We start from the raw sequence: 72,089 nt of genomic DNA on the forward strand, positions 1-72,089 counted from the left end.
TTACTGTTAGGGCAACAAGATTGTGGAATTCTCTACCACAAGAGGTGGTTTCTGCGGGTAGTATGGTGGCTTTCAAAAGACTCTTAGACTTACATCTCAAGGATCAGAACATTCAGGGGTATGGGAGATGATTACAGCCACACATGCCTACACAGGTTGAACTGGATGGACTATTGTCTTTATTCAACCTCACCTACTATGTAACTATGTAACTATGTAACTATGTAACTCCATTGGTCCTTGACTTCTTAAATGGCCCACTGGGGCAGCTCTGCTAGGCAGCGTTTTTCTCTGAATATATCGGATGCATAAATGGCAATAGCTTTCAATTTCTGTTCTCATGAAAGGCCAGTAAAACCGATCCCTGACAAATTTAAACATCCTGTATGGTCCTAAGTGTCCATGATCATCGTGGAGGGCTGTCAATACAGTCAGTCAATGCTTTTGTTGTGAACCACCTTGGCACCTCCAACCGGACTGTTCAACAATATCTTGAAGTCTTCTGCAACCAATGCCTTCTTGACTAGGGCACACAGAGGATTTTCCCGCTGGTCCCTCCTCACAACTTCTTTCGTCAGATGGGGAAGTTCCTGGCTTTGTACTTGAGTCAAATCACAGTAGTAGCGAGTAACTCCCATAGCTTCAGCTCCCGTGGCTCCTCTATGACGGTATTCCATTCCTTGGCACACTGCTTAAACCCCCCTCAGGAGTTAAATGTACCACTCTCTGATACCCCCTGCAGGAACATAGGGTCTTCTAGATAAAGCAAATTTCATTTTCCTGGTCGGTATTTCAGACTAAATTGAAACTCAGACAGGGCAGCCAACCACCGATGTCCAGTAGCATCCAACTTAGCAGTAGACAACAGATAAGTCAAGGGGTTATTATCCGTCTTCACCACAAAGGAAGAGCCATATAGGTAATCTTGCAGCTTGTCGACTACTGCCCACATGAGGGCTAGGAACTCCAGTTTGTGTATTGGATAATTTTTTTCAGAAGGTGTAAGACTACAGCTCACATAAGCTACGGGACGAAGCTTCCCAGCAGTTTCTTGATATAACACACCACCAAGACCGTCCCGGCTAGCATCTACATGCAACTCATATGGCTTGGAAGGGTCAGCATAGGCCAGAACTGGTGCTTGTGTGAGACTTTCTTTTAAACATTTAAAGGCTTGTTCACACTTCGAGGTCCACTGATCTTGAATGGGTTCACGCGGTCTTCTTGGCCCCACAGAATGTTGCTCCTTTAGACTTGACTGTAGTAGTTCTTCACCCCCTTCCTTTTGTAGCAATTCATTCAAGGGTTTAGCTATGTGTGCAAAGTTCTTCACAAACCTCTGATAATAAGAACAGAACCCAAGAAAGGAACGCAGCTCAGTCACTGTCCTGGGTCCAAAGTATATATCCCAAGTAGTGACAGCCTCCAACTTCTGAGGATCAGTGGCCACCCCGTCTGCTGAGACCACATGCCCCAAGTAGGTGACCGACGTCTGATAGAACTGACATTTCTCTAAGAACAACTTCAACCCTTCTGCATGCAGCCTCTGGAAAACTTTCTCAAGTGGAGCTTCATGTTCCCCCAACGTCTTGTCGAACACAATGATAATATCCGGATACACAAGGACCTCAATCAGGTTCATGTCACCAACTGTATACTCCATCAACCTCTGGAAAGTAGCAGGAGCACCCGCCAGTCCCTGGGGTATGCGATCAAATTCGAAGAATCCCAACGGGCTGATAAAAGCTGTCTTTTCTCGGTCATCTGGATGCATGGGTATTTGATAATACCCACTCTTCAAATCCAGCACACTGAACCACTTGGCTCCAGACAGGCATTGCAACGCATCTTCAATCTGAGGAGTTGGATACTGGTCAGGAATGGTTTGCCGGTTCAGAGTCCAGTAGTCAATGCACATCCGAATGGTCCCATTTTTCTTCCTTACTACCACAATGGGGGAGGCATATGGGCTTCTAGACTCTCTAATGACCCCAGACTTCTTCGGTTCAGATAAATGCTCCCGGAGATCCTCCAGGTCACTCAAAGTAATCTGCCAAGCTCTCTCTCGAGAGGGCCTATCTTCACTCAACCGAATTCAGTGTTAAGCACTCTTAGCACAGCTCATGTCAAAGTCATTCTTCGTGAAGATCTCATCCCATCTGGCCAGCTGGTCCTTTATCCACTCCCCCCACTTGAAAGGTACAGCAGGGCATTTAACTCTAGAATCTTCACTTTGGCCTTCCCCTTCATCCTTCTGGACCAGGTCCTTCAATGTCACTGGGGTGGCAACGCCACTCACCCCAACACCATCCCAGGCTTCAGGCTGACAAGTTGAACAGTGACATTGAGAACACTGACTGGGACTCTTCCCCCTGTTCTCGACAGCATTTTGGTGGGTACTATCTCCGGAACCAGTTCTAGTCCCATATCTTCTCCCAGAGGATATCCTTCCAACATCACAAATGGACCCAGTTTGTCCCAGGACAACTTGACAGTAGCCTTCATACACGTTCTTTCTTCAGGCTGCAACATTCTCTCCCGAGTTTCCAGTCGCCACAGTTTTCCCACCCCTTCAACTGGGGCCTTCTGTTCCTGAACTACCCGTTGAAAGGCTTTCCTTAACTGTGGGTGTACTTTTTCAACAGCTAAACCCCTGATGACTAACGGAGTAAGAAATCTTCGTACCAGATTAGTATTAGTCCCTATCAGCAAAGAGTTCTGTTTTGCCCCAGGAGGTCGGGGACAGACCACTGCCAAAGTATCAAAAGTTTCTGACCAAGGAAGGGTCAAAAGCTATCTTGATGGGTATGTATCCATCATATGGGAACTTCTGGGTGCCAAGGCCCCAAATCTCCAACTCTTCCAACTTGCACAAAGGAATGTGTTTTAAGTGTTTGTCATAGAAATCCCTGTACAGCAAGGTCACTTGAGCCCCAGTGTCAAGTAAAGCTTTGGTATAGATCCCCTCTACTTGCAACGAGACTACGGGGGAAGGTCCCACCAATCTCTTTGGCACACTTCCAGCTTTAGTATCCACCATCTGAGTTGCAAACAATCTCCTCCGCACTGTCGGAACTGGTTCTTTGGTGAATCTTGGCGGGCTTTTCACTGGTGTTCCCATATTTGACCGCGATGATGAGGTCATCTCCACTCGTTGCCCTGGTGTACTCCTTCTCTCTTGGATGGTGACCAGATCCTCTTTTTCTTCCTTGGAGGAGAAAACACATTGACCCCCTATGTCTTTCCCCCAAGCCCGGGTGACCCTTTCTCTTTACAAGGCGTAGGAGGAGGGGATCAAATAGAGGGCCCTGTCCTCCGCCGCCTTTTTGAGGCTTTTCTAACGCTGGAGCTCTGTTTAGTTTCGGGATGCTCAATTGACTCCTTCACTTAGGTCCCCTGAAGTTTTCCGTCTTCTTTGGGAAAAAGATCTTATGTAAGGATTTCAGCACCTCTTCCAATAGTTCGGGGTTAACACCACTCTTGGGACATTTAGCCCAGAAATGCTCTCCGCACTAAAAACTATCTCTGAAAGGAAGGGGTCCTGATCCCCTAGGGCTGTTTCTTGGTTCTCTGATTTTTCCTTGAGCTTCCATTACTTGCATCAACGCCTGACACATTTGAGCTTGGACCTGCGCTACTTGAATCATCAAATCTGATAAGTTTGAGTTTTCATCTGACTTTTTACTGTCTGCATTTTCACGCGGCCTAGGTCTAGGTCCTCTTCACTCTCCTCATCTGAGAGACTAGGCTCCACATGGACAAGGCGGGCAGAAGCCTTCTCCCTCTTTCTGTCTTCCACCAACAGCTCTCTGGCCCCTTGACTCTTCTCTTCAAGCAAAGCTTCTTCTTCTCTAAATTCTCTCATCAATTCTAGGTAAGTAGGGGTGGCTGGAGCTCCTTTCAATAGCAACTTTAATACAATGGGGTGATTTGAACGGGCACCTTGTAGCACTCTATCCAGTCGTGCTTGATCCACATCCTTGGGGTCTATGCCCCTCTTCAAGATGTTCTGATGTAACATCTTGTCCACCCGAGAGATATAATCGGACATTCTCTCCTCTCGCTGTTCTTTATCGGCAGTTGGAGCTCATAGATAATTTCCACTGTGGTTTAAGATAGCAAGAGGATCAGATGTTATATTGTAATCCTAAGAGAGTTGATGTCTGTTGAAATGTCTGCAGTCAGTGTAAAGATGAGATGTTATACTTGCGGTCTGAGCTGGGCATAGGCACCCTCTCTCCAACTTGGATGTCTGTCCGTGAGAGCCCCCTGGAATAGGCAATGTGATTTCCCAAGCCCTGGCGTCTTGAAACATGCTGCGCTCTGCCACCTCAAGATGTCCGACCGACCTCCACTCTCTCTCTCCCTCATCGATACTGCGCAAGCATTCACAGTTCAATGACCAGCATCCACTCCGCTAAGGCTGAGTTCTGCGAGCAGGTTAGGCCTCACGCACTAGGCCGCAGGCTGCTGTCAGTCACACACTCAGCAGGCTGATGTGCACGTGATGGATCCCAGGAGCAAGAGAGTTTTCAGGCTGTGGAGCAGATAGTTTTATAACTTCTCCCATGATGCTCCGCTCCATCTTTAGCCTCCTGGGAAGATAGTTTTCTCGGTTATCCAAACAATGATCAGCTCTCTGCCAGAAACTACAGCTCCCACAATCCCAATCTTCCACTTTCTGCCAGAGGACGATTCCATTTGAAATCAGCATTAAAGGGCCACAGGAACAATTCCAATAACAACGATAAATCTGTTTATTTATGATAGTAGTCCTATATATATATATATATATATACATACAGCCCTCAAATTTTCTACTCGCCTGCATGCATTTTGCGAGTGGAAAATTATGTAGGGCGAGCTCCGGGAGCCGCTCAGGGGAAGAGAGGAGAGGAAAGCCGGTGGATAATGACAGAGCGTGGATCATCCAACTGTAACAGCTTTAATTGTAATTGCGGGGCGCTCGCCGACACACGCAGTCCCGCCTCCTAGCCCGGCTTCTTTGATAGACAGAACACCTGGCCAATCAGGACGTGTGACGTCTATCAAAGAAGCCGGGCTAGGAGGCGGGACTGTGTGTGTCGGCGAGCGCCCGGCAATTACAATTAAAGCTGTTACAGTGGGATGATCCACGCTCTGTCTTTATCCGGCCAGCAGTGGCATATCAATGGGGGGTGTTTAGCCGGTACTCACACCGATCATCTCCTCATGTTAAGGCAGCTGCTCCCTCGGTCTGTGCTGCGCTGCTCGCGGGGGCTGGAAGAAGGTGAGTGCCCAAGGATTGAGCAGCCTCCCTGTGTGACTGGATAGGGGGAGTGGTGGGGTGGCTGCATATAGAGGATGGAGCCTGATTCTCCTCTCTGCAGGCATTCAGCGGTTGCAGGAGGAATATGGAAGGATCAATTCCTCTATATGCAGCCCCCCATCCCCCTCCTATAATACTTCTTTTTTTTCTTTTGCTGGCCCCCCAGTGCTGTACAGCCCCCCTCCTCACCAGCCCCTTAGTGCTCTTCAGCCCTCCCCCTCCAGCCCCCCCAATGCTCTTCAGCCCCCCTCTCTAGCCCCCCCAGTGCTCTTCAGCCCCCCCTCCAGCCCTCCAGTGCTCTTCAGCCCCCCCTCCAGCCCCCCAGTGCTCTTCAGCCCTCCTCCAGCCCTTTAGTGCTCTTCAGCCCCCCCCCCGTGCCCCCCAGTGCTCTTCAGTCCCTTAGTGCTCTTCGGCCCCCCCTCCAGCCCCCCCCCCAGTGCTCTTCAGCCCCCCCGCCCTCCAGACCCTTGATGGGCACTGATGAGGCTGCACTGATGGGCACTGAAAACGTTGTTATTACTTATTTTTGTAACTTCTGCATTAATGCAAAAACATTTAACAGTGTAATTTTATGAGATAATTTATGAGGGAGTGTTTAGGGGCAGAATTAGGGGCGCGGCAGGGTAGGAGTTGGGTGCGGCAACTGGTGGCGAGTAATCCTTAAGGCCTGGCTAGTAGCTCAGGACTTTAAATTTTGAGCCCTGTATATATATATATATATATATATATATATATATATATATATATATATATTCTGTATAAATAACGGGTAAAATAAGTATTGAACACGTCACCATTTTTCTTGGTAAATATATTTTTAAAGGTGCTATTCACCACAAGTTGGTAACAACCCTTGCAATGCAAAAATACAAATAAACCAAAACAAATGAGTTCAGAAATTAAGTTATGTGTAATAAAATATAATGACACAGGAAAAAAGTATTGAACACGCTAACTGAAATGTGTTTATTACTTGGTACGGAATCCTTTGTTGGTAATGACAGCTTCAAGATGCCTCCTGTATGGAGAAACTAGGCACCTGCATTGCTCAGCTTTGATTTTGGCCCATTCTTCCACACAAATCTTGAAGGTTCTGTTGGCCTCTTCTATGAACTCTGATCTTTAGTTCTTTCCATAGGTTTTCTATTGAACTCAAGTCAGGTGATTGGGTGGGCCATTCCAGCAGCTTTATTTTCTTTCTTTGAAACCAATTGAGAGTTTCCTTGGCTTTGTGTTTGGGATCATTGTCTTTCTGAAATGTCCACCCTTGTTTCATCTTCATCATCCTGGAAGATAGGAGCAGATTTTTATCAAGAATGTCTTGGTACATTTTCCAATTCATCCTTCCTTCAATGATATGAAGTTTGCCAGTACCATATGCTGAAAAACAGCCACACACCATGATGTTTCCACCTCCAAACTTCACTGTTGGTATGGTGTTTTTGGGGTGATGTGCAGTGCCATTTGACCTCCAAACATGGTGTGGGTTATGGCATCCAAAGAGTTTAATTTTGGTCTCACCTGACCAGACTAAATTCTCCCAGTATTTCACAGGCTTGTCTAAATGTTGTGCAGCAAACTTTAAACAAGCTTCAACATGCTTTTTCTTCAACAATGGTGTTTTTCGTGGTGAGCGTGCATATAGGCCATGGTGGTTGAGTGCATTACTTATTGTTTTCTTTGAAACAATTGTACCTGCTAATTCTAGGCCTTACTCAAGCTCTCCACAAGTGGTTCTTTGCTCTTGGATAACTCTTCTGATAAGTCTTTTCACTCTTCTGTCAGAAATATTGCAAGGAGCACCTGGTTGTAGTCGGATTATGGTGGAATAATGTTCTTTAGCCACTGGAGCTACTTGAGAAGCTGGAATTTGGCTTGGAACTCACAGAGAATCTGGTGTCTCACCTACAAAGTTCATGTTGCACTGCCTTGTTAATGGACTTAAGTGTTCATGAATCACGGGGTCTGGTTTAAAAGTCCTTTCACTTGTCTGACACATTCTTTGAGCGTCCTGTGCCCTAACCATCTCTCCCAGGAGTAGATTAGAGCCCAATACACTTTATTTTTCTAACTAAAATGTGATTGTGTCCATCAATCAACAATTCCACTATAAGTCAAGAATTCAACCCCTGAGGTGGCATGACATGTCAGCCCAATTTTCTTGGGATCCGTTATAGCCTCTAGGGGGTAAAGGGGGGTAAGGGCGTAAGGGGGGGATGGGAGGGGGGAGACTATATAACAAAACCAACTTTTCCTAGAATGGTCAGTTTCAATAGAGATTTCCCCTGCAATACTATTTTCTGTCACTAGATGTCCTCAGTCTGATGGCCAGCATCACCCACTTCCTTTTCATCTTGGACCTGCCTTAGCCTGTAACAGAAAGCTCTGTTTTATCGTCTTGCAAGCAGGTGTTCCGTGAAAAATCCATACCCGTCAGAAAACCATACCCTCGTCACTTCCGGTTCCGCTACGGAGGGTATGGATTTCTCACGGTACTTACACTTGCGGCGCTTACATTAAAACAGCTCCTCTGCAACATAAATCATCTCCGCTCTTCCCCCTGTCACTTCCCTCATCTCCGGTAATTAATATAAAAGCGGATCACGGAGCCGCGATCGCCGTCACATTTACGTCTCATACACCCGCCGCCGCTTTTATATTTATTACCGGAGATGAGGGCAGTGACAGGGCGAAGAGCGGAGATGATTTACGTTTCAGATGAGCTGTTTTAATGTAAGCGCCGCAAGTTTTACATCAGACACAGTGCCGTGAGAATGTCATGCCCACCGAGCATGCGCACTTGTCTAATTCCTTAATGTTCAATCACGTATCCGGGGCTCTGAGCATGCGCACTGCTGCGCTGCTCAGCTGTTTCAGCCCGGAAGTGACGAGGGTATGGTTTCTCCACGGGGTATGGTTTTTTAACGTTACACAGGTCCTATGTCAACACATGATATGGCCTGGCTGTACAGTGACTACAAGAGGCTGATACCAGGTCAAATTCAGGAACTTACACTGTTTGCATTAAAAAAATAAATAAATAAATAACACATTAATCGATGTATTATTGATTACAGAAAAATATTAATTTGTTTACTTATATATGCCTATAGTTCAGCTTTAATATTACCTTTGCAAAAAACCCTAAATGCCCTAAATATATTTAAAAAAAAAAAAGTAATGCAAAGAGGAAGAACTAATGCCTTATTACAACATGTGCTTTTTCAAGACTTGTGGAAAGCAAGGGGGAGGCGGCACTAAGTGTAGTATTAAAGTATAACTGTTTAATGTACAGGATTAGGAACACTTACAAGATTAAAAAGCAATACAAGCCCGTCATTGTGGATGTGGTCCTGTGGGCTTCAACAAACCCCAGTACCTCTACGCTAACCAACGTGGAATGCGGAAGAAGTGACGTCACCGGTATGGGATGGAAGTCCAGATCACTGGTAAACATACAAGGGGGTGAAGGCCCTCCTTGACGAGCCTTTATTGCTTTTTAATCTTGTAAGTGTTCTTAATCCTGTACATTAAACGGTTATACTTTAATACTACACTTAGTGGCGCCTCCCCCTTGCTTTTCACATGTCTTACAGAGCTTCTGGACACACTCTGAGCATGGCTACCTAGCTCTAAGTGTACATTCCCATTTGCTTGGACAGCAGACTTTCGCTACACCTTTATAAACAGCCCGGTCTACCAGAGACATTTGAACTGTTGGCGCGCCAGTTACCTATTGTATTATATCTGCTTTTTCAAGACTACAGGTGTATTTATCCACTGGCTTCTTAAAGGATAAGTTCACCTTTCTCAACATGTTACACCCCTACTTAGAATGTAGCACGTTGAGCATCCACCACACCACTCCTTGATCCCCCCCCAACCCTATTACTGCGAGCGAAGGGCCTTCTCCCTGCCGCCGAAGTAACTTTTTAATGGCCATGTCAATAATACTCAGTGTTCTGTGAATGAATGAACTATAACTAGCGTCAGCCATTGTTAACTGCCGTCAGCCATTGTGACTGATGGATCATCGTTTTCTAGGAACTTTGGTGGCACTTGTCAATGCTCTTGTAGTCCATTGATCTTTCTGGACTCCAGTAACTGCCTGATTCTATTGGAGGTATGGGAAGACAGTGTACTGACAGTCTGCAAGAGCTTTACAGACTCCTAAGAAAAAAAATAATAAATGCACATTTTTCTGAAGCCCCGTACACACGTAGCGATCGTCGGCCGAACGATCGGCCGTCTTTTGTCCAGGGCTGTCCTGTCGGTTGAAAACTGCAAAAGACTGCACACGAATTTTGTCGGCCAACAACAGCCGACTGCAGAAGTGATGTCATGTGATGGTTAACTTTCCTTGTCTTTTTTCTTTTCTGAGCATGCCCAGTCTTGCAAATCTGCTGATTGTCGGCCGAAATCTGTACTGACTGGCGAACAATCAGCCGTTCTGGTGACGGGCAACAAATATTTTAAAGTCTGCACAACAGATTCTGTTCGGCCGAAAATGCGCTGTCGGCTGTCGGAAGCATCATACTAACAAGCCTACAATCGGCCGATCGGTCGGCAGCCGAATATTTGCGGCCTACAATCGGTACGTGTGTACGGGGCTTTACATGCAAAAAATTTGCATTTATTATTTTTTTTAAAGGTGAACTTTAAAGTGGGAGTAAACTCCCTTGGTTGATTTTTACCTATAGGTAGGACTATAATATGGCTTACCTATAGGTACAGTAAATATTTCCTAAACATGCACTGTTTAGGAAATATTTACTTTAGAAACAGCCAGTGACACCACCGGAGCACGCACTTTGAAGGAAAGGCATACCTGTGCCGTTTCTTCAGAGTTCTGTATCGCAAACAGTGACTCCTGGGCACATGCGCGGGATTGACATCTTTGTGGCTCGCCCATTCATACCGCCGAAGTTCACAAACCCAGAAGGAAGACGGAAGCCCCTATAGCAGTGACAGCATGCCACTGGAGGGCTTTGTTTTTTGGGGTAAATCTGTCATAATGTGCTAGTATGTGGTGCAAACTAGCACATTATGGCTTAACCCCTTTGTGACCGCGCTATAGCTGAGTGCCAGGTACAGTGCGGCCGCACTTTGCTGGGAGGCCATCATATGACGTCCTCCCGTGTTTGCACTGCCTGCGCACCCCCTGAGGCACGCATTGCTGCGTCCTCCTTCAGATGCAGATGATCACAGATCGGGGTAAAGAGCCAATCCCAGCGGTTCTTTACTACATGATCAGCTGTGTTTAATCACAGCTGATCATGGACGTAAACAGGATTTGCCGGTTATCGGTAATCCTCCCCTCACGCTGACAGGATGTGAGGAGAGGAGAGCTGAAAGCCAGCAATTCCACACAGGGGACATATGGCACTGACAATCATGGTACTGATCATCAGTTCTCCTGATGATCAGTGCAGCCCCAACAGTACCTACCAATGCTGCCAATCTGTGCCCACCAGTGAAGCCTATCAGTGCCCATCAATGCAGCTTGACAGTGCATCCTCATCAGCTCACATCAGTGAAGGAGAAAAATGACTTATTTACAAAACTGTATAACCGAAACTTTTTTTTTTTGTTTAGCAAAAAAAAAAAAAAGAAAACCACCAAGAGAAAGCTCTATCTGTCTCAAAAAATGATAAAAATTTAGTTTGGGTTGTACAGTGTTACATGATAACGCAATTGTCATTCAAAGTGCGACAGAGCTGAAAGCTGAAAATTGGCCTGGACAGGAAGGGGATGAAAGTACCCAGTAGGCAAGTGTTTAAACTACCCGGGGGCCCAATGTTTTTTTTTTTTTTTTTTTGCTGTGGTTTACTACCACTTTAATAATAATCAGCAGTAACTGTCCAAATTGATTTAGTTGGATGAATCTACATATTCATTTAAATAAATGTGCAGTAAATGCACATGCAAATGCATCTTTTCTTTGTTACAAGTCTTCCTTTGAAAGTAGAGAGTGCCCCCTTACATTTGAAGAAAATGAAGGTTTTATAGTTCTTCCTTTACACATAATGAACCAAAACAGTGCTAAGGAATTTGAGTTTTTGGTAGCACGGACTTTGTACATACAGTATCTTCTGCCAAAAAGAGTTTTCCCTTCCCCCCATCGTTTTTTGTTTAAGTGTTTGAAGCCAGTGGCGCATGCTCAGTGCAATGTACACTTCCAGCGCCTGCAAAACAATGGAGCTGGGTGCTGGCATAATGCAACTCCAGCATGTATGCAGAGGTGTTACATTATCAATGGCTATCCAATAGCCAAATAGGGAAGGGGCTGGAGCCAGATGAACCGACAAAGAAGGTGGAGGTGGCAAATAGAGCAGCAACGGCAAGCATGGATCTGTTAGAACTAGGGGGGAGCAGCATAGGAAGCAATGTAGGTATGCTGTACACACTTTCACATCATGGCAAGAGCCCCTCTGCAGCCTGACTGGGCTACTAAAAATCTCCAAACTACTGCCCACTGTAAGATTTTTCCAGCACTCTGATGTAAGAGGGGATTTTAACGGGAACCCTGATTTAGGAGGGCTCCAATTAGGGCCTTTATGTAAGGGGGTAAGAGACTTTGACATATGGTGGGCATTAACAATAAAATAAAATAACTCACAACACACAATGATATAGTATTATTTTTTTGTCTGTAGCACATCCATAGAGCTGATCAATTTTGAATATAAACATAAGGAGGGTGTTGATGCAACTTGGGATTCTGATGGGCTCAAATTTATTTTGGAATTTCTTTGCTTTGGTTACTGACTTTTTCTCACTTTCTTAAATCATATGCTGAATACAAACTCCAAGTCATTTTTATTTTCAGCATGTGAATATTTATAAAATATAAGATATGGCCCTCATACTAAAAAGTTTGGAGGTCCCTGCTCTAGCCTAATAAGTCGACAGCCAACAATAGGCTAAAACTCTCGCTAACAAGATATAAAAATAACCTAGGTAATTTTTTTGCTGTCTTTACACTGTTGAGATCCCATTCCATTTATGGTATCCAGGACAAAAAGTGGGGAAATCTCACCAACAGGGACACAAAACCACAAAATAAAAACACTGAATAGGTAAGACAAAGCTCATGTACTACATGTTGATTCCAATTTGCCGATGGTATGACTGTCATTGATTGCCATCTTGTGGTTAGAGTGTAGAACTTCATCCTCGATAACCTGGATATGGTACTCTATAAGAATTAAACCAATCATCTAAATATATGATAATAGTTATTTATGGCTATAAAATATTTTCACCAAAGCTTCAAGTAAAATACATTTTTAAAATGTTTCCTTGTCGTATATAAAAAGCAGTATTCCCATTATTGTACATGACGATTATATTGTTCCTGGAACAAATCGTTTTGGAAAAGCGGAAATTCTAGAACCCAACACCTCCAACAACATTTTCTGCTGTCTTTGGATAATTCAGTGTAGATTTGCTTTTTTAGCAACGATTTCTTTAAATGACATCCATACTCAGTCCCAAAGGTCACAGTGACACTTGAAGGCCCATTTTAGCCAATCTAAGGTAACAAGCAAAGTACACATGATCAGTGTATGTTGTGTTGCTAATTAAGCATTTAGGACTTCCGAGGTTGAAGAAATGAAAAGTCTTAGCAGGTTATGTTGGGACCTGTTCAGTATGACAGCATGAGGAGAAGTGTATTAACTCTTAGAAACCAATCCACAATCATATGTAAAGAAGAAAGATATTTCAAAGACTGGAGTGAGATTAAGTGTAAATAGGCTCTAACAATACATTTTTCTTTTTTACTCCCTTTTCATCTGAGAGTGTTTTATTACATTTGTTTTGCAAAAAAAAAACTGTTCATCCAGTCAGAAATCTTGTAAGCTGATAATTTTCTGTGGGCCCTGCTATCTCAGTGGACTACAAAACACCTCCTGCTATTATGTGGTCCTAATATACAGTAATCCCCCGCTACATCGCGGTTCAGTTTTTGCGGTCCCAGTAATTCGCGGTTTTTTTTGTAATGTTATTTTACTATATAAATCATTAAAAATGAAAGATTTTTGTGTTTTCCATAGCTCTTGCTCTGTCTCTAAGTATCTTTTATGTGTTTAAATGAGTTTCTATTGTTTTAAAAGTGTGTTTAAAGACCTTAAAATGCTTCTACACGTACAGTGACAGTAAAAAAAAAACATGCCTACAATGCATTTTAATAGGGTTTTTCTATTTCGCGGAATTTCACTTTTCGCGGCTGGGTCCGGAACGTAACCCCCGCAATGGAGAGGGGGGTTTACTGTACTTCCTGTCCTAGGATGACAATGCTGCGGACAGTGTGGATAATATCCTAGGACAGAAAGTGTGATAATGGCAGGATTACAGGTGAAAATAATGGGGGGAAAAGTTAGAAAAAGAAAACGAATGCAGCCACCACATTTTAGGATCAGTAAACCATAATATTATTAACTTTTGGTTTTGGGTTTAGACACACTTTAAGTGTAATTATATTTCCCTAATCCAGAGAGCATTGGTTTTGAAGTTCAGCAATCGGCCCACTTTTTCTCTCAATGTATCACACTGCCAGCAACCAAAGTTAGTTGTCATTGCCACAATTAGCTGCCTTCTACAGGCAGTTTACCAAGAACATAGGTATGCCGAATACTGAACTTCAGATCCTAAGACCCTGGTGCCCAAACTGTGGCCCAGAGGCCGCATACAGCTTTTTGGTATATGATGTGCTGCCTTCAGATCTCAGAAGTCTGTATTGGGAACATTAATTAAGGTATAGATTAATTAGGGTATAGATCTTTACTATCCTCATGTAACATGTTCCCAGTTTCATATTGTCTTCATATTGTTTTCTGCAGCATATCCCTAGCCAAAAATGTTGCATGTCCCCAGTCTCTCAAATCCACACGAAAACCTGGCAACATGGTACTTGACAGTAACTGTGGGGGAGATTTACCAACACTGGTGCACATAGAATCCGGTGCAGCTGTGCATGGTAGCCCATCAGCTTCTAACTTCAGCTTGTTCACTTAAGCTTTGACAATAAAACCTGGAAGCTGATAAGTTTCTATGCAGAGCTGCACCAGATTTTGCATGTTCCAGTTTTAGTTAAAAAAAAACCCTGTAGGCTTTACTATGCAGATGGGTGGAATATAGATGAAGCCAGGTACGTTGGTGACGTAACGCGTAGAGGTTGAGCCTGGCTGCGGAATTAAACACTGAAGAAAGTGAGATGCTGAATTTTATTATACGCTTGTTTATTTATCCAATAAATGTGAGTGCGTTTTGTAAAGTGGGTTCTGTGTGGTTTGTTGAGCTTAATTACCCGGGTACTGCACTATTGTAGGCTGTCTTTTCTGTTTATTGCTTATGACCTACTTGTGAGCTGTGTGGAGCCATTTTGGAGAAGGATTCCTATCAGTCTTAAAGGAACCTGAATATCAGAGTTTGGTCCAACAGAATGATCTGCCCTTTGCTTTATTGGCCCCTATGGGGTCTATAATGAAGGTGAGCTTGCAGTTCACCTGGTGAAAGGAGCACAAGTTAGAAACTGTTAAAACACTTTGGTGTTATCTCTGTGAAGCACTTTATGAGATAGAGACTTTCTGTATTGTACAATTTATAAGAAGTTTTACTATTCATATTCTATTATATTGGACTTTTTAGCATGTTTTATTCATATATTTGTTTAAGGATGTATTTTGCATTGGCACTTTATCTTATGACATGTTTACATTTATAGTCCTTTATTGTCACTTTTCAGTTATCACCTCACCTTAAGCGAACCTTCAGTCATTTTTTCATCTTTCCATTTATTAAAACCTCTGGCCTTGTTGTTTTAACTTTTGATAGTAAAACTTTTTTTTCTGACATTAAATACCTTATACAGCCCACTTCCTTTTTCTTGTCTGGTAATTAGCCTAGGCTAATGACATCATACACAGCTCTCTCTCTCTCACTGTCGTGAGAGTTTGCCAGCAAGGGAGGAGAGGTGAGTCATTGGAGAGCCAATGAGAGCTGCAAAGCTGGAGGGGGCTGGATGAGGGTGGAGATAACAGGAGACTGCAGAGATTCATGAGGAGAAATGTGCAGGCAAGCAGTGGTGTGAGTGTGTCTGTCTTTATATATATGTGTGTGTGTGTGTGTTACTGTGTGTTTATGTGTGTTTGTATATATATATGTGTGTGTGTGTGTGTGTCTGTGTAAATCTAGGAAATGAACAGGCAGCAGCTTTAGCTGCCCACACTTAAAATGGCTTGAGCCAGACTTCGTAGAGGGAAATTTCTGCAGCATATTTAGTAAGTACAGAATCACAGTATATATAAAATAATATGCAAAGTGGTTGGAGGGAAGCTTCAGAATGGCAAATATGTTTTTATCACAATTTATGTGATAAAATTAAAAATAATATTTTAATTTGCAGCTGTGGCAGGAATTATACCACCCGTCACTTTCAGCATGCTCTACCATCTGCTGAAGGCAACCTGTTCAAGTGAATGGGGCCACACTGCAACCTCCCCGGAACTGTGTGCAATGTACACAGTTGTAGTGCAGTAGTGCAGCATGATGGGATTCAAAAGAGGTGGTGAGGAGGCAACATATTGCCCCCACATTTACCTATTGTGGGCAGAAGAAAGAGGACGCCTGCTGAGAACACACCTCAGTCTCAGCGCGGTGCCACTAGGGAGTGAGGACAGACTTCCTTTTCATGTGACATATCACATGACTGGAGACAGGAAGACAGAGAAGCTGCCTTCACTCCCAGCGGGTGTCACACTGTCACCGAGATGTGAACTGTGAATACACATGGGGGGGGGGGTGCAGTTTGCCATCTTTGCCCAGGGCGCTGGATGGCCTTGTCCTAGCACTGGAGAAACCAATCAGCTTCTAACCTCAGCTTGTTTAATTAAGCTTTAGCAATAAAACCTGGAAACTGATTGGTTTCTCTGCAGAATTGTGACTAATGTTGCCCTCTCTAGCTTTAGTAAATAAACCCCTTACTGTCAAGTACCATGTCATAGTTGCCAACATTTAAAAAAAATTTCCAGGGACACTTTGCAGCACAGCTATCAATTACTTACCATACCCACTTCCCTGAAGCTCTGGCCACTCTGCATAATTAATCTCACCTACTTATCAGATTATAGAGTCTTCTCAATATAGAGAGAATTACAGGAAATTAAAAAGGGAATTTCAAACTTAAGGCCACAGTAGCAGAGTTGGAATAAGTCTCCCATTCAGCTGCACTACTTCTGCATAACATTTACGGGCAGCCTGATTAACAAGCGCTTCCAGGGACAATATAAATTACCTGGGACAGCCTCCTATTTGCAGGGACTGTCCCTGGAAAAAGGGACAGTTAGCAAGTATGCCATGTTGCTGGCTTTTCATGTAGATGTGATGTTTTCAAGGCTTCAGCAACCTGTGCATGAGCACTGGAAGCCAAGCTGATTCAATTATGTGGAAGTTGTAGCACTGCACACTTCATTAATTAGTGTCCATAGTCCCTGACCATCATTCCCTTTATTAGGTCTGCAGTCTCAGACAGTACTCTCAAACATTACATATAATGAACATTATGTGTGGTCCTTTGGTGATGTCAGGGGCTGCAGTTGAGGCCCCCTATAGCTCAAAAATGTACAACTACTGTTCTAAGATCTCTGGATTAGGAGAAGGATCTAAAACGAAACCCCAGTCCATATTATTTTATTTTATTTTTTTTAGTCTTGAATAGAGAGGTTAGAGGGTAAAATTATTATAAGGCTTTTTTTTCTGGCTGTGACTCACTGGGGAGAATTCCCTTTACTTATTGTCAGAGGTTCTAATCCCTACTAACTCTGCAAAGAATGTTTTTGTCTTTTACCCTTGTCGTGGAGATTTCTTATCCAGCAAAAAGTAAAGGGAAAATCTTTGCAACAGGGACATAATTGTGCCCTAAAGCTCACCACACACGTACAAACTTTTTACAATCTTATGTAGCACTGCCCCCTAGAGGACTGCTGAAGAATGACACTTTTGGATTCCCCTGGGTTACCCGTAGCAACTGCTTGCAGAAAATCTTAATATTTTAAGTTCTTGGCTCAGTCAATGATCAGTCTAGGGGTTGTTGTTTTATTTATATTGGGATGGGAGAAGGGATGAGTGGGATACTCCAACTGTTGAACTATTCACATTTCAGAGGACTCCTAGCGCTTGTGTTTCTCTTCAGGGTACTCCCCCAGTACCCCCTTTCTCTGTATTAGCCTACACCCATCCACTGACTGCACTACCCGGATTGGTCCCCTTCCTGGGCAGACCCCTGAGCAAGATCCTCTGTACTCACAATACTGTTTTTCCAAAGTCTGGCAGTGCCCCAACTCCTCAGTCAGTTCTTCTGGACCTCTGGGTTCAGCTCCACACTGTAGGTGCACCAGGCCGACTGCCTGTGACCATCACCCACGGCTGCAGAAGAGGAGGCAGCTGCCACCCTCCTTCTGGGACTCTGCTTCCCGCCAAAGACCTCTACCTCATGTGCCCGTGGCTTTTTATACCCTGCCCCATAATGCACCGAGACCAACTGTCTGTGCCAATCCCTATGGCAGTACCAAAAGCCTGTGTGTCATTGGTCAGGTTTCCTCCAGCATCCTATGTGCCTCCCCATTGGATCAGCTGAGGACACTCCCCAAGACCAGATGAATCACACACTGAGCACACTGAGCAGTCCCGACTCACAGATCCTGCTCTGTTAAGCAGAGAACAATATAGATTTTGCCTGCTGCTCCTCTGATAGGCAGACAGAGCCAAAACTATACTCTCTACCTAGCACCTGACTAGGAGGGTGCTATACTTACAACTTTAGATTACCAAAACTTTGTAATATGAGCATCTCAACTAAACTATCAAATCAATCAGTATCCAATTCAGCAGGGCTGCTGTGCTTCATAGTTGTTGGTAGATATAAAGAAAATTGTACATTCCAATGTGTGTGGTGGGTCTACATCTTTTCCACTTTATCCAAAACAAAATCATTTGGCTGGAACTGGGCTATAAGGTATTAGGTATAATATCATATAACATAGGACACATTTAAAATAAAGGACAAAATACTGATTAAGGTAAAAGGGGTTAAGGTGATATATTTATTGAACATTATTAAATTATGGATTTCCTATGTTGAGATAAATAAATTAACATACAGTTATTCAAAATATTCTTCTGATTTTACATTCTTAGTTAGTTCATAATTATTCATTTTGGGTTAAATCAAGATACCGTAGTTAAAAAATAACTTTTTTTTATATGAAAGTGTGAACACAGAATGCACAAACCTTTCTGTGAAAGACAAATTGATTTTTATGGGTCACTAATTGTAAGCTGCCCATCTGCTGTTTGCAGCCTCACCCTCTTTGTAGTCAATTATGGTCAAGCAGGTATAAAACAGAAAAAACTTTGCATTGATTAAGATATTTCATGATTTGCAGTGGAGTGCACAGACATAGTATGTTTCAATAGACCTAGGTCTTGGCCTAAAAATATGCTATAATCCTATACCAATGAAAACTGATTGCATTTCAGCTTCTTCCTATTGCCAAACCAGCTTCCCTATAGACTGCAATTGTTCCTTAAACTTGCTTGTATACAATAAATATTATAATGCAATACGCATTATAATACTAAAAACATTTAGGTATTATCGCTTGGGTTTCAGAGACAGGAAGGGATATATTTTATTGTGAAAACGTTTAGCAAAAAAATACAAACCTGCTATATCCTACTTTCATTGCCTAGGACAGACAAAACGGGCCATCAATACTTCATGTAAAAAAATAAATGCCCATAAATGTTCACACATCTGTCATAATTACCTTATTTAAAAAAGGGATGCAACAATAGACAAATTAAGTCTGAATGTCCTTAAAAATACACTTTCCTGGTGCTGAGGATCTGAAGCCCCTTGCGTCTAGTAGATAGACATGCACAATGTCTCAACTCTGGTCCCCTAAGGCAGTGGTTCTCAACTCCGGTCCTCAGGGCCCACTAACAGGCCAGATTTTAAGTATTACCTTGGGGAAAAGCAGACTAGAGTACTGCAATCACTGAGCAGCAAATGATATCACCTGGGATGTATTTCAGTTATCTTGCAAATCTGGCCTGTTAGTAGACCCTGTAGGCCAGGGTTGAGGACCACTGCCCTAAGGGAGCTTGGATTGTTTTTTTTTTTAAAGATTGATTTTTAAACCCTAAATGACCATTTACATTACCGGGAAGTCTGAACAGCCCAGTATTCAGGTGTAATGGCCTGGAAAGTAGAAATTTGCTGCAGATATTTTCAGACACCTTTAGGCTCCTGTACTTTAATCAGCAACCTATTTGCATAAATATGTTCTGCTTGCATTATATTAGCATGCCAAAGTAACCACAGAAATAATACCAGATGGACCCCAATATATAATGCACAATAAAAACATTTGGGTGGTACATATATTATTATTACAGATCTATACATTAGATGGGATTAGATCCTAGAGAGGGACTGTCCCATGGAGCTATGGCTTGGGTGGTTATGTAAATTGAGGTATTCCCCTATATAATTATGGAACTCAACCATCCACAAAATGTATAGAATGATTTATATACTTTGCAATGTGATACCCCACAACTAAAGGTAGCTATAAACTGGTGGGTTGACAAATACCCAAACCTTCAGTATATATGTACCTAAAACTGTTAAAAATAGGTACTTTTTGCTTGCTCTATGGAAAAAAAAGGATGGCTTATATTTTACCTACTGATACTGGGCTAAAACCATTACAAAAAAACAGGTAAAAAAATTAAAGAAAATGATTATGGCTAAGCGGTGACAATGACAGCTTTCCCTCTCTCCAAACTCTTTGCCAGAACTGCATATGGCCGCTCCATGCACACTTGCTTAAAAATCGCTGCTTCTACAGGAGTATTGTGTTTTGCTTGTAGAAGCAGCTCAATGTTATCCTATGTGTCCGTGCACATCAGGACAATTCGAGGCAAATTTTGAGCTCAACGTTTAGAGGCAGGAAAAGAAAAACCTTTCTGGTTTGCGTTTCTGATTGGAGCTTTCTGGCAGAAAAATTGTAAAACTCTCCAAAACTCGCCTAAACTAGGTACAAAAAATGCTCTACAGTATATAAGCGTTTTTTTTCTGCCAAGGGAACTGATGTTTTTTTAAGTCCAGTGTGCATGGAGCCTGAGAGCTACTAATATCCTTATAGCATTGTCATAGTTTGTGCATCCTCCTAAAAACAACATGTCATATTCATACTGATGGCCATACAAGAACTTTTCTACTGCTAATACAATACAAATTACATTTTCCAAACTACCACCAAGCACAAATTATTTCTTTTTCCAGTCAAAACAGTTTTGCTTACTTTGCACAGTAATCGGATTCCCCAGAAAAATAATATAATTTTAAGAAAGATGGAAGACTTCTGTTACCCCTTTATTTTTTCTATAGTGCTTATCATTTACCCATATACTATTTAGCTATGGCATGAAATGTCTGATCCTTCGTTTATGCAAAAACTGCTTAGTATAAATGTATTCAGGGCTAAACCTGTACTGAAGCTAGACTTGGTTTTATTTTATTCATACAAAAGCTGTCAATAATTCTGTCTAAATCCCATGGCTGGAGTTATGCTTCACTTATTGTTAATTAAATAATTTTTCTCCAAAAATAAAAAAATTGTCTTCAAAAATGGCAGATTTGTAAAGATAAGTTGTACTTACCTTTGTGTACTGTTAAGGCATCAGGTTTGTTGGTTGGCTGGCACAAAGGAAGGATTCCTCTTGTTCAACCTATGTTTCCTATTATGGTCCATGATACCTGAATTCCCTCCATCCTATTTCCTTTTATGTTAATGTTAAAGTATATCTAAAGCCATAAAGGTTTTTTTTTCTAACTTTGGTTAGAGGAGGGGAGAGCTAGAACCTTGGTCTAGTTTTTAGTACTGTCAGTATCCCCGCTAGGGAGATTTACCTCTGTAATTGTCCTAGTAGCTTGTCACCATGAATGAAAGTGCGGGAGACTCCAAATTTTTGAGTTGTCACCAGAAAAAAAATAGATGGGTAATCTTCCAATGGGGCAATTGTTCAAAATGACCTAAGATATGCTTTAAGTTATCATTGGAAAATAAATTTACATTGTATTGCTCCTCAACTTTTTGTAGTTGGTTTCCTTAGGGAAAGTAAATCCACTGTTACACAGTGAGAATTTTCCCCCACCATCATTACACTATCAAATATCTGGCTATATATTTATTAACCCACTCAAAAATCTCAGGGTAGATATAATTTCACAGATATCTCCAGCCAAGCAACGTTGAACCTCATGTTAGTGGGTTACATCTAAAAATATGAGTTATTCCCAACACTCACTTTCTCCTACATTGTCATGTTTATGACAAAAATAATTACCGGTAATTCATTCACCTAAATTATCTGGCTAATTCTATAAAAACAATACAAAAACAGCATCCCTGTTACTACTAACATTATTTTGCACAATAGTTGATTTTTCATCTGACAGAAGAGTAGCCCATCCACAAAGCTCTTCTGTCAGAAACGTTCCACCTGCCATCAAAAACCTTGACTAGATAAGTCTTCTGACTTTCTCTGTGGGAAAGAAGCAACCACACAACATTCCAATGTTCAGATTACAGCGATCTCTTTTTCAGCTAGGTCAAATTTCTTAAAGCTTCCTTCACTTGAAAGATGTTTTATCTGTATCTTCCTCTGCATGACCATTTCCTAAACACACAAGAAGAAATAAGGTGATGATTTTCTGCAACCTCTTCTTTCGGATCATACTGTAAAAATCCAGTGGCATTGGCATAACTCAACTGAAAATCTTTCAAAATAATTTTTCTACCATTAGGCATGGATAGAATTTCATGTCACATTACACTACATTTTGCTAGGGTGAGGCAAGCTTATCATCTTGTGAAAAATAAAATTTTCATCTTAAGCTACTAGAACTGCTTGTCAACAAAACAGCTTCTACAGTGGTCCTTGAAGATGGCATATCCTTGCAGCACTAAATGACTGAAAATTGGGGCATATATAAGTTATATAGAATTTCTTATATTTTAACCCTACGTGATATAACGTAAAAAAGTGATGTCATACAAGTGCCCAGTGCCGGGACAAGGTCATCCTGCGCCCAGGGCAAGGATGCCAAACTGCGCCCCCTCTTCCCTTTAGTTTTAGGGTCAAAGCACCCCCATCCCTGCAATAAACCATTGCCCCCAGGGCAACCACCCCTCCTGCCCACCCCTTGTCCCAGCCCTGCAAGTGCCTAAAACAATTCGGTTTTTAAGTTAAACTCTAGTGTGAATTAAAGCGAGTTGGCATTTTGCCATTATGGGGAAATGTTTGCCATACTTCATTAAACTCCATAGGAATTGACACCTCCTCTCTCACTTTGCAAATTCTAAAATTATTAGTTTCTGTCTGCCGAAACAGGGCACAAAATCTAAATGAATTTTCAGTGAAACAAAAAAAAGGGCGCATATGTAATACGTTTTTGTTGATTTATAGAAAAGTGCATACACTAGTATTGTTTTGTTCTGATCTGATCTGCTCCAAATAGACCGTCAGCCAGCGATACTTGCATTCAGTGGCGTCGGGAGAGGGGGCGGCTGACCGGGACTATAGCCTTGAGTGAGCCCCCAAAAAGCCCCGGGTCTCGTATTGCTTATTTAAAATTATTAACCCTGAGTCCCAAGGCCTGGGGTTGGCTGGGAACTCGGGGCTAAATACCTCAGAAGTGTAACATTCTACAGTATCCAGTATCCAGTGATTGTTGGGCAAGCTGGGGGTGGCCACAATGAGAGTGAGAGGAGCGGTCAAAATGAAGCACTGATGTCGAGGGGGGGCAGGGTTGATATGTGGGGTTCTGCCCTTTAATCCTGTTTATAGGCAAACTGCCTCTGCCTGGGGGGAAGGTGGCAGGGGGCGGACCAATTGTAACTACGGTATGTGCACCCACAGCAGTGTATACTAAACCTGCCACCTTCCTCCCTGGCCATCAATGTATACACGCCACCGGTGCCGCCTGAAACAAAGGGGACGGGCCCCACATATCAGCCCTGCCTATCCCCGACATCAGTGCCTATAAATCCCTGGCTGTGTTGGTTAGATGTTACACTGCTGCATGTCCTGCTTGGCTGCACTCATTTATGTTCCATCTGATGCCGCCATTGTTCCCTTGGCTTCTGTATGCTGCTAATTAATATTTTAAGGTAAGCGTGCTATGTTTAACTAATTGGTGTATTTGCAGTTTAACTAATTCCTGAACCTGGCACCCTGTACAATGCACGTACAATGCACTCCTGAACCTTGCACTCTGTACAATGCACTTCTGAACCTAGCATCTGTATAACGCACTCCTGAAGCTTGCACTCTGTAAAACGCATTCCTGAACCTTGCACTCTGTACAACACATTGCTGAACCTTGCACCCTGTACAACACACTCCTGAACCTTGCACCCTGTACAACGCATTACTGAACCTTGCACCCTGTACAATGCATTCCTGAACATTGCACCCCTTACGATGTATTCCTGAAGATTACACCCTTTACAATGCACTCCTAAACCTTACAACCCCCTCCTGAACCTTGCACTCTGTACAACGCACTCCTGAACAATGCACTCCTGAACCTAGCACCCTGTAAAACGCACTCCTGAACCTTGTACTCTGTAAAACGTAATCCTGAACCTTGCACCCTGTACAATGCACTCCTGAACCTTGCACCCTGTACAATGCATTCCTGAACCTTGCATTCAGTACAACTCTGGGGGGGACTGTGTAATGCAAAAGGGGTCCAGAGGGGTTTGTCTGGGGGGCTGTGTAATGCAAAAGGGGACTAGAGGTGTGGGGGCTGTGTAATGCAAAAGGGGTCTAGAGGTGTGGGGGCTGTGTAATGCAAAAGGGGTCCAGAGGTGTGGGGGGGCTGCGTAATGCCAAAGAGGTCCAGAGGTGTGGGGGGTGGCTATGTAATGTAAAGGGGTCCAGAGGTGTGTGTGGGGGGCTGTGTAATGCAAAAGGGGTCCATAGGTGTGTGTTGGGGCTGTGTAATGTAAAGGGGTCCAGAGGTGTGGAGGTGTTGCCCCATCAAAATGCTCTAATTGGTGTTACACTCACCTTTAATCCAGCGCAGGGCAAAGATCCCTAGCGCTGATCTTCACACCCCCTTCTGATGTCAGAAAGGGATGTCTTGGGATCAAATTTACCTTCGGGCTCAAGCCCCTGGTCTTTTTCCTACCTAGCAACACCCCTGCTTGCACTGTCCAATCTATCCAACTACTCTGTATGATAAATACATCTATATGAGTCTTCTAACATCTAAATGTTTACTAAGTAATGCTGGCCATACACTATACGAAAAATCTACCGAAATTTGGTTATTTGCACAGTTCGTTCTCTTTTCGGCCAGTTAATGGGCACAAATTGGTAATCGGTTGTGGTGTTTTTGAGCCGAAAATACTAAGGACAAGTTTGGAGAATTTTCTGCCAAACGAACGATAAATTGAAAGGTTAATGTGTTTCTTGTTTAAACTGTTTGCACTAGTTATATGTGAAAAAAACAAACAAAAAAATTGATTAATTTATGTCTATTGAACGATTTATCGGTCATTACATGATGGCACTATTGTTTGCTCTCAAGGCTGAGTTTGAATGATTTTTTACATATAGTGTATGGCCAGCATAAGTAGTATTGTGCATATTAGTGATGGTGCAGTTATTGTTGTTTGAGTATGTAATCAATAAGGGCACATTACCTGTTGCAGAGTCATTACATTGGCCTTCATTGCTGGAGAAGAATTCTTGCTCTGTTTTACTCAGTTCCTGAAGTATCTCCTTGATGCAGCTATTCAGATCAAAGACTGATTCCTGTTCATGAGATTTGTTACACTGTGCTGCAATCTCCCTATTCTGAAAGGCTGCAGGTGCAGATGCAGATGGTGCATCCATTAAGACTTCCATGGCCACGTCTTCATTCATATTTTCTGTATCTGAAATGTCATTAGACTGTAAAACATAATCTCTTTGGTTTTCAGCTTCACACATAATTACCGTTACGTCAGAGTCTGATGTGTCTGAGCTACCAGTAGTCACACTTTCATCTGGCACCTCTTCCTCATGATTAGTCAGTTCAGGCACTGATTGGTCTATGTCTTCATCTGTGTCAGAATCAGGGGCAGTGTGGCGTCTGATTCGTGACACTGCCTCCCTTAGGTCTTTGGCATAGTAATTAGGTCTTCTAGTATATGCCTTCACTTGTGGCAATAATGAAGGTCTTTGAGAAATCTGGTAGCTGTCTTCATTCTTTTGCCTACTCTGTGGAGATGATGGATGAGCAATTTCATCTGACACAGCAGGGCTGGCAGAATGCAGAATTTCCCTGACATATGTATTTCGATATTTCTGTCTCTCATTCTCTAGTGTAGGCTCTAAATTTGGCTCTAATTTTTTCTTTTCACTATCATTTTGAACCACAGATATGGCATTCTCTTCAGAGAGAAGATGTGTGTCATTAGTGCCTAATATACATGTATCTTCTGGCCTTTCAGGAACACACATTTCCAAAATTTCTTCTGACGATATACAGGTTTCTTCGGTAAGCATGGGTTCCAAAACATCCTGGTACTGCTCAGTTATGGTTATTTCAAGAGTCATATGATCAGGAACAGTGGTTGAGCTCATGTCTAAGATATTCTCTTTTGGAAGGCAGATGTCTAATTCTATCATGGAGGAGGTCTTTGTAAGCACTTGTGGTTCTTGTACATTAATATGATTTGCTCCAGGTGCTTTTGGTTGAAATTCTGAAATATAGCTTTCTACCGTAGATGATTCACTGGTGCTTTTTGTGCCCTCTCTGCATTCTGTTTTGGAAAATGGCACATTTGCTTTTGATCTCAAGTCATCAAGATTTACAAGAGCATTTGTATCCTCTGACTCTTGGATAGTCATGTGAACATCATAATCACCAGATAATTCTGCTGCCTCTTGAATGCATGGGAGACCTTTACAATCCCTAAGTTTATAATCATTTCTGTTTTGTGTAAAACAGTTTCCTCCCTGTAAGTTATATTCTTTTTCATGAGACTTGGGATCTTTGTATGTTTTATTAGACTTTGGAACTGACATGTTTGCATGGCAGTGATCTTGAGTTTCACTCAGGGATTCTATATCACCAATAGAAAGACCTAAGATACGAACAGCTCTTTCTGTGATGCTTGGAACCACCCTTTCTGTAGACAACTCCTTAAAATTGTAAATGTAAGAATGGCTCCTTTCTGAGAAGGTTTTCGTTGTTGAACTTGAAGAGGTCTTTGAACAAGCTATTGGATTAGGTATTGTTTCATTATTAAGAGGCACTGCTAAATGTTTTTTACATGAAAGGTCTTCTATTTTTGATGGTTCATCATGTAAAAATGTAACTTGCTCCATTACTGGTGGAAAAATATATTCTGCCCGGACCACCACACATGTTGCATCAATGACAAAAAAGCCATCACTCTCTTTAGAAATTGGAGCCTGATTTTTTTCTAGGCCTTCCTTGGTTGCATTTCTTCTTCTGCCCATCTTATTACCCTGTAAAACTGAAGGCTGAAAAAGGTTATGTTTCATTTCTTGCTTCAGCTTATCTTCACCCTTCCAGCGACTGTGATCACGTCCTCTGCTTGGCAAAGTACTTATTTTTCCAGGTTCCCGCCACTTAGGTAAGATTGCATCTTGCTTAAAAGTGCCTTTGCTTCTAGAACTAGAAAAAGCTATGTCCTCCTGCATATATGTCTTCATGTAGTCTTTATTTAGTGGAAGAGTATGACTATACCACCCATTCTTACTTGTATATGGCGTAGCATTAGAATGAACTCTCAGCTTTGATTCTTTACTAGATATAACTCTTAATGGTCTTCTCCAATTATCATCTGGTTCATGATTTTCAAGCTCGTTAAAGTTTGTGTATTTTCCTCTTGACATTTGATCAACAGGCTGAAATATTCCACTTGTATAGCTGAAACCTAACTCTCGTGGCAGTTTTACTCCATGCAGTGGAATTGGAGGACGATCATCAAACTGTGGAATTTGCCTATTACTACATGATGTAGTATTCTTGCCCTTGGTTGCTTCAGGCCTGTCATGGGTACCTTTGCCAGTTACCCTTGGTAATGTGTGTTGCTGAGATGGATTTCTTTGTAAAGGAATGGCAACTGTTCCATAGATCATTTCATCTGTGTGTAAGCCTAGATCACTATATGTTTTCTGACTAGTAGGTATACTGGAAATTGGAGAACTTCTCCCTTCCACAACTTCATATATATGATCAAGATAGTCATCAGAAGTAGATCCTGTCCATGTGTTATAAGCTCTTGGAAGTTTTCGGTCCTGCATAACACTATGATACGTGGGGTTACATTTAAGTTTCCTCTCTTCCACTCCTCTGTTCTCTCTCACATTGGTGTGTAGCAAATTTATTTTGGGAGCTTTACATTGATCTACACTATACCTTGGTAATTTTTTTCTACTTTCTTGGAAGTCCTCTTTTTCATTTAGCAGAACTGAATTACTGGTTACCTTCTGGTTAGGTCCCTGAATGTTAATAGGGTTGTTTTTGCTGATAGGGAAGGTGCGATGAGGGTAATTATAAGAAGGTGGTGGAACATACGGTGGAGGTCCTTTTCTCTTCCTTATTTGAGGTACATTTTCCTTTAATCCATCCAGTTTGTGGACTCCATAATTAACTAAGTAACTTTGGTCATTGTGGGCCATATTAGCTCTCTCTTTTGGAGTCTCTAGTGGGGTCTCCATATTGACCACATCACTTGCTATGGATTTGGAGTGCTTTACAAGTTTGGACCACCAGCTTTTCTTCTCTTGAGTTGCAGCTTCAGTGGGAATGACTAGTGATGTTGTTTTTTCTGGCGGAGGCTGATCCAGCTTATTTTTTTGTGATAACATCTGATTTTGCAGTGCCCTTGGTGGGTAAGGTAAAGGTTCCCATTCATCTGGTTTTGGTGCTTTCATCTTATTCTGCAGCTTATATTCCGGTTGCCATTCTCCATAGACAGAATCTACTTTCATAAGCTTCCCTTTGTGCTTGTCTTTATTTGCAGGGGAAAGATTCCCCATTTCTAAATCTCTTGGCAATTTGTGTCGTCTTCTTTCACGATCTAAAGTGTTTCTTGGAGGTATTTCCCAGTCATACCAAGATCTCTCTCTTATTCTGGAATCAGCATTTGGTTCTAATCGCCCCACTGAGGCCCCTCTAGTTCCCAATGAAAGGAATGGCTCCCAGTTTGTAGAATCTTGCAACACTGCAGTCTGTTGCAGTCTGGATGGTGACCATTGTCTGAATGGCAAGTGATCTTTTACTGGCCCTTTGTTAGTATGCCTGTAAAAACATTTAAGAGATATGTATGTAGTGAGGTTTGCACTTCTTAACATCATGTATAAGTAACACATTTTGTAGTGGACATACAAAAATACAGTATATACTGTGTTCTAAGCCTTCAATTACCCTGTCTCTTTACTTTTTTACATTCTGTTTCCTCTAGTGTTTTTTCCCTTTTTGAATAGGGTTAGACCCACTGTTTATACTAGTGTCCACTGTCTTCCAGACAGAAAGTGATTGAAAAAACACAATTTTATAGCTGTCACCAGAACAAGAGGTAAAGGCAAAGCTTTGAATAGGTACACCTGATCCAGTGACAACTGTCTGAGTGTGGAATTCCTCTCACTTTGGGAAATTTCCTCTCACTGTGTCGCCAGGACATTAAGTAAGGTCAATCTCCTCAACTGTACCCAGATAGCGAAAACCTTCCCTATGCTAGCCACAAAAAAACAAAAATCTATAAACTCCAATGATTAACTACACTTCTAAGCATGTAAATAAATACATCAGTTAATATTTATTCTGTTTACAGAAAATAGGATTTATTACTTTTTTTTTTTGAGGGAGGGGGTCTTTTTAACAAATTGTATATGTGATGTCTATGCATTATTTGGAACACCTCATGTTGCACATAGTGAATTGAAATTATTATACAGTATTTGTAGCCTTCCAATTTCTGTTAATTGCTGATTGTGTACTATATGGACAGAGATACCTTTCTGAACTACTATATAACTGAGCACTTGAGCTCTAGTCACAGGAAATGGGTCTTACTGCTGTAGGAGTAAGAATAATTTCCAAACCTAGCAACCAACACATGTTTCAGAACAGTTCTGATAAATGTAACCAATTTTATTCGGTTTTCATGTAGGGTATCTTTAGGCCACATGTAAAGGTTTTATTATGATGAAATGTGTTTGTGGATTTCTTCTAAATGCGTAATTTGGCAGTACATTGCGTTTCATAGCTATGTAACAGAAAAAAGTCACCCTGCTGCTTGTGAACTGTATAAATCCTACAGAAGGAATCTAAAGGGTTTTGGAAGCGTATATCTTTAATAAATTGAGTTAGCCAAAAAAGCTATATTTTAAACTACAAACATTCTTAACTAATTGTTGGCTAACACACTTCAAAACTTTACTAATATTAATTAGTAAAAGCCTAACAATGGAATGGAATCAAAATGTCAAATGGAAAAGCAACAAAGGTAATGGATTCAATTTACCCATAATAGTTTTCAAGTTCTAGCCACAACGTTACAAGTGCAGTACATATGTGAGATTTAGAGTGCTTTACATGCAATACCATTGACCTCTATATTTGCTGAAAACAGCACCATAGTTGCAGTCAGCAAAGCACCTAAAATGTGTAAATGTAGAGAGGGCCTTATGGGTGGACTGGAACAGAAGTGAATTTGTATTATAAAATGGGATTTTTGTTTTACCTGTAAAATCCTTTCTTGCAATGCATTACAGGACAAAGGACAGTATTTTAAAATACTGCAAACATACTTAGTTTTAGTTCAGATATTTCTTTGTTTAACCAAATTTAATTTTCAAAGAGCACCATTATTTCATCTTTGCTATTTCCATTTTTTTCATGACCTAGTTACTATTATTTTTTAGATATACAGTATAGCATAGCTCAATGCTAAACCATTTTATTTTAATGTCCATTTACAGGAAATAACTGCATCAAAAAACACATTTTCTTAGTCATACATTACAAGATGATTCTGGAATCAATAGGTCAGTCTGCCATCTTCAGGAGTACTGTGTGCTGGCAAGGAAAGCTATAAAGACAGCCTAGTAGAACTCCTCCGACTCCCAGCGTGCCTCATATTAGTAGCAAGCGATGATAGCAATGGACCATAACAACAGAGGGGAGGGATCTGCATCCCAAAATGTACTCCAAGGAAAGAAAAAAAAAACAATTTTCTTAGTCCTACATTATGGAACACAAGAAAATATTCCAATACATTGCGACGTCCAAATCCAGTTCAGCGGAGGGGTGGACAACAGCAAATGAAAGGCCAATGGGAACACAAGATAACAATCAACAGGTTAAAAAGGGTGACCCAAAGGAACCTGCCTGAAGAATCTTACAACTAAAGCCGGCATCAACTGAGGCATGGACATCCACCTGGTAAAACTTAACGTACATGTGAGCCGAAGACCAGATGACAGCCTTGCAAATCTGAGAAACAGATGTCTGATGTTGAAAAGCCCATGAAGCACTAACTGAATTGGAAAGAGGGGACATCGCCCTTGGGTCCATCAGCTTTGAATGAGCTGTTTAATCCACTTACCTTAAGTAAAATAAAAAGCAGGCTGTCCACTATCAGGACCTTTAGGAATGCCAAAACATAGTTGGATTGGCAAAAGGGAGCTGTAGCTTAAGATATAAACTCAAACACCATGAAAATCAAACAATGGAGGGAAATCTCTTTAAAGCGGAGTTCCGGCCTCAAATACCATTTTTAACTAAAAATACCCCTATAATACTAATCCATCGCCCTTTACAGAACCAGAACCGCTATTCTCATACTTACAAGGTGTACAGTATTGGATTTTAGTCAAAATATTACTTTTAAAAACGTTGTCTGGGCGCGGCCATCTTGGATGTGGGCCTCTGAAGCCGCAGTGTAATCTGCTGTGTCCTTCTTCCTGATTCCAGGGAGTGTTCTGGTAGTTCTTCCTGATTCCAGCCTCCTGGGAGTGATGACAAAGAGCTCCCAGGATGCAATGCAAAGGCGGAAGTGATGTCGGTGGCCGTGGCCACAGAGGAGGGAGAAGGAGGAAGTACAATCAAAAATGCCCTGAAAATAAGGTAAGGGCCCCCCGAAAGAAATTGAAAATGCCCAATTGTTGATCAGCATAGCGAGCACTCCAGGAATCACTAAAGTTGCAAACTTTAAAGGCCGGAACTCCACTTTAAGCTGTTTAGGAGCAGGACAGAGATATAGTAGTGCAATGTTCTAGTTAAAGTAAAGGAAAAAAGCCACCTTGGGAAGAAAAGAGGTCCAAAACCTCAAAACAACCTTGTCCTTGTGTAGCAAAGGAAAGGGTTATTTACAAGTTAAGGCTGCCAATTCAGAAACTTACCTCACAGAAGGTATGGAAAAAAGTAAAGCAATATTGCCGGTAAGGATAGATACAGGAATATCCTTAATAGATTTAAAGGGCAGTCACTGAAGAGCCCACAGAACCTAGTTGAGATCAATAAAAAAGGCACCCGGTATGAAAATTCTTTACTATAGAGGCAAGCAAACTCTGAGAAAGAACCACCAAGACCGAGATTTGACCTTTGATGATACTGAAGGCCAAACAATGGTCCGGACCAGATTGAAAAAAAGACAAGATTTATCAGAGAACTTCCAAGGATGACATTTTCTTGTCTCTCACCAGAGAAATGTGTTTTTCAACTGCTATGGTACATTTTGCGAGAAGTCAGCTTTCTAGGATGCCCAAAACTTATCCCAAAAACCAAAAATCAATCTCAATCAAGACATTAAAGCCAGCAACAGAGCAGCAGAATGGTAAACCATCCTACCTGGTGTATTCAGAGGTCCAGGGCTTAAGGTGTAACTGTTTTCTAGGCTTGGCCTCTAAAGCCTAAAAGAATGAAAAATAATTTATGTTTCAAAAGCAAGGAATTTAGCAGCCTGAGTTTTTGCCTTCTTTTTCTGGGGCAAAGGGGTACACTTAGGAGCAGCGAAGACCTTTTCAGGCCAGTCACTGTACAAGGTTGTGAGAAGGTTCTAGCAAGACTGACGCAGGTTGCGCTAAGTCAGACAAGTGTACAAAAGGACTGAAATGGTGTCTTTAAACCTTGGAAATTTGTCAGCATTCTGACACTCCTCATGTGCAGAGTCCACAGAACCAGAAAAACCACCATCCTCATCTTCCATATCCAAATATGAAACAGCGGCTGTTGCTAGAGGAGGATCAGAGACAGGCTGTGGGGGGAAAAACGATTGTGTGGATTGAGAACTCCATCAATGCCGAAATGTCATGTCTATGTCCATTAATTCAGACATAGTAATAGAAATGCCTCCGTGGACAAACAAGAGGAGTGGGCCACCCCAAGGGGTTAAAGAGGCCCTTGAGGAGGGCAGCAGTCTGGGCTTTCATCAAAAGGACCCTTAGAAGAAGCACTACAAAGTCCCACAGAGCTGTTAGCCAAAGATGAGCCACCAGGACATTCAGAGCCACCCCTCTAGCACCTATGTTCTGTCATGGTATAGGTGTGAATGAACACTGAACAATATACACAATAACATTGCAGGTTAAAAAAGGGTTAGGGTTATATTGCAGAGGATAGATAGACTGTCAATGTGTGGGCAAGGAAAAGGCAGGAGAGGCTGAGCCTACAATTTTCAAAATGGCACACAAATTTGCAGCCGGCTGACCAGGAAGAAGTCTCAAACCGGCTCAGTGAAAGCAACCAGGGTAAAGCTAGTTAACAAAATTGTGTTGTTTTTATGCAACCAAATGCACTGCAACTGCTTCATCGTTATGTCCCTAGGGGACTGATTTAGCATGCCTGGGAACCCATTTAAATGGCAAGAACCCTTAACACAGCTGTCTTAAACCTGTGACTCCCCCCAGGCAGATAGGCAGGGTGTTAGGAACTATTTAGCAGTCTTCACCATACGGCAGGCAGACCCCCTACAGAGTCCTCAGGGACTGTGCATCACCAGATGGGTGTACTTCAATCCTGACCCATGTAGAGCAACCAGTGGCTAACTCAAAGCAATTCACCATGTGCCTAGGTGATTGTCAAAGGCAGGATCAGGTGCCTGGCAGGTGACCTTACAGGCCGGACTCACACCTTCTTCTCGGTGGAGTCCAGGTACAATCACCCAGGACAAAGCCAAGAAGTAACCAATCCAGAAGCTGCAAAAGAAGCTCCAGTGGCTCTGCAGCAACTAAAGAATCTAGATTGAAAAAGAAGTCTTGAAAAATGTGAAAAAGCTTTTGCTCCTCTCAGAGCAGATTGAAAATATCCATTCTCACAAGGACACTAGCAAATAACTGAGCCATGTTGGAAGTGGGAGGGATTGTACTGAGCTGTCCTTACAGCTTCGCTTGCAAGTATGCAATTTTTCTAAAGGTGGCAGTACTGTATATACCCATTGGTTCCAGAATCATTTTGTAAGGTACAACTAAGAAAATATGTTTTTAAATACAGTTAATTCTTGTTAATGGATATTAAGTTGAAATTGCACAGCATTTAACTATTCTATATATAGTATCCAAAAAATAAAGTAACTAGGTCATGAAAAAATGGAAGATAGGAAACAATGGTGCTCTTTGAAAAATAATTGTTTAATAAAATGATGTTAATAATTAGGATAAAAAGACAGGACACTTATAGTTCTGACCTAAAAGAACAAATAAGTTAAAGAGAAGTCTATTTTACACAGATTTAGAGAGCACAACCAGGACCAGTTAAATGGAACATATGTCAGCCATTGAACTCTTACCTGGTCCGATGCTGGTCTCATTTCATAGGATAGTGGTACATGTTCTGCAGTTTCAGACTGCTTAGCTAATAATCCTCCACCCAGGAAGAAACACATTCAGTTTTGATCTCTACTTCAAAGGGCACCAACAAATTAAACCTTGCAAAGTCATATTTAAAATGATATGAACAAAGTAGCAATAAAACAACTACACTCGCCCACAGCAGTATACTAAGAATCATAGAATCATTATGCTCCACTTTTCCCTAATTGCTTAGTGTAATAGGTAAAAGATGTGACAATGACAAAGCAATGTTAAATTAGTTTAGACAAACAAATGTCATGAGGCAGTACAGCAGGGGGTATGAAAGCTGCCTTGGTGTCCTGGGTATCAATTCAACAAAGGCGGTATTTTACTGTTCATGTTTGCACATGTGTATCTTTAGGTAATCAGGTTTCATCCCACAATCTGAAAATATATTGATATTATAGCTGGTTTCTGCTTAAACATGGGTTTATAAAATACATAAAACAGGATCATACAATATTTTTAAGTCTGCTACTTCATTAACCACTTTACCACTGGAGGATTTTGCTGTCTTACGTCTGGGCCACTTTTTGCGATTCGGCGCTGTGCGACTTTAACTGACAATTGCGCGGTCGTGCGACGCCGTACCCAAACGAAATTTACGTCCTTTTTTCCCCACAAACAGAGCTTTCTTTTGGTGGTATTTGATCACCTGTGTGATTTTTACTTTTTGCGCTATATACAAAAAAAAGCGTTTATTTTGAAAAAATAACAATATTTTTCACATTTTTTTATATGAAATTCCCCCCAAAAAAATGTAAAAATCAAATTTTTTTTAAATTTTTGGCCAATTTGTTTTCTGCTACCTATGTTTCGTAAAAAAAAATCACAATAAGCATATTTTGATTGGTTTGCGCAAAAGTTATTGCGTTTACTAACAAAGGGAAAGATTTCTGTCATTTTTGGTGGGTTTTTTTTAACTCGTTTTTTTTGCGGGACTGCGACATTTCGGCGGACAGATCGGACCCTTGACTGACATTTTTGACACTTTTGGGGGTACCAGTGACATTACTGCAGTAATCAGTGCTATATATATGCACTGTTATTGTAAAAATTACACTGGCAGGGAAGGGGTTAATTTTATTGGAGAGGACATAAGGACAGATCGCATGTTCAGCTATGCTGAACACTGCAATCTGTCACTCCTTGTCACAGAGGAGATCCGCAAGCTCTGTTTACACAAGCGGGCGGATCTCCAAACTAGATTCCCCGCCGATCGGGGAAGAGCAGCGGCGATCGCCGCCGCTCCTCCCCTGGCCCGACTCCCGCTGTGACTGAAAACAGCGGGAGCGAGCCTCCGGCAGCGCAAGCGTGCCACCGAGAGAGGGGAATGTCTGGTGACGTAGACCTACGTCGCCAGACGATAATAACGAGCCACTGTGCCGCAGTAGCAGCACAGTGACCAGTGGGGAAGTGGTTAAAAGTGGTTGTAAACCTCTGCCATGAAATCTGAATAAAGCATTTCCCTCTTTAGTGTGTAGAACAAAGCATATACCTAAACCCCTTGTTTTTAACTGAACTGCTAGACAGGGTCAATTTGGTTTGCTATATATGACTCTCAAAATTATAAAGTTAGGACTGCAGTAAACTGGGGTGCTGTGACGTGGCCACTGAAGTTTACACATATCTTTGCAAATATGTGCAACAAAACCCCTTGTTTTTCCCGTGAACTGTCAGACAGGATCAACTTAGTTTTGTTGAAGGCTAGCTGGAACGTTTTTGTTTGTTTTTGCAAAGCCTATCCCTCTCTACTGTGTACCTGTCTCATTCTAGAGGACTAAGTGTAATTTCTCTATTTTGCCTCATTCCTCTGCTATCTGCATGAGTCATTTCTGTCAAGTTTTCCTGACACCAAGAGGTAAAAAAGTGACAGGGAGGGAGCTCCAGCACACAGCCTGTGATTGACAGCCTTAGCTATGTTTCTGTGTGCTGTGTGAAGGGGGTGTGTCCTTTTCCTCCAGTCAGCTCTCATTGAGCCTGCAGAGTGTGACTTCAGCTCCCCGCCCCCTGCTTGAAGTGGAAGTGAAATTCAGAATTGCTATTTAAATTCTGGAATTTGAATGGCTGTACAGAAGAAATAGTCACAGATAAACAGGTACAACCTATGTAGGAGGATTTGTTTCCTCTCTGTGTATCACCTGGGTATAATAGCTTCACTGGGAATACAGCCACTTTAAATATGTGGTGATTCTGTTATAGTGACATAATGACATGGCACTGTTGTCCTTGGATCCCTCTGGCTGTTTGTGTTACCAGGGCTACCTTTGATATGCCTGAGTGGGATGCTGTTGTTAATGGATCTTTTTTTTTTGTTAATGGATCTTACAGTTAATACAGTTTACTATGCAGCTACATGCTACCGTGACTAGGAATCATTGCTGTGTTTGTGCAGCTTTCATAATCACTACCTGTAGTATATGCATGCTCTTTACCAAACTGTATTTTTTTTGCATTATTGTCTAAATCTGTGCACCTATTTAGTAAACTGCAAATTACAGATACTCTGTTTAAGCATTCGTCAGACACCTACCCGGTTTAATAGCTAAGGATACCTAAGGACAGGTAAGTCCTCTGTGAGGATAAAATACATCTGTTTTTCCTCCTCTGGACCTTGCCCTACATATTTTCCTTTTTAAGCCCACTGCATTGGAACATCATAAGTTCTGTTCTGACTACTCAGTCAAAGTCTCAGATGACTAGATCTTAGGCATATTTTGCCTTTTAAATGTAGACCAATCTCTCAGAGAGTCATATTCATAAAGAATAATAAAACTGACCATATGGCTTAGCAAACTAAATGAGATTAAATGATGGAGAAGATGTCATAGCCCCATCAAATCACAAAGGCAAACAACTGGAATGGTTTTACTGGAATAATTTCACATTCACTTCAGACTTTCGTGCTCTTAAGGCCAATTCATGACAACTCCCAGCAACTAGAATGAAGGAAGATCCCTCCTGGGTGTAGCACCCCCCTGACCTCCAGAAGCATGGTGGCGACCCCCAGAGACAGGGAATGCTGCCAATTCACCTCAGGGTGCAGGTTGCTAGGCGTGGTGGGTCACATTTATGCTTGAACAAAAATTAGTTTATTGCTCAGAACAAAAAGTAGAAAGGTAGCAGTACAGAAAAAGAGCCTTTAAGTTGTAATTAACAATCTATACTTATGTAGCAACAGCTATCTCATATAGCAACTGAAAAGAGCTCACAAAAAGGAAGCAGGAATCCTCTGGACGATACCGTATTGATGCTTTCCCAGGCTCTCCATGGACCCCCAACTTCTGGTACTTCATCTCAGGTATCCATCCTTTCCTTCATGCCTCTAGTCCAGGGTTACTCAACCAGGGGTCTGTGGAACCCTAGGATTCCTCCTGAGGTTGCTAGGGGTTCCTTGAGCAATAGGCAATTTCTGCCTCTCAGATAAATTTCCAATGACACCATTGTTCCTTTTAGCTATCTGTAAGGGGGTCATTCTTCCCAATGATGACAAAAGTAAGGAGCATTCTTCCCACTGACTGTCACTAATGTGTCATGAGATGTAGATTTTCCATTTTTAGCAAGGGTTCCCTGAGACCAGAAATGTAATTCAAGGGTTCCTCTGTGTTGAAAAGGTAAAAAAGAAAAAGGATGCTCTAGTCCAGTGGCCCTCAACCCTGGTCCTCAGGGCCCACTAACAGGCCAGGTTAGCAAAATAACTGAAATACATTCCAGGTGATATAATTTGCTGCTCAGTGATTGCAGTATTCTAGTCTGCATCTCCCCAAGGTAATACTTAAAATCTGGCCTGTTAGTGGGCCCTGAGGACCGGAGTTGAGGACCACTGCTCTAGTCCATAAGCAGGTTCTCCCATGCAGAGCCTCGAGCACATGGCTAGGCCTTAGACTTTAGGCCTACCCAGCAGCAGCTGTTCCTCACATATCCACACCAGACCAAGGTCTGGGTGGAAGGACCCTGATCACTTGATCTCCCCAAATATTTATACTATTACCCAGCATGCTCAGCAGCTAGAAAAAACTTGTATTAATTGGCTGAGAAAAGTATGCATATTCATAACTCAGTTTCACTGTAGCTAACCATCCTAATGCCAAAGGTAATAGTGCCACCTACTGACAAAAGGGAGGAACCCCAGCTAAACCAGGCTTAGGAGAAAACCCAAATGATCATAAACACTACAAATCAGCCAACCACCTAGCACAGCTAAAATTACCAGTAGCCCCTGTTTAAGACAAGGGTGCTACATGGAGTTGGGCATATATCTAAGTGTGACACTCATGTCATTAAGTGTAAAGCTGGCCATACACTGGTAGGTTTTTATTTTTTTTTTACCAACAAACAGGTTTCTCTATCCACACAAACAAGTTGGATGGAAAAATCTTCCCACTAGGACACTGTGACAGCGGCACCTGCAGCTGTCAGAATACACTGATCAGTGACTGCAGCCTGTGATCGAGAAAAATGTTCAAACCTCTTCCTTTGACAGAAGTTGTTTAAACGATGGCGATTAAATACCACCAAAAGAAAGCTCTATTTGTGGGGGAAAAAAAAATTATACATTTCATATAGGTACAGTTTTGCATTACCGCGCAATAGTCATTTAAAGTGCAACAGCGCTGAAAGCTGAAAATTGGTATTGAAGTGGTTAAGACAGGACCTCTCCACTTGCTCCCTCATCCTACATTTATATATCTAATTTGACTAAACTGAAAATAGCTGTCACTTTTTGGAAAATCAGTAGCCTTATTCTGGTGTGTTACTTTTGTAAATTGAGCCTATAGTAGCTTTTTATGAGACTTACCTGCCAGGGATGGTGCCATATTTTCCTCTGCTATCTGCTGGCCTTCTGAGCATGTCTGGGACTCCTCTGTATGCATCATTGTGTCTGCCAGGTAAAGTGCTATATCTCAGGTGACTGTCTGGCTGCCTTCGGGGGTTTGTGCTGTACACCCAAGAACCATCCATGTCCATCCACCTGCGACTATCCATCCTAGGAAAAATAAAGAAACCTATATGGTAAGTGTATATAAAAATAAATAGTACATGTCTGTATGTATGTATATATCGAATATATAAATAAATATATATATATATATATATATATATATATATATATATATATATATATATATATCAACTGTATATATATATATATATATATATATATATACATATATATACTGTATAAAAAAGTCGCCACCAATTTCGATAAGCTTCTGCAATGTCACAATATTTATTTTAGAGTCAGACCACTGCTCAAAGCCCTCTCCAGTCATGCTCCCTGAACCACTCCTTAACAATTTGAGCCAATGAATCCTGGCATTGTCATCTTGGAATATGCCCGTGCCATCAGGGAAGAAAAAAACCCATTGATGGAATAACCTGGTCATTCAGTATATTCAGGTAGTCAGCTGACCTCATTCTTTGGGCACATACAGTAACTATCCAAAAGGATAGTTACTTCATGCTTAGTTTAGTTAGTTTCTTAGTTAATTCCAGGTGTTTTTAATGCTTTTAAGTGCAAATGAGGGATTCGTGGTCTTAGACCCCAGATCAATCCATAAAGAGTACCTGTCATTGGCTATTACTGTCATAAGGGATATTTACAATCCTTGTGACAGCAATAAAAATGATAAAAAAACGAAATACATTTAAAGGTACAAAGTAAAAGAAAAAAAATACAATAAAATAAATAAGAAGAAAAAATGTAAAAAGTGTTCAAACCACACATGTGAGGTATTGTAGCGATCGTTAGAGCGAAAGCAATAATTCCAGCACTAGACCTCCTTTGTATCTCTAAACCGGTAACCATTAAAAAATTTTAAAGCATCACTGGAGATTTTTAAGTACTGTAGTTTGTCGCCATTCTACGAGTGTGCGCAATTTTAAAGCATGACATGTTAGGTATCTATTTACTCGGCGTAAAATCATCTTTCACATTATACAAAAAAATTAGGCTAACTTTACTGGTTTTTTTTTTTTTAATTCGTGAAAGTGTATTTCTTCCAAAAATATTGCATTTGAAAGACCGCTGCACAAATACAGTGTGACATAAAATATTGCAATGATATATACTGTTTCGGGGGTTCTAAGTAATTTTCTAGCAAAAAATACTGATTTTAACTTGTAAGCAACAAGTGTCAGAAAAAGGCTTAGGCATAAAGGGGTATATTTCCCTTTTCCCAAAGAGTAAAAAGGATTTGAAAAAATAATTGGAAAAAAAAAATGTAAATTACCTCTATAACATTACATGGTATTAAATCACCTGCTGACACCCAATAACCCATCTGAATACAAATAATACATTTGTAGAATGCATAGACAAAATAAGCATAAGCTCTTTACTCACCTCGGTTTCTTCAGATCCAGGAATGGTAAAGTTGTGCACACAGAACCATTCATATTTACTGAGGTTACGCTTGTACCTCCATCCTCCTCCAAGCTGAGGAATCCTAATAACTGCTGTCATATGCGGAATGCAAGCAACCTAAACAAGTCTTTATTACTTAGCTAAAAACAACAGAACTCCACTTCTCCATGTACGCTGATAACATGATCACTTTGTCAACAGCACAAAAAAAACGCAATATTACAACATAAAATATCTATAAATGAGTTGATCTTTGGTTATTATACCCAATCAGTGGATGAGTTCCCGCATAAAATCAAAAGATGTGTTTTTTACAACACAATGAAACCCCAGCCTTAGAAGCAGCGTGAAAGCAGTGTTAAACCCAAAAGCAAACATTTATTATATTGCAGCTAACAAATTCTTAGATGTGATGACTGTATTAGTTTGATTTTTTTAGGCTTTCTGTCTTCTATTTTCATCTGGTGCTACAGCAAGCAAGCCTGTTGTTTTTCAAAAGCACAAGCCCCCCAGCAGAATGTATCGGTTTGCATGGATGAGACAAACCATTTAACATTGGCAGGGTTGATTAAAAAGATCAGCTTTTATTTATTTGTGTAAAATCTTTATGCTAAAAGGAAAACCAAAAAAAAAAAACAAACAGTTTGCTAGAACTGCTTATATAGTGTTAGCTGGAGTTTGGTCTCAAGTGGTTCTAAAGCCTATTTGTTACCCTAATGCATTCTTTTGGCATTCGTATCCCCCCTCAACAACGAACCCGCAGGAGTGCCGCTATAGAAACCAGCTGTCTTTGGGGGCAGTCGGTGGAGGATAGGAGCCCAAAGCACCAGCGGGGGGACTCGAGAAAAGGAGGCTCAGGGCTGCTCTGTACAATTCCAGGTAAGAATAAACCTCTTCTTTACTTTGAAAAAAAAAACAAAGCTTTACAATCACTTTCACTTTGTTAGTGTATCTAAATATGCTAATACGTTTAACACTATCCCCCCCTCCCGACTGACAATTCCATGTCCGCTGTGCCTCCTGTTCTCATTCTTCCAGAGTTATGTCCCACTAATAATACAATTACTGCCCAGATCACCAGGGAAAACAGAGGGGAAAAAATCAAAGAAAAAAAAAAACTGATGCAACACCGCCTCTAATGATTGGTAAGCTGCAATATATAATTTTTTTGGTTTTGGGTTTAATACTGCTTTAAAGTCCTTGACAGGGGCCAAGCAAGCTCTGAATGCTCCTCAGCAAGAGCCCATCTGTACACCCCAGTCAGCAAGAGCTCATCTGTACACCACAGTCAGCAAGAGCTCATCTGTACACCACAGTCAGCAAGAGCCCATCTGTACACCCCAGTCAGCAAGACCCCATCTGTACACCCCAGTCAGCAAGAGCCCATCTGTACACCACAGTCAGCAAGAGCCCATCTGTACACCCCAGTCAGCAAGAGCCCATCTGTACACCACAGTCAGCAAGAGCCCATCTGTACACCCCAGTCAGCAAGAGCCCATCTGTACACCCCAGTCAGCGAGAGCCCATCTGTACACCCCAGTCAGCAAGAGCCCATCTGTACACCCCAGTCAGCAAGAGCCCATCTGTACACCCCAGACAGCAAGACCCCATCTGTACACCACAGTCAGCAAGAGCCCATCTGTACACCACAGTCAGCAAGAAACCATCTGTACACCCCAGTCAACATTATTCATTAAAATCTGCACATTTTATCGTGCTAAATTTATCCATTGCAATTAATCTGAATATTAGCATTGGTCTCACTTCAATACCTCTTACTGCATTTTAGAAAAAGGACCCCAAATGCCAAACTTAAAAAAAACACCCTTGTAGCTTTTAATAATGCAGTAACGATTTCTGTCTTTAATCTGTTTTATCTGTACTTTGATATTACATCTTCTTTACTAAGGAAGGACACAACATGCAATATGACTCCTGTCATTCTTTATATATCTGATGACACTGTTACTGTTCTCTGTCAGACGCTGTAACCCTCATTCACTAAATAAAGAATAAATTTCCTTTGCATTGGGACCTCCCCCCGACATTGCAATTGTAAAAGCTCAATAAGTCTAGGGGGGTTGCAGAAGAGGCCTTCGATCCATGCAACCGGTCCACAGCAGCCAGGGTTGCCAGCCGCTAAGTAAATTTACTGACAGTTTGTATAAATTAGTGACTTTCCGTACATATCAGGGGTTGATAATTTGTCATGTTATGTTGACTTTTGTAAGTGTAAACCAGGCAAATGACTTGTTATATTCAGTGTTTCCATATCGTATTTATACTGTTTATACATCGATCACCTTAGTTTTTTGTTGTTTTTTTTTGTTCTGTAATTTTTCAGGTTGTCAGTAAAAAAATGTGCCCCATCACTAAGTTTCCCATATTTTGTCAGTAAAAGATTCCGCAGGAGGTTGGCAACCCTGACAACAGCATTCTCTGTAAGCTGCTCTAGGCTGTGGTTGCACTTCTGCCTACACATCGTATAATGCAGGGTTATTAGCCCTACATTGTTTGTGATGATGCCAAGGCTCCATGCACAGACCAGCGCTTCATGAATTAGTAGAGAGCACCGGAGCCTGCTGGAGCAGAGAGTCAGATAAGTAACAGAGCCTCTTTTTCAATCCCTTTTACCACTATTTAACTGCAGTTTGAACAGTGCCAGAATTTACCTGCAGCACAGAATCAGGTAAGTAATGCAGCCTCTTGCTCTACCTCCTATGCCTAATGAACATTTTACCCATGCAGGGTGAGAAGCCCTGCTGCTGTTTTATTTTATTTTATTTTTTTTTGTGTGTGCTGTGCTCGGAGCTGGGCTTTAGGTAAGATCATAGATAATATACATCAAACTCAAAAGATTATCATAGTGCTCCAGATAAACAACTTGATATATAAACATAGGTTTGTGCAGCCAATTGCATTAGAGTGTCCACCCCAAAGCTCAAACACATGTGCATGTGTATAATATAAATAAATACATATATATATAGATATATATAGATATATATACAGTATCTCACAAAAGTGAGTACACCCCGTACATTTTTGTAAATATTTTATTATATCTTTTCATGTGACAACACTGAAGAAATGACACTTTGCTACAATGTAAAGTAGTGAGTGCACAGCTTGTATAACAGTGTCAATTTTCTGTTCCCTCAAAATAACTCAACACACAGCCATTAATATCTAAACTGCTGGCAACAAAAGTGAGTACACCCCTAAGTGGAAATGTCCAAACTGGGTCCAAAGTGTCAATATTTTCTGTGGCCACCATTATTTTCCAGCACTGCCTTAACCCTCTTGGGTATGGAGTTCATCAGAGCTTAAAAGGTTGCCAATGGAGTCCTCTTCCACTCCTCCATGACAACATCATGGAGCTGGTGGATGTTAGAGACCTTGTGCTCCTCCACCTTCCGTTTCAGGATGCCCTACAGATGCTCAATAGGGTTTAGGTCTGGGGACATGCTTGGCCAGTCCATCACCTTTACCCTCAGATTCTTTAGCAAGGCAGTGGTCGTCTTGGAGGTGTGTTTGGGGTCGTTATCATGTTGGAATACTGCCCTGCAGCCCAGTCTCTGAAGGGAGGGAATCATGCTCTGCTTCAGTATGTCACAGTACATGTTGGCATTCATGGTTCCCTCAATGAACTGTAGCTCCCAAGTGCCGGCAACATTCATGCAGCCCCAGACCATGACACTCCCACCACCATGCTTGACTGTAGGTAAGACACACTTGTCTTTGTACTCCTCGCCTGGTTGCTGCCACGCACACTTGACACATCTGAACCAAATAAGTTTATCTTGGTCTCATCAGACCACAGGACATGGTTCCAGTAATCCATGTTCTTAGTTTACTTGTCTTCAGCAAGCTGTTTGCAGGTTTTTTTGTGCATCATCTTTAGAAGAGGCTTCCTTCTGGGATGACAGCCATGCAGACCAATTTGATGCAGTGTGCGGCGTATGGTCTGAGTACTGACAGGCTGACCCCTCCACCCCTTCAACCTCTGCAGCAATGCTGGCAGCATTCATACGTCTATTTCCCAAAGACATCCTCTGGATATGACACTGAGCATGTGCGCTCAACCTCTTTGGTCGACCATGGTAAGGCCTATTCTGAGTGGAACCTATCCTGTTAAACTGCTGTATGGTCTTGGCCACCGTGCTGTAGCTTAGTTTCAGATTCTTGGAAATCTTCTTCTAGTTTAGGCCATTTTTATGTAGAGCAACAATTTTTTTTTTTTTTTTCAGATCCTCAGAGAATTCTTTGCAATGAGATGCCATGTTGAACTTCCAGTGACCAGTATGAGAGTGAGAGCAATAACAGCAAGTTTAACACACCTGCTCCCCATTCACACGAGTCACATGACACTGGGGAGGGAAAATGGCTAATTGGACCCAATTTGGGTATTTTCACTTAGGGGTGTACTCACTTTTGTTGCCAGCGGTTTAGACAATAATGGCTGTGTGTTGAGTTATTTTGAGGGGACAGCAAATTTAAACTGTTGTACAAGCTGTACACTCACTACTTTACATTGTAGCAAAGTGTCATTTCTTCAGTGTTGTCACATGATAATAATGAAATATTTACACAAATGTGAGGGGTGTACTCACTTTTGTGAGATACAGTATAGATATATATATATATACCGTATATATATATATATATATATATATATATATATATATATATATATATATACTGTATATAGGGCAGTGGACAGTGTCAGTAGCACAGAGATTGGTGTCAGCAGTTTATTTTTATTTTATTTACTTTTTATTATTTTTTACAATACTTATTTTTATTCTTTTTTTTTTTTTTTTTTTTTTTTTTACAATTTTGTTAGGAACCGCATTGGTGGGCTTTGGTGAAATATCAGGGGTCTAAGCAGATCCCTGTCTTACTTATGAGACAGAGTAAGGGACTGAGGACAGAGATTCCCCAGTCCTTTTTTCTGCCGCCAGGATTTGCAATTCTATTTGGCAAATTTTGAGATTCATTCACCTCACACACATCACAGCCAGTCAAGGTGACACCACCATTTCCCCATAACATTTGTAGATTGAGTGTCATCTCTCTGCTATCAGCCTGCTCACTAAAGAATGAATAAGCAGGGTAAGAATACTAAGTAAACTGTATGTGAAGCCCAAAAACGTTTTTCTTTGCTTGGGATAGAAGAACCCCTGTCAGGTTTATATTCCTGTCTGTGTTCCCACTGGGAGATTGACCCTCTCCATAGGTCCTGGTGACTATTATCTCCAGTACAAAAAGTAATGGGAAATCCAAAATGTTTAAGTTGTCACAGGAACTAGAGATTTGGGAGATCTTCCAATGGGGAAACCTGTTTTATCGACAACTTTCTAAAACTCTAAATTTCCTTTCTCCTTGCCTTTTCATTTTTAGAATTCTTAGGTAGAGAGAAATCTTGCCAACAGTGAGTCTTAACATTCTCCTACATTAAAAAGTTTTGGCTTTACATACACATTAATAGTCCAAAGAAGCAAGTGAAAATCAGTAGTTTGTTCTAAATGAAATGACAATTAATTTTTTTTTTTTAAAAAGCAAAAAAAAACGTGTTTTGCTTAGCAGAAACCATAGGATGACAGTAAGCCCTACGTATAAAAAAGTCTTAATAGAAAACACAGATTATTGAGTAGTATGAAATGTAAGTAGATATTTTTATAAGTGTGCTGCTATTTTTTGGATGATCTGGAAGAAAATGTGTTCCCCTTGTATCAGCCTATTGTAGCTCCATCACACAACAGATATATCCAGCAGTTAACACTTCCACCAGTTTATATATCTGGTAACTAAATTCATTTACACTAGCACAGGGCTGCTATGAAACTTGCAGTAACAAGGGCATATCATTTGAAATGCATATACTGTTGTTTTCTAAATGAATGTAGCATTAAAAGCAATCCTTCATACACAACATTGAATACATAACAAGTATTGGGAGAATTAAAGCGGAGTTCCACCCGAAATTTATACTTACCTCCATCTTCTCGCTCCCGGTCACCTGAAAAACAAATGGATAATCGCAATTTTTTTTTTTTTTTCACTTACCTTTTAGAGAAAATATACTCACCTTACTTCCTTCTTCCTCCCCTCGGCGGCCACGGCGATTCGTCACTTCCTGGCTTTTGCAATGATTCCTGGGAGCTGAACGTCATAGCTCCCAGGAATCATTGCGCCTGCACCAGCCCCGACGTCAGTTCCGGGGCGCGCGCGTCATCCCCTTCTAAACAGCTTCTGGGCATGCCCAGAAGCTGTGGAGGGATGACGCGCGCGACCCGGAAGTGACGTCGGGGCCGGTGCAGTGCATCGTGGGACCGAAGAAGGAGGAAGAGGACCGAAGAGGACGCGGAAGAGGATCGTGCTGGCTTCAAGCTGCCCACACCTGAGATGGCAGCGCTGGAGAAGACAATTTCAAGGTAAGTATATCTCCTGAAAGGTAAGTGCAACCCGGGACAGATCAGAGGCTAGCCATTGTGGAATGTGCTAGCCCTGACTGTCCCGGGGGTATTTTTGTAAAGAAATGTATAACCAGGGTGGAACTCCGCTTTAAGAGAAATTTTTAAATTTTATTTTCAAAATAGGTATAAGGCTTATGCCTAGCAATTTTCTTACAACTGATAATATGTACTGTATGAATAATTTATAGTAAGTGTGGAAGATACTAGAAAGGAATATAAGCAGTAGATGTTGTATGGTGCAGGATGGCATTGAATACCTTCTATTTACACTCACCTGTGCACTGGATTTGGCCTCTTACAGCACACGGCCCCAATATTGAACTATCCTCACAACTCCCTGCTGTTCTGCATCCTATTCTGGGGGATGTCACTTGGTTGCTGCTGCTCAGCAAAAGACGTTTTGCATTTTTTTTTAAATGCACCGAGCTGAATAAACAGGGATTTAACAGCACAAGAGGTGCCCATAGTCAGCAGATTTCAGCTGGCCTGTACTCCAACACAACAGAGAAAACAACTCCCCAACAGATACAATAGAACAGAGGAGGAATTAGGCTTGACATTGGTATTTTTGTGCACTTTACACATTAATTGCTCTAGATTGTAGCTTCATCTCCACCTATGGAATGAATGTGTCTGTTTTTGGTTGTCTCTTAGCTGTACATCAGTTAGCCACAACTTTATATAGTAAAAATGTACTTGGTTCTGCTTACAATATTTAAATGAGTAAAGCAATTCTTGGTGGTAATAGCAAGAGACCATGTTCTTTTTTTAATGTTGCTGTATCAGTCCTACAGGCAGCCTACATACCCACATCCAATAAGTAAAAGGAGACAAAGAGGAAAAAAGGAAAAAAGGCATAGCTCCTGGATGACATGGTCCCAAGACCCAGTCAGGTTGTGACCTAATTGATTAGGACTTTAGAGGGTATGAGGCTGTCAACAATTAAATGAGCATATATTAATAAAATATAATTTTAATAAAGTTTAACAAATGTTAAAAACATTTTACATCAATAACAAACAACAAATCATATATACAAAGACTCCATAAACTGTAAGTAAGGACATAATATGCCTGGTTCAACATGTTTCGCAGATTGGCTTCGTCAGGAACCATCAACTGGCTATATCGTCTCTACAGACATAATCAATCCTTAAAAGCAAATAATTGCAGTTGTCCAATCAGGTGTACTCCAACCAATTTGTGGGTGACCCATAACATCCCCATAGGCAGTGTGAGAACACCCACCCTGGGGATGTATGCTGGTGTGAACTAGAACGAGCCTATTTGAGGCTAGACAGACAGGCAAACAGCAGACACTAAAACGCCTTGGGTGGCATGTCCCGGGAGAAGGGATAGTATCTGTTGCCTGTGTAGTTCTCCCCAATACAGCACACTGACAGGAGCTCCTGCTGGGACAAAGTTTACTGAAACTGATCCCCTGTAGTTTCCCCCTGCAGTAGCTGAAAGTGGGCGGGAGGGAGAGGAGGTGGAGAAGCCAGTTCTCAGCTGCTGCAGGGGGGATCAGTTCCATTAAATGACCCCCAAACCTCCCCTCTAGCTCCAATTATCCTCCCTGTCCACATTTCACTTCCTTCTGGTTGACAGCTGCCCGGTGCTCCTCCGGTGTCCTTCATTCAAAAGAAGCGCCTCTGGCCGGAGCACTCAGCAGAGTGTAAGGAGATTGAATCGTTGGGATGTCAGGCATGTATCTCCGCTGACAGGGAAGTGAAGGCTCACATAGTTATAGCTGTTAGCGGCCGCTCCCCCCGCCCGGTGTCAGGTCAGTTCATTCACACACAGTCCCGCTGACAGGGAAGTGAAGCTCACATAGTTATATCTATTAGCGGCCGCTCACCCGCCCTCCCGCCCGGTGTGTCACTTCATTCATACACACATCGTAGTAGTAGTGACATCACCGGGAGGCGGGCCGCCGGCCAGAGGCGCTTCTTTTGAATGAAGGACACCGGAGGAGCACTCAGCAGAGTGTAAGGAGATTGAATCGTTGGGATGGGGAGGGACGCTGAGCCAGAGGGGGGGAGGGTGTACTGCCGAGGGGGACGCTGAGGCAGTGGGGGGGGGGAGAGCTGAGGCAGCTTACCAATGGTATTAGTATTATGCAGCATGAGGGGGTTAATGTATTGCCACTGCTGGTCACTGATGCATTAGTGACCGACCAGTGGCAGTTAATTAACCCCTTTGTGCAGCATTAGTGCAACCAGTATCAGTGCAACCAGTGTTAATTAACACTGATACTGGTTGCACTAATGCAGCACAAGGGTTAATTAACTGCCACTGGTCGGTCACTAATAGATGAGTGACCAGCAGTGGCAATACATTAGCCCCCTCATGCTGCATAATACAAATACCATTGGTAATTAAATTAACCTCTTGCCAACCTATCACAGTACAAATACTGTGACAGGGTGGCAGCGACAGGTGTACGTCTGTTTTTGGTGTATGCCCCTGTTCTATCTATTTAAAATTTTTTTGGGGGGAAAAGTCATTTTCGGTTTCGGTTTTCAGCCAAGGGCATCCTGCATTTTCGGTTTCTGTTTCGGCCCAGAATTTTCATTTCGGTGAATCCCTAGTTACAATACATTTCAATACAGGAGGAAAGGGCCCTGCTCGTTAGAGTTTATAATCTAGGAGGGAGTGTCAAGTGAAACAAAAGGCAATAACTGTGGGGGATGAGCTGATGGAGAAAATGAAAATACAGTTGTTAGGTGTGGGTAGGATGGGCTTCTCTGATAAGGAGGGTTTTCAGGGATTGTCTAAAAGCTAATAGAGTAGGAGATAATCAGACAGATTGGGGTAAGGAGTTTCATAGGATAGGAGAGGCTCTGGAAAAGTCCTGGAGGTGAGCATGAGAGGAGGTGACGAGGAAGCTAGAGAGCAGGAGGTCTTGAGAGGAAAACAAAAAACACAAAAAGGGCGCATCGACCTAGCACATTATCCTCAATATGGTTTTTTGTTGTAACATAAAAAAATGGCTACTCACAAACACAAATGAAATCAATCATATCGGACTCAGAAACTTGAGTGTCAAAAGTAGTCCATACGAAAGTCCATTGTCCTATTAGGATGACGGCTGATGCGTTTCGAGGCCTACGCCTCTTCCTCAGAGCCGCTCGAGTCCGATATGATTGATTTCATCTGTGTTTGTGAGTAGCCATTTTTTTATGTTACAACAATAAAACCATATTGAGGATAATGCGCTAGGTCGATGCGCCCTTTTTGTGTTTTTGTTTGCAGTACTGTTGGACTGCCCCAGTCCTTTAGGGCAGCAAGACCATAGCCATCTGAGACGCCTTTTGCAAAGCTTTGTGGAAGAGCACTCGGGGAGCCTCGTTTTCTGAGCGCAGGAGAAAGGTGTGTCTTTCACCTTATTTTGTTTGGGTCTTCAGAGGAACAAAGAGAACTATTAGGTTGGTATTTTGAGACTAGGCTAGTGATGTAGCTGGGGGCTGAGATGTGGATGGCTTCGTAATTGTTTGTTAATATTTTAAATTGAATTTGCTTGGTGAGCGGAAGCCAGTGGAGGGATTGATAAAGAGGAGTAGCAGACACTGAGTAATTGGTAAGGTAGATAAGTCTGGCAGCAGCATTCATGATGGATTGAAGGGGGGGATAGCTTATGTAGATGTAAGTCAATGAGAAGGGAATTGCAGTAGTCGAGGCGAGAGATAACCAGGGAGTGAACATGGAGCTTTGTTGTGTCATTAGTTTGAAAGGGGCATATATTGGAGATGTTGCGTAGGTTGAGGCAGCAGGATTTGGAGAATGATTGGACATGGGTCTTAAAGGAGAGTTCACAGTCCAGGACTACACCTAGGACTTTGGCATGCGGGAATGGGCTGATAGTTGTGCCATGGATTTTTTGACAGAGATCAAGGGAGGGGATCCTTATTTAACCAAGGGCCATATGATGAGAGATGGAAGAGTATAGGGCTTGTATATTCCTTTAAGATACAGAAAGCACCTCACACCACTGTCTGCCACTAGGATGATGGCTCAGCTTGGGCTCGCACTGTAAAGGTCTCCTAACACAGGTATGAATGAATGTACTGGTTTCAGTGACTCTGCCACCTCCAATGCTGTTGCCACTGCAGAAAATTTCTGACCAGGTAAAGCCTAGTACACCCGATGAGAATATCGTACAAAAAATATCAATTTCAAAGTGATCGTACGATAATCTGATCATTAGTACACAGCTTTCGCCCAAAATTTTCCGAAGGGACAAACACAAAAAGATTTCTTGTACGATACCAGATCGGTTGATTTTCGTTTAATCAGTACATTTTTTTTATCTGAAAATACAATACAAATACATTACATGACTTCCAAATTTTTATTGTCGTATGAGAATTATCGTACTTAGTAACCTATTTGTTTTCGATATGGCGACTAGCATGCAAAAATTATTCGTCCGCTGAACTAATCGGATGTACTAGATTTAGGCTCTCATTTGACTCGGTCTCTCTCTCCTCTCTCTACTCAGCGGTTTTTAGCCTAAAGCCCCGTACACACGTACCGATCGTCGGCCGACGGAACGTCCTACAAATGTTCGCGGCTGGTGTGTTTGTTGTTTGTCTGTTGAAAAGTGCTCCAAACTTGCCCAGGACATTTGTCTTCCGACAGAAAATGACGTCACTACGTTCCACGCACGTTCGCCGCTACAAAAGAGGAAGTGAGTGTTTGGCGTGACCCTTCTGGGCATCTCGCGCTGATTTCGGTAGCATTTGTTTGGTTGACGACATTTCGCTATTTTCCGAGACATCGTTCGAGAATTTATTATGGCGACCGTGAATTCGTCCGTTGCTGTCGTTAGTGTTGGAGTTTTGGCTCTGAGACGACGTACGAGCAATAGGAAGAAGAAGCGGACCTCCTGGACGAAAAATTGGTTGCTTAACCGTGATCAATTTTCTCATATGTCCTTGCTGAGGGAGCTCCAGGAAAATAATCCTGATGACTTCAGGAATTATTTGAGGATGACGGATCCCATCTTTTACCGTCTTCTTGCCCTGGTGTCCCCCTATATTCTGAAGCAGGATACTTGTATGCGGCTTGCAATTACTCCTGAGCAAAGGTTAATTGCGACGTTGAGGTATCTTGCAACAGGGAGAAGCCTGCAGGATCTGAAGTTCACCACAGGCATCTCCCCCCAAGCACTTGGAGTCATCATCCCTGAGACCTGCTCTGCCATCATCAAGGTCTTGCAGAAGGACTATATCAAGGTATGTTTGATTTTTTACATTACATTACATGTATTACTAGTTTCACCCGAATTATGATGTTTTTGGATGTACAGCAATTGACACAGGCCATTATTTGTAAACTACCCTCTGTCCGCATGCACATAGTAGTAAAGATGTAGATTATCTTTAACCATTTGTAAAATTACCCACTAACCACCCCACCATTCTCTCCTATGTGTCCCTAAACGCATTGCCTGTTAACAGTATTTTGAATTTGGGTCATTTTATTGCTTTCCCTCAAACAATTATTCCTTGGCCAATGTTTTAGTACCTAGTTAATGATTTATCTAAAATACATCAGTCCATCCATTCCCACCTATGATTCTGTATGTTTATGTAATGATGTTAAAACCTTCACTGACCACAAGCCCTAATTGATGTATAAATGCCCAGTTTTACTTACCCATCCCCCACCCACATGCTAAATCTCAAAGTCAGCATATACCAAAGCTCAAGTTCAGAGGTCTTCAAACTATGGCCCACCAGTTGTTCACGAACTTCAATTTCCATCATGCCTAGTCATGTCTGTGAATGTCAGAGAATTACAAGGCCTCATGGGATGTGTAGTTCTGCAACAGCTGGAGGGCCGTAGTTTGTAAATCTCAGCTCTAGCTGGTGAGTATAATGGGCCATACACACTAGAAGATTGTCAGAACAATTTATCCTTCCGATTTACCAAAACCAAATAATATGAGGTCCAACAAACACTTTCAAATCCTATGCAATCTGGTAGGCCCTTGCACTACATAGAAAAGTTAAATCTGCACGAAAAAGTCTTCAGAGAATCTTCTAGTGTGTATGGCCCTTTACAATATAAGAACAATAGGAGGTTGAAAAGAAATGTATGTAGATGTTACATCCCCATATCCAAACCTTTGCCTTCCTGTTGTATATTTTTTTAGCAAGTTGCATAAGCATTTAACAGACAACTGTGTGTGTAATTAATAATGTGATGTGCTCAAGCACTAATTTTATTTTTTTTATTTTTTTTTATTTTTTCCCCACAGTTTCCTTCAAACGCAGAGCAATGGCTGGAGATTTCTGATCAATTTCTGGAGAAGTGGAATTTTCCCAATTGTGGGGGTGCTATTGATGGGAAGCACGTCCGCATTGTCCCCCCTCCGAATTCCGGCACATTTTATTATAATTATAAAGGTTTTTTTAGTATAGTCATGCTAGCCATAGTTAATGCAAACTATGAGTTTATTTTTTTGGATATTGGCAAAAATGGCCGCAATTCGGATGGGGGAGTTATTGATCAGACGGAGTTCGCTCGTCGTCTAAAGAACGGCACTCTGAACCTGCCATCCAGGGAGCAAACTGTTGAGGGTATGAGCTTTGTGTTTATCGCAGATGAGGCTTTTGCGCTTGGGGAGCATCTCATGAAGCCCTACCCTCAGAGGAACCTCACCCCAGACCAAAGGATTTACAACTACCGGTTGTCCAGAGCTCGCAGAGTTGTGGAGAATGCCTTCGGGATAATGGCCAACCGGTTCCGGATATTCCTGACGTCCATAAACCTGGCACTGTACAAAGTGGATAATGTGGTCTTGTGTTGCTGCATTTTGCACAACTTCCTACGCAGGAATGCACAAAATTATGTATTGCAGCAACTGGATACTGACCCTGCTATGCCAGGTACAAGTGGAGAGGCCCAACCTTCTAACCAAGTGGAGTCCATGACGTCAATGGAAGTTGGACGGTCAGCATTGGCATCACACAGGGCCCGTCAGATCCGCCAGGAATATCTGGACTATTTCGTGGGGAGAGGAGCTGTGTCCTGGCAGCAATCACTGTCACACACCCATTAATCTTGTTAAAGATTGGACACACAAGATAAATGTCAGAGATATATTATTTTTCAACACATTAAACAAAAATTGCAATGATTCTGTATTGTGGATTATAATCATTTGGGCACATATGCCAAACACAATTATTTGGGTTAATCATGTGTTATATATGTGTGACTTTGGAAGGGTTAATACATTCATCAGTGTGTTTCTTGACTGTAGTCTCTCACCAGCTGATCCAAAGTGATGATGGCCATGTGTTATTTTTTAGCCAGTGGTGTAAATACAAGGGCCTTCTGCACCCCACAAAATGTACACAAACCCTGTCACATTGAGAACTAGGTCACACCCAAGGTTCATCTAATGTCACCTTACATTGGTGTTCATTGTCCAGAAGTTGCCCATACTATATATTTCATATAATACATTAGGGTATTAACAAAGTACCTACACCTGTTATGTTGTGTTCATTTATGACATCCTTCTCACTGCCCACCAATGTTAGGATATGTCAGTGTTATGTGAAACTTGATCATTGTTCATCTCAAAGTGTTATATATATAGGTAATGGAAAGTGAACTAGAGCAACGAACAAGCAATACACTATAGATTACACTGATCTCCCTACACTGATTGCTACTGGCAATATCAATGCCATATTGAATCCTAGGACTGCTAGTACCTTGAGTGTTGAGTCACACTTATGCGATGCGGGAAGTCTGCGACTTTGCAGCCTTCCAGCATTGCATAAGGGTGACCCGCCACTTACTTTTTCCACAGGATTGTATTCCACAAGTGTTAAGCACTGTGCGATCCAATCCAGATACATCAGAAATAAAGGGTCATGTGCGACTTGTATGCGTGTTCAGTGCGAATGTAGCCATACAAAGTGTATGTCTCAATTCACACTGCACATCTGATGGCATGTAATATCGTAGCGCACTGCTCCTTTATTACATGCGATCAGATGTTCATGCGAAAATCAGCTATACAGTTTGTATGGCTCAATTCGCACTGCACTCGCACAAAAGTCGCACATGATGCATTTATTCAGCCGCATCAGGATAGGATCGCACAATCGTTCAAACTTGTGTGATCCGATCCTGTGTGAAATGTCAGATCGCACTGTGATATGCGTTAAAACTGGGGGTATCTTTAACATTTCATTGACACCTCCAGCAACTCGCATATGGCAGTGACCAAAATGCTTTCATTAACATGTAAATATGGGAATAGGACAGCCATCATACATTTAGTGCTTCTTTACACAGCTTTAGACCTCGACCCCCCAACGAAAGTCTAATAAAGAATTGAACACACATTGTTGAATGTAAAAACGTTTTAGTATCAAACATTCACAGGGTTAGGGTTAGGGTTAGGGTTAGGGTTAGGGTTAGGGTTAGGGTGTTGTAAAGTGCTTTTCCCAAACTTGGGTACACTCTTTAACATCTGAGTGTAATTAAAATGCCCTAAAACATTATAAAAAATTTGTAACATCAGGAACATCCCAATACAAACATTAAAAACCTAGTAAAATTGTGGCTTAAAATTTGCCAATCATGTCCACAAAATTGCGCATTTTGATTTGTAATGCCGTTGCAGTCTCCTTTATTTGTTCCAGGTCTGCGCAGCATTGGAGAGCCTCACGGGTCAATTTGGCTAATGTGCAACTATGTAAAACATGGTCTGTAAAAATTAAAAAAAAATGAGTCAATGTGAATCACCTACATGAGGTCATAATAATAGAGAAACATTTGGTGTCCAGGTAATCTTAAATTCCTCTCGAGTTAATACCTACCCTGTTCTTATGCTCTTTTGCCCTAGGCTCTTCTTCTTCCTCCTGTCCTCCTCCGATGCTGTTGCTGATGATTCTGCCGGTCTCCTGAGCTTACTATATATTCATTAGGGGTGTGAACGCATGATGACGTCATTGTGAGGGCATGGTTGTAATGTATATATATTAAGATGCAGAGACCAGAGACGGGCAGAATGCACGGCAACAGCATTGGAGGAGGACAGGAGGAAGAAGAAGAGCCTAGGGCAAAAGAGCAGACAACATAAGAGCAGAAGATTGGACAGCAGAAGAGTGGAGAGGAGAAGATCCAAAGAGCAGAGTGGAGAAGACCGGATGAAGATATTTAAGAACATTTCATAAACGTCTCCTGTCGTTATTCACATACACTTCCATTTATGTGGTTAATGTGTAGGGGTACTATGTACCCCATACCCATTCACATAGTGATTGGGGTCTGGGATCTGGGGGCCACCCTTTGTTAAAGGTTGCTTCCAAAGTCCTAGGAACCCCCTGGCCGCATGACCCCCCAAAACCACCAGACAGGGTTGTGGGGATGAGGCTCTTGTCCTCCTCTACATGGGAGTAAGGTGCTTTTGGGTGTGCGGTGCAGAGGCCCCCTGGCCCAAAGCAACAAAACCCCCCCATGTTGAGGGCATGTGTCCTGCTGTGGTCCAGGGGGTGTTTGGTCCGCTTGCTCGTTCTCTTTCCTGGCCTGACAAGCTGCATGCTTGTATAAGGGTCTGGTAGGGGTTTTGGGGGTAACCCACGCTGTCTTTTTGTTGTGGGCATACCCTCAAACTCAATACCACACACAAAAGGCCTGGTTGTGAACTTGGGGGGACACCCACGGTGGGTTGTTCAATTTTTGGGTGTAGTTCCCCCTCAAAAATCTTCACAACGCAAGTGGCCCCGCAAGTCAGAGCATCCTGATCCGACTTACGGTGCGACTTCCATTCAAATAAAGAGGCTCCCATAGGGAACTAGTGTTGTAAATTGGAGGCTAAAAATAACACTGATAAAAATCATTCTGAAAAAACCTACGTGGGCACACAATTGGCTCTTGGACACTTGGTCCTGGTTCCTCCACAGTTTCGGAACTGGCTTCCATGCTGCTTGGCAAGTTGCCAGGAGATCGGGCTTCTGACCTGGCTGGGGATGCCACATCCTGGCATGATGCAACATCTGCAATGTAAATTTGTAAGGGAATACAAGAATATAAGGTTAAACAATCATTGCAAATACACATATTTCTATGATACCACTACACAAAAATCTGTGACTACCAACCTTCTTGTTGCTCTGGTGTCTCATCACTTGTTGGCTCCACCAGGATTATTTCCGGAATAATGTCTTCATCTACATAATACAAAACATTGGCCATATCATAAAAGTCACAAGAGGTACATTTGTTAGGACATGGTGCCCTGCTTGATAGCTCTTTTAGTAACAAATATGAAGACATGTACATGGTTATCTACGAAAAATATGGTACATTAATGTTTGACAGTGCATAGGAACCAATTACCTTTAGTGGAATCTGTGCCACCTTCTGTGCCCATGTCCTCATCTTGTTCGGCAACTGCCGATGGAGCTGCCAGACCTCTCCTCCTCCTTTCCCATAGTTTGGCACGGAGTTTACGTTTTTCTCCTATTTAAAGGTTTGAATAATAATCTGTGATTAATAGGAATGTTTGCTGAGAAGATTCGTGCAGGAAAGAACGTTCGTTGCAACACAATACATATATTTTTAACTATGGCTTCCTGACTTTTAATGTCATATATAGTGTTGAGCGAACACGGACTGTATTATTCGTGTTCGTACCGAATAATTGGATTTTTTGTACCCGAACACGGACACGGACACTTTACTGTATGTTCGGGTAAAAATCCGTGTTCGGTCGTTTTATTTCCGGGTTTTGCATGCTTTGGCGCTCTTTTCATGGCGGGCTTTCAACAGCCAATCAACAATCGTTTAACTGGTGTGCCTTAAGCCATCCCAGCCATGCCTGCAAATGTCTCAGTAGCTGTGATTGGCCGTCTGAAGCATGTGACCAAGTCTTTATAAGTTCGAGGCAGCCGCAGCGGCGTCATTATGCTGCTTAGATTCAGGGACAGAGCACACATCAACGTGCTGGCTGCTGATTAGGGAAAGATAGGCAGGAAAAAACCATTTGTGTCCGGATAGAATTGAGGGACAGGTCGGAGTGTTTAGGCAGGGCGAGTTGTAGGCATTTTAGGGATAGAGTCTGCTGAATTATATAGGGTCAGTGTCTTCTACAAACTACAATCGATATTGCTGTGTGGGGGGTGGGGTCTGCACTCAATCCTGATCTACGATCTCTTCTCAATCCTGTTAGGGACAGAGTCTGCTGAATTTTAGGGAAACTGTGTTCTACAAACTACAATCGATATTGCTGTGTGGTGTGGGATTGGAGATAGGCAGGTGTCAGTGATCCACATCCATTTTTCTGTGTGTGAGCTGCAGTGAACACAATCTTTTTGGGCTGCAGTGAACACAATCTTTTTGGGCTGCAGTGAACACAATCTTTTTGGGCTGCAGTGAACACAATCTTTTTGGGCTGCAGTGAACACAATCTTTTTGGGCTGCAGTGAACACAATCTTTTTGGGGTGCAGTGAACAAAATCTTTTTGGGGTGCAGTGAACACAATCCTTTTTGGTGTGCAGTGAACACAATCTTTGTGGGGTGCAGTGAACAAAATCCTTTGTGGGGTGCAGTGAACACAATCTTTTTGGGGTGCAGTGAACAAAATCCTTTTTGGGGTGCAGTGAACAACATCCTTTTTGGGGTGCAGTGAACACAATCTTTTTGGGGTGCAGTGAACAAAATCCTTTGTGGGGTGCAGTGAACACAATCTTTTTGGGGTGCAGTGAACACAATCTTTTTGGGGTGGAGTGAACAACATCCTTTTTGGGGTGCAGTGAACAAAATCCTTTTTGGGGTGCAGTGAACAAAATCATTTTTGGGGTGCAGTGAACACAATCTTTTTGGGGTGCAGTGAAAACAATCTTTGTGGGGTGCAGTGAACACAATCTTTTTGGGGTGGAGTGAACAACATCCTTTTTGGGGTGCAGTGAACAACATCCTTTTTGGGGTGCAGTGAACACAATCTTTTTGGGGTGCAGTGAACACAATCTTTGTGGGGTACAGTGAACAGAATCTTTGTGGGGTGCAGTGAACACAATCTTTGGGGGGTACAGTGAACACAATCTTTGTGAGGTGCAGTGAACACAATCTTTGTGGGGTGCAGTGAACACAATCATTGTGGGGTGCAGTGAACTCAATCTTTGTGGGGTACAGTGAACACAATCTCATACTGAAGGTTTGAGGGTGCTGCCTGTTCCATACTCCCCCTACTCCTCATCTAGCCTTTTAGGGGTACAAACAATAGTAATTGGGGCCTAGTGTGGTTGTGTACGTGTGATATACATACACTTTTTTGGGATCATATTTTCTATTCCGCTATTTAATCAAAAACCTTTGGGGATCAGTTAAATTGGGGGATAGTCTGTGTTGGTACGTGTGAGAGAGATCCACCTTTCCAAGTTGTTGGGGTTCATCTCATACTTCTGAAGGTTTGAGGGTGCTGCCTGTTCCATACTCCCCCTACTCCTAGCCTTTTAGGGGTACAAACAATAGTAATTGGGGCCTAGTGTGGTTGTGTACGTGTGATATACATACACTTTTTTGGGATCATATTTTCTATTCCGCTATTTAATCAAAAACCTTTGGGGATCAGTTAAATTGGGGGATAGTCTGTGTTGGTACGTGTGAGAGAGATCCACCTTTCCAAGTTGTTGAGGTTCATCTCATACTTCTGAAGGTTTGAGGGTGCTGCCTGTTCCATACTCCCCCTACTCCTAGCCTTTTAGGGGTACAAACAATAGTAATTGGGGCCTAGTGTGGTTGTGTACGTGTGATATACATACACTTTTTTGGGATCATATTTTCTATTCCGCTATTTAATCAAAAACCTCTGGGGATCAGTTAAATTGGGGGATAGTCTGTGTTGGTACGTGTGAGAGAGATCCACCTTTCCAAGTTGTTGGGGTTCATCTCATACTTCTGAAGGTTTGAGGGTGCTGCCTGTTCCATACTCCCCCTACTCCTAGCCTTTTAGGGGTACAAACAATAGTAATTGGGGCCTAGTGTGGTTGTGTACGTGTGATATACATACACTTTTTTGGGATCATATTTTCTATTCCGCTATTTAATCAAAAACCTTTGGGGATCAGTTAAATTGGGGGATAGTCTGTGTTGGTACGTGTGAGAGAGATCCACCTTTCCAAGTTGTTGGGGTTCATCTCATACTTCTGAAGGTTTGAGGGTGCTGCCTGTTCCATACTCCCCCTACTCCTAGCCTTTTAGGGGTACAAACAATAGTAATTGGGGCCTAGTGTGGTTGTGTACGTGTGATATACATACACTTTTTTGGGATCATATTTTCTATTCCGCTATTTAATCAAAAACCTTTGGGGATCAGTTAAATTGGGGGATAGTCTGTGTTGGTACGTGTGAGAGAGATCCACCTTTCCAAGTTGTTGAGGTTCATCTCATACTTCTGAAGGTTTGAGGGTGCTGCCTGTTCCATACTCCCCCTACTCCTAGCCTTTTAGGGGTACAAACAATAGTAATTGGGGCCTAGTGTGGTTGTGTACGTGTGATATACATACACTTTTTTGGGATCATATTTTCTATTCCGCTATTTAATCAAAAACCTCTGGGGATCAGTTAAATTGGGGGATAGTCTGTGTTGGTACGTGTGAGAGAGATCCACCTTTCCAAGTTGTTGGGGTTCATCTCATACTTCTGAAGGTTTGAGGGTGCTGCCTGTTCCATACTCCCCCTACTCCTAGCCTTTTAGGGGTACAAACAATAGTAATTGGGGCCTAGTGTGGTTGTGTACGTGTGATATACATACACTTTTTTGGGATCATATTTTCTATTCCGCTATTTAATCAAAAACCTTTGGGGATCAGTTAAATTGGGGGATAGTCTGTGTTGGTACGTGTGAGAGAGATCCACCTTTCCAAGTTGTTGGGGTTCATCTCATACTTCTGAAGGTTTGAGGGTGCTGCCTGTTCCATACTCCCCCTACTCCTAGCCTTTTAGGGGTACAAACAATAGTAATTGGGGCCTAGTGTGGTTGTGTACGTGTGATATACATACACTTTTTTTGGATCATATTTTCTATTCCGCTATTTAATCAAAAACCTTTGGGGATCAGTTAAATTGGGGGATAGTCTGTGTTGGTACGTGTGAGAGAGATCCACCTTTCCAAGTTGTTGGGGTTCATCTCATACTTCTGAAGGTTTGAGGGTGCTGCCTGTTCCATACTCCCCCTACTCCTAGCCTTTTAGGGGTACAAACAATAGTAATTGGGGCCTAGTGTGGTTGTGTACGTGTGATATACATACACTTTTTTGGGATCATATTTTCTATTCCGCTATTTAATCAAAAACCTCTGGGGATCAGTTAAATTGGGGGATAGTCTGTGTTGGTACGTGTGAGAGAGATCCACCTTTCCAAGTTGTTGGGGTTCATCTCATACTTCTGAAGGTTTGAGGGTGCTGCCTGTTCCATACTCCCCCTACTCCTCATCTAGCCTTTTAGGGGTACAAACAATAGTAATTGGGGCCCAGTGTGGTTGTGTACGTGTGATATACATACACTTTTTTGGGATCATATTTTCTATTCCGCTATTTAATCAAAAACCTTTGGGGATCAGTTAAATTGGGGGATAGTCTGTGTTGGTACGTGTGAGAGAGATCCACCTTTCCAAGTTGTTGGGGTTCATCTCATACTTCTGAAGGTTTGAGGGTGCTGCCTGTTCCATACTCCCCCTACTCCTAGCCTTTTAGGGGTACAAACAATAGTAATTGGGGCCTAGTGTGGTTGTGTACGTGTGATATACATACACTTTTTTTGGATCATATTTTCTATTCCGCTATTTAATCAAAAACCTTTGGGGATCAGTTAAATTGGGGGATAGTCTGTGTTGGTACGTGTGAGAGAGATCCACCTTTCCAAGTTGTTGGGGTTCATCTCATACTTCTGAAGGTTTGAGGGTGCTGCCTGTTCCATACTCCCCCTACTCCTAGCCTTTTAGGGGTACAAACAATAGTAATTGGGGCCTAGTGTGGTTGTGTACGTGTGATATACATACACTTTTTTGGGATCATATTTTCTATTCCGCTATTTAATCAAAAACCTTTGGGGATCAGTTAAATTGGGGGATAGTCTGTGTTGGTACGTGTGAGAGAGATCCACCTTTCCAAGTTGTTGGGGTTCATCTCATACTTCTGAAGGTTTGAGGGTGCTGCCTGTTCCATACCCCCCCTACTCCTCATCTAGCCTTTTAGGGGTACAAACAATAGTAATTGGGGCCTAGTGTGGTTGTGTACGTGTGATATACATACACTTTTTTGGGATCATATTTTCTATTCCGCTATTTAATCAAAAACCTTTGGGGATCAGTTAAATTGGGGGATAGTCTGTGTTGGTACGTGTGAGAGAGATCCACCTTTCCAAGTTGTTGGGGTTCATCTCATACTTCTGAAGGTTTGAGGGTGCTGCCTGTTCCATACTCCCCCTACTCCTAGCCTTTTAGGGGTACAAACAATAGTAATTGGGGCCTAGTGTGGTTGTGTACGTGTGATATACATACACTTTTTTGGGATCATATTTTCTATTCCGCTATTTAATCAAAAACCTTTGGGGATCAGTTAAATTGGGGGATAGTCTGTGTTGGTACGTGTGAGAGAGATCCACCTTTCCAAGTTGTTGGGGTTCATCTCATACTTCTGAAGGTTTGAGGGTGCTGCCTGTTCCATACTCCCCCTACTCCTAGCCTTTTAGGGGTACAAACAATAGTAATTGGGGCCTAGTGTGGTTGTGTACGTGTGATATACATACACTTTTTTTGGATCATATTTTCTATTCCGCTATTTAATCAAAAACCTTTGGGGATCAGTTAAATTGGGGGATAGTCTGTGTTGGTACGTGTGAGAGAGATCCACCTTTCCAAGTTGTTGGGGTTCATCTCATACTTCTGAAGGTTTGAGGGTGCTGCCTGTTCCATACTCCCCCTACTCCTAGCCTTTTAGGGGTACAAACAATAGTAATTGGGGCCTAGTGTGGTTGTGTACGTGTGATATACATACACTTTTTTGGGATCATATTTTCTATTCCGCTATTTAATCAAAAACCTTTGGGGATCAGTTAAATTGGGGGATAGTCTGTGTTGGTACGTGTGAGAGAGATCCACCTTTCCAAGTTGTTGGGGTTCATCTCATACTTCTGAAGGTTTGAGGGTGCTGCCTGTTCCATACCCCCCCTACTCCTCATCTAGCCTTTTAGGGGTACAAACAATAGTAATTGGGGCCTAGTGTGGTTGTGTACGTGTGATATACATACACTTTTTTGGGATCATATTTTCTATTCCGCTATTTAATCAAAAACCTTTGGGGATCAGTTAAATTGGGGGATAGTCTGTGTTGGTACGTGTGAGAGAGATCCAACTTTCCAAGTTGTTGGGGTTCATCTCATACTTCTGAAGGTTTGAGGGTGCTGCCTGTTCCATACTCCCCCTACTCCTAGCCTTTTAGGGGTACAAACAATAGTAATTGGGGCCTAGTGTGGTTGTGTACGTGTGATATACATACACTTTTTTGGGATCATATTTTCTATTCCGCTATTTAATCAAAAACCTTTGGGGATCAGTTAAATTGGGGGATAGTCTGTGTTGGTACGTGTGAGAGAGATCCACCTTTCCAAGTTGTTGAGGTTCATCTCATACTTCTGAAGGTTTGAGGGTGCTGCCTGTTCCATACTCCCCCTACTCCTAGCCTTTTAGGGGTACAAACAATAGTAATTGGGGCCTAGTGTGGTTGTGTACGTGTGATATACATACACTTTTTTGGGATCATATTTTCTATTCCGCTATTTAATCAAAAACCTCTGGGGATCAGTTAAATTGGGGGATAGTCTGTGTTGGTACGTGTGAGAGAGATCCACCTTTCCAAGTTGTTGGGGTTCATCTCATACTTCTGAAGGTTTGAGGGTGCTGCCTGTTCCATACCCCCCCTACTCCTCATCTAGCCTTTTAGGGGTACAAACAATAGTAATTGGGGCCTAGTGTGGTTGTGTACGTGCGAGATACATACACTTTTTTTGATCATATTTCCTACTCCGCTATTCAATAAAAACCTTTGAGGATCAATTGAATTGCGGGATAGTCTGTGTCGGTACGTGTGAGAGAGATCCACCTTTCCAAGTTGTTGGGGTTCATCTCATACTTCTGAAGGTTTGAGGGTGCTGCCTGTTCCATACTCCCCCTACTCCTCATCTAGCCTTTTAGGGGTACAAACAATAGTAATTGGGGCCCAGTGTGGTTGTGTACGTGTGATATACATACACTTTTTTGGGATCATATTTTCTATTCCGCTATTTAATCAAAAACCTTTGGGGATCAGTTAAATTGGGGGATAGTCTGTGTTGGTACGTGTGAGAGAGATCCACCTTTCCAAGTTGTTGGGGTTCATCTCATACTTCTGAAGGTTTGAGGGTGCTGCCTGTTCCATACTCCCCCTACTCCTAGCCTTTTAGGGGTACAAACAATAGTAATTGGGGCCTAGTGTGGTTGTGTACGTGTGATATACATACACTTTTTTTGGATCATATTTTCTATTCCGCTATTTAATCAAAAACCTTTGGGGATCAGTTAAATTGGGGGCAATGTTCCCTCTAATTTTTTACTGTGCTGAGCAAATAAAAAAATTTCTGAGCGCCAAACTTTAGACTGAGCAATGGGGGGATGTCAATGCAGAGTGACCAGCGTGCCCCCAATAAATTGCAGAGTACCACAGCAATGCCCCCAATACATTGCAGAGTACCACAGCAATGCCCCAATACATTGCAGAGTACCACAGCAATGCCCCAATACATTGCAGAGTGCCCACAGCATTGCCCCCAATCAATGCAGAGATGCCAGCGTCCCGTCCCAGCCCCCCCCCCCCCCCCCGAATCCCCACTGCTCCATTTAGCTGACAGGAGTGAAGAAAAAACCTAGTAATTCTGGGTATGAAGGTGCAGGTGACATCCCTGGTGATTGGTCTAGTGCCATCCTATGACAGTTTTGACCAATGACTGCTAGCTATTGGCAGAATTTTGCTGCTACTCAAACTATGGGGACTGATGTATGGACTTTAAAAGTGTACAGATCGATAGATGGGAGAAGAGTATTTGAACATCAGATAAGTGCAGTACTTCTGGGTATGGAGGTGCGTGTTACAACCCTGGAGCTTGGCAATCGGCCTAGTGCCCTCCCAGGGGGTGGGGAGACAATTTGCAGCCTTGTGTAAGCTCCAGCCAAAGCAGCACATGCTGGCAACAAACTATTTTTGGAAAACCACTGGTGTATTTACCATAGAAAAAAAAAAAAAAGCCTTCGCTAATTCCCAAATGTTAAAAAAGGTGATGGGAGCACTGGCTCACCCACCAGTGTAGAAACCGTTTGCAACACCACACAGCAAGTGTGTATAATATACTGAACATAGCAATGCACAGAAATGTTTAATGAACTCTTAGTAAAGAATGCACTGTATAAATATTTTAACCAGTGTCAGATCTTACAGATACCCAAGAACCCCGAGTAAGGAAGTGAGGTTTACCAGAACCTGTAAATAATTTTGCATTGGATATACAGAAGAGGAAACAATGATAAAATCTTCCACCTACGACCCGTGCACTTACCTCACGAGTCGACGAGTCACAGCAGCTTCTCTTTAGTCCCGGCACCCGCGTCCCTACATCTTCTCAGTCCTCCCGCCTCCTCCTCGGACCTCGGCCAATGGCATGGGGGTGGTATGCCTTTCGGCCAATCAGGAAGCGGGAGGACCCGCTCCCTGATTGGCCAGGAGGAGGATCCGTGTGACAATAGCGAATTTTCATTCGCTATTGTAACACAATGGGCGGGCTCTCGCGGCGCACTGCGTGGCTGCGCCGTCTGACATTGTACTGCGCGGGACCGTCATTTACGTCATTTAGACTGCGCTGCCGCGCAGGCGCGCAGTTTAAAGGGAACATTGATTGGGGGATAGTCTGTGTTGGTACGTGTGAGAGAGATCCACCTTTCCAAGTTGTTGGGGTTCATCTCATACTTCTGAAGGTTTGAGGGTGCTGCCTGTTCCATACTCCCCCTACTCCTAGCCTTTTAGGGGTACAAACAATAGTAATTGGGGCCTAGTGTGGTTGTGTACGTGTGATATACATACACTTTTTTGGGATCATATTTTCTATTCCGCTATTTAATCAAAAACCTTTGGGGATCAGTTAAATTGGGGGATAGTCTGTGTTGGTACGTGTGAGAGAGATCCACCTTTCCAAGTTGTTGGGGTTCATCTCATACTTCTGAAGGTTTGAGGGTGCTGCCTGTTCCATACCCCCCCTACTCCTCATCTAGCCTTTTAGGGGTACAAACAATAGTAATTGGGGCCTAGTGTGGTTGTGTACGTGTGATATACATACACTTTTTTTGGATCATATTTTCTATTCCGCTATTTAATCAAAAACCTTTGGGGATCAGTTAAATTGGGGGATAGTCTGTGTCGGTACGTGTGAGAGAGATCCACCTTTCCAAGTTGTTGGGGTTCATCTCATACTTCTGAAGGTTTGAGGGTGCTGCCTGTTCCATACTCCCCCTACTCCTCATCTAGCCTTTTAGGGGTACAAACAATAGTAATTGGGGCCTAGTGTGGTTGTGTACGTGTGATATACATACACTTTTTTTGGATCATATTTTCTATTCCGCTATTTAATCAAAAACCTTTGGGGATCAGTTAAATTGGGGGATAGTCTGTGTTGGTACGTGTGAGAGAGATCCACCTTTCCAAGTTGTTGGGGTTCATCTCATACTTCTGAAGGTTTGAGGGTGCTGCCTGTTCCATACTCCCCCTACTCCTCATCTAGCCTTTTAGGGGTACAAACAATAGTAATTGGGGCCCAGTGTGGTTGTGTACGTGTGATATACATACACTTTTTTGGGATCATATTTTCTATTCCGCTATTTAATCAAAAACCTTTGGGGATCAGTTAAATTGGGGGATAGTCTGTGTCGGTACGTGTGAGAGAGATCCACCTTTCCAAGTTGTTGGGGTTCATCTCATACTTCTGAAGGTTTGAGGGTGCTGCCTGTTCCATACCCCCCCTACTCCTCATCTAGCCTTTTAGGGGTACAAACAATAGTAATTGGGGCCTAGTGTGGTTGTGTACGTGCGAGATACATACACTTTTTTTGATCATATTTCCTACTCCGCTATTCAATAAAAACCTTTGAGGATCAATTGAATTGCGGGATAGTCTGTGTCGGTACGTGTGAGAGAGATCCACCTTTCCAAGTTGTTGGGGTTCATCTCATACTTCTGAAGGTTTGAGGGTGCTGCCTGTTCCATACTCCCCCTACTCCTCATCTAGCCTTTTAGGGGTACAAACAATAGTAATTGGGGCCCAGTGTGGTTGTGTACGTGTGATATACATACACTTTTTTTGGATCATATTTTCTATTCCGCTATTTAATTTAACTGGGCCTCCATGCGAGACCTGTGTGCCTTGTTGCGCTGTTTTGAGTACTCCACCAACATGGCCAGTGGCAATGACGCCGTTCTCAGCTTAACTATCCCACTTCCATGCCTCCTTGAAAAAACAATTCGGGCGATGATGGAAGAGGATGTGGCACAGGATGAGGAGGAGGAGGAGGATGAAGAGGTAACATTTCCAAGGCTTTCAGGGCAGTCATTCGCAAGGGGCTCCGAGGGTGGGTTCCTGCACACGCAAACGCCAGGGACGCAATTGTCCAGCAGGGGCACAGTTCTGGAGGATGAGGAGGATGAGGAGGAGGAGGAGCTGGAGGAGGAGATGGAACCATGTTCACAGCAGGGTGGCACCCAGGCCAGCTCATGGCCATCACTGGTGCGTGGCTGGGGGGATACAGAGGACACGGACGATACACCTCCCACAGAGGACAGCCTTTCGTTGCCTCTGGGCAGCCTGGCACACATGAGCGATTACATGCTGCAGTGTCTCCACAACGACCGCCGAGTTGCCCACATTCTAACTTGTGCTGATTACTGGGTGGCCACGCTGCTGGATCCCCGTTACAAGGACAACGTACCGTCCTTAATTCTCTCACTGGAGCGCGATCGCAAGATGCGCGAGTACAAGCGCACGCTGGTAGACGCCATGCTGCTGGCATTCCCATCTGACAGCGGGGCCACAGTGGAAGCACAAGGCAGAGGAGGAGGAGGAGGAGGTCGCCAACGCAACCAGGGCACCGCCAGCACCTCAGAAGGCAGGGTTAGCATGGCCGAAATGTGGAAAAGCTTTGTCAGCACGCCACAACAAACAGCAGCACCAGCAGCTCAGATGGAACGTCTTAGCAGGAGGCAGCATTTTACCAACATGGTGGAGCAGTATGTGTGCACACGCCTACATGTAGTGAATGACGGGTCTGCCCCCTTCAACTTCTGGGTCTCCAAATTGGGCACATGGCTTGAGCTTGCCCTTTACGCCTTGGAGGTGCTGGCGTGCCCTGCAGCCAGTGTATTATCTGAACGGGTATTTAGCACGGCTGGGGGCGTTATAACAGACAAGCGCAGCCGCCTGTCCAGAGACAATGTGGACAAGCTCACGTTCATTAAAATGAACCAGGCATGGATCCCACGGGACTTTTCCGTACCTTATGCAGAATAGCAATGGATACCGACCTTACCCACCCATTGTTCCATTTTTGCTCTTTCTCACTCTTTTGGGGTGTACCCTCATTTAAAATTTTTGAAAAGAAGCAGTGTTGGCTACCTCGTCCTCCTCCTCAGGGCCAGATTAATGTAGGGGCTATTGGAGCTGCAGCTCCAGGCCCCTACCTTTTATATAGGCCCCGGGTTGGCCATATTCACTGTTACCGCTCTTCTGTCACTTGTAAACACAGAAGTCTGGCTTCTATGCTCGCTTCCCCAGGCAGCACCCTCAGAACCTCCCCACACAGCGTGAAGGCCGGACAAGGAGGGACAGTTGGCGATGCATGGATGTGTTTATGGGCTTCAGAGACAGCATCCCATGTTGAATTAGGCATGCATGGCTGCACCCTTCCTCCTCTGGGTGCATGGCAAGGCACGGCCCTTAAGGCCCTTCAAAATCCTCAGCACCAAGCCCATGATGCTGTTAATCCGGCCCTGGTCCTCCTCCACCGCCGCTTCCACCTACACCGCCCATAGGTGTGCGCAGCCTATTGCATTAAGGTGTGCACCCCAAAGTTGAAATACACATGCATGTGTTTGCCAGCAGGGAGAGTAATGTATCGGGGCCATGTACCTGTAGGCAAGGAGAAATAGAGCAGAGCAGGTCCCAGGGAGATCTTTCCCATCTCCTCACTGGCAATGCTATGTGCCCTAGGTGATTAGGGTGTGCCCAGGCACACCCAGCACACCCTGTGCGCACGCCTATGTCACCGCTAGGCTTGTGACGGTATCAGATTTTCATGCTGCGATTAATTGATTAAGGTTTTGCCACGGTATACGGTATTATCACGGTATTCTATTATTAAATTTAAATTATTAAATTTCCACCTCACTTCAATTTCATTGCTGAATTTAGGGGCTTTGGTTCACTTATGCACATTATTATATAGTCAGTCAGTACAGACTCTGTGAACCAGGCCTAAAATAGGTCATCAAGCAGTGTCTGGCCTAACTGGTGATAACTGGTTCTGGCGCTCGGCTCCGATCCGATGGCCTGGTCATTAAGAGGGCAAATCCTTGTGGTCAAGAAGTGGTTAAACCTGAAGGAGGTGTTGTTTATAAATTACTTTACTATTGCTTTAGGCCTGGTTCACATGTATGCGGGTTGGTGGTTCACATTTGCACAGGCATAGCAGCCCATTGATTTGAATGGGCTGCTATGCCCTCATTTTCCGCAGAAAAAAGGTGCATGCAGCATTTTTTTAAAATTCAGTGGCCTTGAAATCCATCCTGCTTTTGCACCATGCGACTAACCTGCAGTTCCTGCTCTGGCAAGCTTTCTGCATTTTTTGTATACGTGGGCACGGCATTTAAAAATAAACAGTTTGCGTGTGCAGCAACGGCAGGTAAGTCGCATGGTGCAAAAGAAGGATGGATTTCATGGCCACTGCATTTTTTTAAATTCTGCATGCACCTTTTTTCAGCTGAAAACGCAGGCATAGCAGCTCAAGCCCATTCACATCAATGGGCTGCTATGCCTGTGCAAATGTGGGCCCCCAACCCGCATACATGTGAACCAGGCCTAAAGCAATAGTAAAGTCATTAATTGGTTAAACCTGCAGGAGGACCGGTGTTTTTATCTATTAATGACTTTACTATTGCTTTAGGCCTGGTTCACATGTATGCGGGTTGGGGGCCCACATTTGCACAGGCATAGCAGCCCATTGATGTGAATGGGCTTGAGCTGCTATGCCTGCGTTTTCAGCTGAAAAAAGGTGCATGCAGAATTTAAAAAAATGCAGTGGCCATGAAATCCATCCTTCTTTTGCACCATGCGACTTACCTGCCGTTGCTGCACACGCAAACTGTTTATTTTTAAATGCCGTGCCCACGTATACAAAAAATGCAGAAAGCTTGCCAGAGCAGGAACTGCAGGTTAGTCGCATGGTGCAAAAGCAGGATGGATTTCAAGGCCACTGAATTTAAAAAAAATGCTGCATGCACCTTTTTTCTGCGGAAAATGAGGGCATAGCAGCCCGTTCAAATCAATGGGCTGCTATGCCTGTGCAAATGTGGGCCGCCAACCCGCATACATGTGAACCGCCAACCCGCATACATGTGAACCACCAACCCGCATACATGTGAACCAGGCCTAAAGCAATAGTAAAGTCATTAATAGATAAAAACACCGGTCCTCCTGCAGGTTTAACCACTTCTGGATCGCAAGGATTTGCCCCTTTAAAGACCAGGCCATCGGATCAGAGCGCCAGGACCAGTCATCACCAGGTAGGCCAGACACTGCTTGATGGCTATATAATAATGTAATGTGGGCTGCTAGGCGTGTGTGTGTGTATATATATATTTATTAGAGCTGCACGATTCTGGCCAAAATGAGAATCACGATTTTTTAGCTTGGAATAAAGATCACGATTCTCTCACGATTCTCTGTGTAACAAAAAAAAAAAAAATTGGGATAACTTTACTGTTACGTTTTTTTTTTTTTTTTTATTCATTAAAGTCTAATCATTGCGTTTGAAAGACTGCTGCGCAAATACAGTGTGACATAAAATATTACAACAATCGCCATTTTATTCTGTAGGGTCTCTGCTAAAAAAATATATAAAATGTTTGGGGGTTCTAAGTACTTTTCTAGCAAAAAAAAAACTGATTTTAACTTGCAAACAGCAAGTGTCAGAAAAAGATCCAGTCTTTAAGAGGTTAAACTTCCTTTCTCCCTGGCAGAGGGAAGGAAAAGATACAAATGTAATCATTTTTGTTTATAGTTAGGAGACTTAATGCTGAAAGGTGTTAGCTGAGTGAGTGAATGAGTCATCCAGCTCACTGAAATGTATCAATTCACAAGTCAGGCAGACTTGACAGAGAAACTCGGTATTTTAAAAATGCCACAATAACAATACCGTGGCTATGCAATACCGCGATATATCGAATTACCGAAAACCGGCATATGTCTAGTCACCGCCACATCCACCACCACCTCAACCTCCCTCCTACTCCATATGGGCCTCGTCCTTCAGAGATGAAGAAGAACATTGTTTTATTTTTCTGTTTTTTTTTGTTGTTTTAAGTTATTTCCCTATCCACATTTGTTTGCAGAGCACTTGCCATGCTCTTAATTACGTTTTGCTGCCATTTGCAGCACTCTAGCCCTTTCCTTTGGTGTTTTAGAGCCATTTTAGTGCCTTAAAGTTCGGGTCCCCATTGACTTCAATGGGGTTCGGTGTCCGGGAAAAGTTCGGTAAAAGTCCGGGACACGGACCCGGACTTTTTTTTAAAGTTCGGCCGAACCCGTCGAACACGGACATCTAGGTGTTCGCTCAACCCTAGTCATATACTAAAACATCAACAATAGATCGATCAAATCACG

At 42.5% G+C, this 72,089-nt stretch overlaps 1 protein-coding gene across 1 annotated transcript; it reads right to left on the reverse strand.

The window, feature by feature from the left end:
* Window positions 1-12,399: 12,399 nt before the first annotated feature.
* On the reverse strand, window positions 12,400-40,680 carry DDN (dendrin; the record flags this gene model as incomplete). The annotated part of the gene is made up of 4 exons (XM_082248137.1): window positions 40,608-40,680; window positions 39,060-39,248; window positions 25,093-28,709; window positions 12,400-12,506 (listed from the first exon to the last, which is right to left on the reverse strand). Exons 1-4 carry the CDS (start codon window positions 40,658-40,660, stop codon window positions 12,400-12,402), a joined length of 3,966 nt encoding a protein of 1,321 aa, XP_082104263.1. The 5' UTR covers window positions 40,661-40,680.
* Window positions 40,681-72,089: the final 31,409 nt, after the last annotated feature.

This window comes from Pelophylax lessonae (genome assembly GCF_965119305.1).
Source record: "Pelophylax lessonae genome assembly, chromosome: 2".
In the NCBI taxonomy this organism is placed as follows: Eukaryota; Metazoa; Chordata; class Amphibia; order Anura; family Ranidae; genus Pelophylax; species Pelophylax lessonae.